This window comes from Tenrec ecaudatus, chromosome 6, assembly GCF_050624435.1.
Source record: "Tenrec ecaudatus isolate mTenEca1 chromosome 6, mTenEca1.hap1, whole genome shotgun sequence".
Lineage (NCBI taxonomy): Eukaryota > Metazoa > Chordata > Mammalia > Afrosoricida > Tenrecidae > Tenrec > Tenrec ecaudatus.
The window spans coordinates 53,903,621-53,975,709 of NC_134535.1; the positions used below are offsets into that span (position 1 = coordinate 53,903,621).

Sequence of the window (72,089 nt, forward strand, 5' to 3'; positions counted from 1 at the left end):
CATGAGGGTGAGCATCAAATAGGGCTATGTCAATAATAAATTGTTCTTATATTGGGGCTAGAATTAAGTGGTAGCCCCAAATCCATTCATATACGTATGGTTTATATATACCTCTGATTTATCAAAGAGATATTGTCATCTTATGTTAGAGAACATTATCAAGCATCTCCTTGGGACATAAGGTAATTCTATTGATAGATTATTAATTTAGTCAGTAGCATAGAATTTAAAGCATTGCTGAGAAAAAGGAAGTTATATGAGTATAGGTAAACCATAAGCTGCAATATGCAAATTGTCAACTTGTACACATTCAGCTTTTAAGTGACCGGATACTATTTATACAAACAATGGGGGTTGGTGATGGGGCAAAACCTTCAATAATATTCATTTACAATGGTGGAACCACACCCACCAGATGAATACATGTTGTAGTAAAGTAAGGAGGTCATTACACTGGTAAGTATATGGTAGTTCTGGGACACCATTCATTCAAGGTCAAGATCCAGCCTCTACCAGTTTTGTGTCCTTGGGCTAGCATCCACCTACTTCTCACCTCAGAAGCCTCATCTTTAAGTTTAGGGCTACAGGGGAGTGTAAGGTAAAGCTCAGTTGACTTAGTGGGGGGTTCCACATCCAGGCATTCTGGTGTGACCTAGGAAGGATGCTGTGCACCTTGGAAGAAGATAACCTAAAGTCCCAGTAGTCTATAACACGTAGCCTGGGCTGGGTAGCATGTAGGACAAAAATGTCCAATTGGGAACATAGTGTCAGGCATATTCTACCTCATTTTTCCTGTTGGGAGGTTCTTGTTTTCCTACAGACAGAAATGTAAATTGCCTTCTTGAAACATACATGCCCCCCCCCCCCGCCCCGTGCCCCAAACCCCCTATTTTGACTTGGATTTCCAGTCAGGTTTCCTATTATTCTGGCAGGAATATGTGCTGGTGTTTGGGGTGACCTTGGCACACACTTCTGTATGGCAGCAACTGAACGGTCTTCTCCCCACATCTTGAGAACTGACTCAGCTAAGGTAAGATCTCCCTATTGAAATGTTTTTTAAGGTATTCATATACAACTTACTGCCATTGAGTTAACACGGACTCATAGTGACCCTATTCGACAGGGTAGAATGGCCTTCGTGAGGTTCTGAAAATTTCACTATTTAAGGAGTAGAAAGCCCTGTCTTTCTCCTGAGGAGCTGCTAGTGGTTTTGAGGTGCTGAGCTTGCCGACGGCAGCAATGCCCGTACGATGTCACTGGGGCTCCCTCTGATGTCCATATAGAAAGAGCGATACATGTTTCATGGACGCCAGACAGACTGTAGCTCGTTGCTGGGGAGACTGGATTAGAAGATTGCGAGTCCTAGAAGCGGGAGCCTGCCTCCGTCTCAGTGTTTAGTAGGTCTAAGTTTTTGAGGAAACACCAGCCTTGTTTCCACAGTGAAGACACCCGTCTGCAGTCCCACCAGCGATGGATGAGGGTTTGAGGTGTCCCACATCCTATTCTCTCTGTGTGAGTGTATGCGCAGTTTACAGCAGGTATCTATCCTACAGCGGTATCTCACTGTGGTTTTGTCTTTCTCTCATCACTAATGAAAGGGGTCCTGGTGGCAGAATGGTTAAGCAGTAGACACCCACTACTTAGTGATCTGCTTCCCTAAGGATTAGAGTTTCTATTCTACTATGAAGCAGCTCTACTTTACAGGCTCACAATGGGTCCCTAAGAGTCAGAGTGAACTTGACAGTATTCAGAAACAGTAGCTAATGATGACGGTCATTGGTTTATGTGCTGCCATTGACCATTGGTATGCCGTCTTTGAATAAGTGCCCTTGCAGACCCACTGTCTATTTTAAAATGGATTTGTTTTCCTCTTTGCTGTTTGGTTGTGGAAGTTAGATATTCTGGATCCTACTTCCTCATCTGGATGTCACACCTTCATATGCTTTCCAAATGTTGTCTTCCATACTCTAGGTTGTCATTTCATTTTCTTGTCAATTGAATACCGGGGTTTTAATTTCTGTGGAGACTTTTGCTCCCTTCCACCATGAATTACAAATGCTGACTGTGGATGTACAAGACTGCTTATCTCCATTTTTCCAATTCCAACTCTGTGCTTCCTGTGTTAGGCTGGGTTTTCTGGAGAAGAAAAACCAGTAACACTTGTATGTGTACATATATAAAAAAGATATTTATATTGAGAAGTGGCTCACACAGTTATAGAAGTTCGCAAGTCCGGTCCAGTTCAAGTCCTTGGGTCAGATGTAAGCTAAAGGCTTCTCCCGACTCCTTAGTTGCAGGGGATGACAAACAGGAAGTGGAGAGACAGTGTGGGAAGACCATCGGCTGATGGAAGCGGAGCTAAATGAATGTGAGGATGGCTGGGTGAATCCAGATTGGCAGTTTGCTGGTGGCTCCTGGGATTGCCAGGTGATATAGCAGGAGGTCAAGCAATCAAATGCAGGATGCAAATCCAGCAGTCGAAGTGGGCTAACCTCCACACACTGTCAATTTGTACTAATAGGGCACATCCTGAATGAAATTGCCCTCAATTTCATCAAGGCTGTGACCAGATTAAGGAAGTCTATTCTCTACAAAACTGCATGGCTGATTTGAAAAACTTCTCATCCTGGAGCTGACCACAGTATGTTAGAGCATATCATGGGAGAATCCTGGACCACCCAAACAGACATAAAATCTAACTATCACAATACCCCAGCAATTACTTGCTATTTGGAATCAATATTCTAAGAGATCAAATATTCTTCCCTGCACGTGTTCCTGTATCTTATAATAAAATGAGCCAAGAGAAGTGGTAATCGGTGATGGGTGCTGAAATCTGGTCACTGATTTACACTGAGCCCTGGTACTTCCTGTTTGAGCCTACAGGGAAAGATAGTAACAAGAGTTCCAGATAAGATTTCTTAATTGTCTCATGTGCCAGAGAAGCATTTTCAAACCATATTATTCATTTCTATTTTAGTTTACTAGTTATAGCATGTTGAAAGAATTACCAATATTTCCCAAAATTTGTAAAACCATGCAACCTCCCTGATTTAGAATAAAATCTATCAACTTTACTTGTCCAAAAAGTAGCTCATAGGCACTATGTATGAGTAAATTGTTAAAAATTCATGGTTTTGATGGTCTGCTGATTGTAATTTTAAAAAAAAATCAAACAACCCCCCCACCCCCGTCATGCACAAACTAGTTTCCCATTTGTACAATATTCTGGTTTAATGAGCACATGCCCTGTGGGAACTTGAGGTTAGCTATAGCCACAGAGTGGAGAAGTTGTGGAATTATAGAAAGTGAGAATTGGAAAGCACAGAGATTTCCCCCCAATTTTTACAGCTGTGAAATGCTTTCTCTAAAGAAAATCAAATGAGGAATTCCAATACATAGAGAGATAAGAATTCGTTGACCTTGGCTGAAGTGCGGCGATAGAATCCCAGCCACCCAGGCATTCTTGACCAATCGCTAGACTAGGATTCAAATAATGTAACAGCTGGCTTGCTGCTCTACTGGCCATTGGAAGTATTTTAAAAAAGGATATACAGACATGTAGTTTATTATTTCATATGCAGCTAGTACGTGATAAAAAGGAACACAAGACTAAATTATGTTACAACACAGAATTTTAAAACATTAACGAAAAGATATTAAAACCTGACACAAAACAATATAGCTTCTATTTAAGATACTTCCATATTGCTTTTTGATTGGCATCCTCATTTGCAATATTCTTTGCTTTTATCCAACCATTATCAGCTGTGGGATGTATCCGTAACCATTTTTTTCCAGTGTGTGAGTAGGATCCCATTCCTTTAGATGTAGGCCAATTAGATAATAGTAATTTTGTTTGATATACTATAAACAGGTGATTTCTCTTCTCTGAAAATACTATGCTCTTCTTTGAAAAACCCCTTTCTGGGGGAACCGATTACAAGGATCTACATATAACCCCCTCCCTGGAGATGGACAACAGAAAAGTGGGTGAAGGGAGATGTCGGACAGGGTAAGACTTGAAAAAATATATATATATAAATTATCAAGAGTTTGTGAGGGAAAGGGCTGGGGAGGGAGCGGAAAAATGAGCTGATACCACATTCTCAAGTAGAAAGCAAATGTTTTGAGAATGATGGTGGCAACAAATGTACAAATGTGCTTGACACAATGGATGTATGTATGGATTGTGATAAGAGTTGTATGAGTTCCCAATAAAATGATTTAACTTTAAAAAAAAAAGAAAAGAAAAGAAAACCCCCTTTCTGCTTTTGCTCAAGCTAACAGCCATTGTCCTGACAGTATTGTCAGTTCTTCAACCTCGTTCAGGAATTGCATCATTCATGCATACTATCTCATGGGCGTTTGGGGCATAACACAACACTGCAGTGACAGTGTGTCACCCTCTGGTTGCTCGGCCCCTTTTCTCTTTAAGTTCTATGTTTACTGAAGTAGCAAACGCAAGGGAATGAAAATGCAATAGTTCATCAAAAATATAATGAGCTCTATGAAATGAATAAATAAATGTTACAAGCATCGTTCCATCTATTTTGTTATACCTATGGACAGAAGGAGCATTGCTATGGGTGCTTAGCATATGCTGTTGTGCAATGCATGTAAAAAGAGTAAGGAATATAAATTTGTGATTCCTACATTGGGTGGCTGCCCAACTGCCCACCTTGGAGAGAAACCTGACTACAAATGCCATTTTAACAACTAGCTCGCTGAATTCACAGTTCTACTGAACTGGTGTGAACCAGCTGAATCCCACCACTGCTCTAAACCCCACCCTAGGAGTACCTTTTGAAAACCACTGATGTCTCATCTCTTCCTTTCATAGGTAAAACATGTAAGCTCTGATAATGCCCAGGCTTCCGCATTTGCTCCTGCTTGTTCATTTTCATCAAACGATGTGAGCGTTTAGCACTCAGAGAGAGCTTTTTGTAGCCCACAATGAACACTGTTTTTACCCGTGTTGAAGTACTCAATAAGGAAGGCAAGCAGGGCTTATTTGTGTGCTTACTTACTAATCTGTAGTGAACATGCTGTGGGGAACAACAAACTTCACTACAAATTAGTCATTGTGTTTTGTTTTTTGCCATTGGCTTGTTGCCGTTGTTGTTTTATTTTGTTGATTAGTTTTGCTCTGTCTTATCTCTGTGCATGTTATTATCTCCCCAAGTCTGTCTAAATAAGATAGGCTGGATGAACAATCAGGAGGAGAAAACAATGGGACCAACAGTTCTGGGGGACATGGGAGAGAGGGAGGTGGGGGGAAAGGTAGTGGTGTTAACAAACCCAGGGACAAGGGAACAACAAGTGATCCAAATCGGTGGTGAGGAGGGTGTGGGAGACCTGGTAGGGTGTGACCAAGGGTAGTGTAACCAAGAGGAATTACTAAAATGTTAATGAAGGCTAAACAAGATAGTGGGATAAGAGGAAAGTAAAAGGAAATAGAAAAAAGTGCTAGGAGGTAAAGGGTACTTAGAGAGGCCTAAATAAAAGCATGTACATATGTAAATATATTTATATATGAAGATGTGGAATTAGATCTATGGCATATATGGATAGATTTAGTATTAAGGTAGCAGATGGACATTGGGCCTCCACTCAAGTACTCCTTCAATGCAAGAATACTTTGTTCTATTAAACTGGCATTCCACGGTGCTCACCTTCCCGACATGATTGCTGAAGACAAAGTGGGTGCATAAGCAAATGTGGTGAAGAAAGCTGATGGTGCCCAGCTATCAAAAGATATAGCATCTGGGGTTTTAAAGGCTTGAAGGTAAACAAGCAGCCATCGATCTCAGAAGCAACAAAGCCCACATGAAAGAAGCACACAAACCTGTGTGATCACGAGGTGTCAAAGGGACGAGGTATCAGACATCATCAGAACAAAAAGTCATATCATTGTTAATGAGGGGGAGTATGGAATGAAAAACCAAAGCCCATGTGTAGGCAACTGGATATTCCCTTAGGAAGGATCGCGTGGAGGAGAGGAAATAGTCAGAGTGCAGTGTAGCAATGATGAAACATACAATTTTCCTTTAGTTCCTAAATGCTGTCTGCCTCTTCTGTCCCCTCTCCTCCCCCCGCCCTTCCCCCGACTCCCGTTATCATGATCCCAATTCGACCTTATGAATCTGGCTAGATCAGAGGATGTACACTGGTACAGATGGAAACTGGAAACACAGGGAATCAGGACAGATGATCCCTTCAGGACCAGTGGTGAGAGTGGTGATACTGGGAGGGTGGAGGGAGAGTGGATGGAAAGGGGGAACCGATGACAAGGATCTACATATAACCTCCTCCCTGGGGGGACAGACAACAGAAAAGTGGGTGAAGGGAGACATTGGACAGGGCAAGATATGACAAAATAATAATTTATAAATTTTCAAGGGTTCATGAGGGAGTGGGGTATGGGGAAGGAGGTGAAAAAATGAGGAGCTGATGCCAGGGGCTTAAGTGTAGAGCAAATGTTTTGTGAATGATGAGGGCAATGAATATACAAATGTGCTTGACACAATGGATGTATGTATGGATTGTGATGAACTGTATGAGCCCCTAAGAAAATAATTTTTAAAAAATTAGTAAGCACAAGTAAGCCGTGCTTGCCTTTCTTATTGGGTAATCCATCTCTGGTTATTACAGTAAAACCTGTGAAAGCCAGACCCTGCATAAAGTGTAAACCTGTCAGAGAAGGAAAACTCTAGTATCTTGCAATAAAATGAGCTGGGGGAAGTGGTAAGGCTGCACCCTGTCAAAGGTGGAAACCTTGAGAGACTGGGAAAACCAACAATCCTGTGCTCTTCCAGCCTCATGCGGCTTCCCAGTGCCCTGTTGGTGTAGTGGTTATGCATCAGGCGGATAACCATATGTAAGGACAGCAAATCCAAACCATGCAGGGTTCTAGAGAGTTCCAGTCTCGGAAACCCCTCTATATCCTGAACTATCGTGTCACTATGAGATGGCCATGAGTTTGTTTCCTTTAGAATTGCCAATCAGAAAACATTGTATAAATATTTTTTGAGGTCATTAAATGAAAAATTTGAACAGAGAGGTTGCGGTTTTGCAGGGGAAGAGAAGAGGCCGCTCAGCCCCTTCTGCAAGGGAGGAGGCGGGTGGTAGGGGGGATAAGATGGGGGGGAGAAGACGGGGGAGGGGAGGAGGCAGGGGGGATAAGATGGGGGGGAGAAGATGGGGGAGGGGAGGAGGCGGGTGGTAGGGGGGAGAAGAAGGGGGGGAAGGGAGGAGGCAGGGGGGGCTTTGGGTGTGATCAGCACCGCCCTCCTGCTCCCGCAGCCCTGCTTTTGTCTTTTCCCTGACTGAGTGTGACCCAGTGTGAAATTGAACGGGAATTTGCCAGAACAAGTTCGTGAGGATTTCCTGCTCAGAAACAGGGCTTATTTGGGGCACAGAGGAAATGGAAAAATAGGAAACAAAGCAACTAAAAAACATCATTGTCACCGTCTCTGAAATGTGAAACTCCAGTCTGTTGATGCATCTCAACAGCTCCCAGAACAGAGAAAATCGTGTGGATTCTGATTTGCACGCAAATCAGTAGTTGTCTGCTTTGACCGAACGATGCACTGGAGAACTGCACTGTAATTATATCCATGGCAGACTCAAGGGCAAATCTCCTGGGCTTTGAGTAAGTGTGAGATGGGAAAAAATTATCAGCCCAGTCCTATAAGACTTAAAAACCCTCAAAAACAACCCCCCCCCCCACAAAATTTAGAAGGCGGCATTAATGACATATTCCTAACAAACAACAATTCATCAACCCTTGTTAAAAGCATTGTGTTTTACAATTTATGGGTCTGGGGGAAACAATGCTGTGAATGAATTTTTTCCACATCTGTGGATTTTTGGTTGTTTGACCTGTTCCAGTTTGGATTGGATTTAAAACTGATTACATTCTAGGTGCTAGATTTTCTTTTCCCAGGTTTTCCCTTCCCTTCTTTTACAGTACCTGAAAGGAGACCAATACCGTCATGCTTCTGAATTTGCAAATCATATTGTTGATCTGAAGTACTGTAATTTCCCAAAGCTATTTCACAGGGAAGTTTTGGACCATCAGTTATAACTCTACCTGGAATGCCTACTATGTGCCAGGTACTGTGGTTGTTTTTCAGAACACAAACATGGGTTCAATATAATCCAGCTTTTGAGAGGCTCATCTTTGTGAACAATGGGAATGATCATGAATCCCTCACTTCTTAGCTCAGATCCTGTTTCTCACACATCAACAGGCAGCTCCTGGAAGTCTGTTGCTGAGAATTTCTTGTTGTTTGTGGTGCTCTCAGCTCCTACCATTGCATATTGCAGGGACGCTTGGAGTTGTTACGGAATGAATTCCAATTCATAGAGGCCCCACGTGCATCAGACTAGAACTATGCTGCATTGTGTGCTCACCTCCCTGATATGATTGCTGAAGACAAAGCGGGTGAATAAGCAAATGTGGCGAAGAAAGCTGATGGTGCCCGGCTATCAAAAGATATAGTGCCTGGGGTCTTAAAGACTTGAAGGTAAACAAGCGGCCATCTAGCTCAGAAGCAACAAAGCCCACATGGAAGAAGCACACCAGCCTGTGTGATCACAAGGTGTCAAAGAGATCAGGTATCAGGCATCATCAGAACAAAAAATCAAATCATTATGAATGAGGGGAGGAGTACAGAGTGGAGACCCAAAGCCCTTTTGTAGGCCACTGGACATCCCTTTACAAAAGGGTTTCGGGGAAGAGATGAGGCAGTCAGAGTGTGATGTAACAACGATGAAACATACAATTTTCCTCTAGTTCCTAAATGCTTCCTCTTCCCCACTATCATGATCCCAGGATATACACTGGTCCAAATAGAAACTGTAAACACAGGGAATCCAGGGTGGATAATCCCTTCAGGACCAGTGATGTGAGTGGCAATACTGGGAACGTAGAGGGAGGATGGGTTGGAAAGGGGGAACCGATTACAAGGATCTGCATGTGACCTCCTCCCTGGGGGATGGACAACAGAAAAGTGGGTGAAGGGAGATGTTGGACAGGGCAAGATATGATAAAATAATAACTTATAAGTTATCAAGGGTTCATAAGGTTTTTAACAGCTGTAATCTTTTGGAATTGGTTTGCCAAGGTTTATCCTAATGTATCTGTGGATGGACTTGAACCTCCGACCTTTCAGTTGGTTGCCAAACACATTAAATGTTTGTATCATCCAGGAACTCTTGGATGCTGAAAGATAGGAAACTTCACCTGTGCCTGTAGGTGGGCCACAGTGCCCAGCAAGGGGCGAGGTGGCTTGTGCTCACATGGATGTGGGGTTCTACAATGAGAGTGCCAAGTACCAGATGGCTTGGCTCCCTGAAATATGCCTGAGGATTTCCTAAGAGGAAACGAGAAAATTGGAAGACTTGATAACTTGCTGAGGAGCTTCCAGTGTGGCAAGAGTCAGCTGGTAGCAGCTGTTGGTTGACGGATGAGGTTCTTTCCATTTTGTTTGACTGTCTTGTTGACTTACAATCCTGTGTGCTTCCTTGGTGGCTATGGGTCAGAGTTGACAGGACGGTGGTCAGTGTGATTTCTGAATACTTTTCAGATTCCCTTCTTTGTAGGCTTGGGATAGGCCCCATTCTAGTCAGTAATTAAATAAATCAAAAATTTCTAGAACCAATCCCCTCTTCGAAGTTTTCTGGGGACACATGTGGCTTTGACTGAGTGCTCATATTTCTGCAGAAAGCACCTGTGGCTCATTCTGGCCAATGGGGAGGAATCACATATTAGCTATCTTCCCACTCATCTTTTTTGTTTTTTGCCCTCGCTCCTCATTTTTGTTTCTTTTTCTTCCCACTCATCTTGACTACAGTTGCTTTTCTATTCCTATGGTCCGAAATATCCATCAGATAAACAAAACAACACAAATCATTCATCTGGCTAGCTGGCTTGGAATTTAAAAGCAGGACACGTTGAACCTTTGCTATGGTAAAACTAGTCGGGAAATCTCTGTATTTTTGGAAAACACTCTGTGCCAAACACTAAAAAAATTAGTGAATATTTGATGTGATGGCGATGGGAAAAAAATCACGAAATTCAAACTCACTGCCATCCAGTAAGTTCCAACTTATAGACACCCTACAGGGCAGGGTCGAATTGCCCCTGGGGGTTTTCTGAGACTGCAACTCTCAAGGAGAGTAGAAAGATGCACCTTGGAGTGACTGGTGGTTTCAAGCTGATCCACAACTTCACCAGAACTCCTCACAGTGATTTAGACAGATGTGTAAGATAAATAAGAAGAATATATGTTAAATTACATTGTATTATTGCTGGTTGGCAATTAGTTGATTTGCATTGATAACAATGCTCCATAGGGTGATTTGAAACCTGGGACCATTCAGAAGCAAATCTCCAGGCCTGTTTTCTGAGGCACCTCTGAGTGGATTCAAACTGTCAACCTTTTGGTTAGCAGTTAAGCACTTAATTGTTTGTGCTACTCGGCCACTTATGTTAAGTGCCTAAGGGGAGTATGTGTTAAGTTAAGGGTGACAGGAGATAAGCAGGAAGGAGGAGAAGAACCTGTCATGAATGGGGAGTTGTAATATTAGATAAAGTTGTCAGGGAAAGTCATATTCAGAAAGTGACATTTGAGCAAGCATCGAAGAAATGCCTTACAGCTATCCAGGGGAAGGGAATGCAGTGAGTAGCCAAAATACAAAGTCCTGAGGAACGAGCAGGTCTGGTGGTGGGAGGAAGGGAGAGAAAGATCATGAAGGTCTTGTAGTCATTGTCTGCATTTGCCTTGACTTGAGAAGCCATAGTGGTGATGTTAGATCATGAAGCACATTCTATGTAACTTGAGACTTTCTTTAGATGCTGAGTGGAGGACAAACCTACGAAGGCAAAGGCAGGAGAAGGCAAACCCACTGAGAGGCTACTCAATGATTCAGATGAAGAATAGCAGACACTAGGACCACAGTGGGCAGGGCATATTGTGGGATGTATTTTTTTATATCATTTTATTGGGGGCTCATACAACTCTTACTACAATCCATATATACATCAATTGTGTAAAGCACATTTGTACATTCATTACCCTCATCATTCTCAAAACATTTGCTCTCTGCTTAAGCCCCTAGCATCAGCTCCTCATTTTCCCTCTCCCTCCCCCCTCCCTCATGAATCCTTGATAATTTATAAATTATTATTTAATCATATTTTACACTGTCCGATATCTCACTTCACCCACTTTTCTGTTGTCTGTCTATTGGGAGGAGCCTATATGTAGATCCTTATAATTGGTTCTTCCTTTCTACCCCACCCTCCCAGTACCGCCACTCTCAGCACTTGTCCTGAGGAGTTCATCTGTCCTGGATTAGCTGTGTTTCCAGTTCCTATCTATACCAATGTACATCCTCTGTCTAGCCGGATTTGTAAGGTAGAATTGTGATCATGATAGTGGGGAGGGAGGAAGCATTCAGGAACTAGAGGAAAGTTGTATGTTTCTTCGTTGCTACACTGCACCCTGACTGGCTTGTCTCCTCCCTGTGACCCTTCCTGTGTTAGTCTGGGTACTTTAGAGAAACAAACCTACAGAAACTCATATGTATAAGAGACTGTGTTGGACAGGGTTCTCTAGAGAGACAAACCAGATTGCTAGTAATTATATATAAATATATTTATAAAGATAGATATATAATACAAGAAATGAACCATTAAATTATATACAGATAGATAATATAAGAAATTAACAGTTAAATTATAAAGCAATGAGACATTAGCAGTCCTTTAAGACTTGAAAGCCGCCAGTTGCCAGTCCCCTTCTGTAGAGAGAGCTGGGCTATATATATCCAGGCAGCAAACAGCAAGGCAGGTCCCCAACTGTCATCAACTGTCGGTCCCCAGCTCCAGAGATGAACATTCCAATCGTGTGGGCTTAAAGGGACCTCAACTTACAGTGACACAGTCCACAGGCTAGGCATCCCACAGGTAGTGTACCCCTTTAAACTGAGGCACAGAACAAGCAAGGTGAGGCTCACTGAGCCATTTATCCCTCTGCCCTTCAGTTAATCCTACTTGTGTTTATCGGCCAGGCTGGCACAATGAACTATTGCAGAGACTTTAAAAAAATCATTTTATTAGGAGCTCATACAACTCATATCACAATCCATACATACATTAATTGTATAAAGCACATCTGTACATTCATTGCCCTCATCATTCTCAAAACATTTTCTCTCCACTTAAACCCCTGGCATCAGGTCCTCATTTTTTACCCTCCCTGCCTGCTCTCCCCTCCCTCATGAACCCTTGGTAATTTATAAATTATTATTTTGTCATATCTTGCCCTGTCTGACATCTCCCTTCACCCACTTTTCTGTTGTCCGTCCCCCAGGGAGGAAGTCACATGTAGATCCTTGTAATTGGTTCCCCCCTTTCCAACCCACCCTCCCTCTGCGTTCCCAGTATCGCCACTCACATCACTGGTTTTGAAGGGATCATCCACCCTGGATTCCCTGTGTTTCTGATTCCTATCTGTACCAGTGTCCATCCTCTTATCTAGCCAGACTTGCAAGGTAGAATTGGGATCATCATAGTGGGGGAAGGGGAGGGAAGCATTTAGGAACTAGAGGAAAGTTGTATGTTTCATCGTTGCTACATCACACCCTGTCTGGCTCATCTCCTCCCCAAGACCCCTCTGCAAGGCGATTTCCAGTGACTTACAAATGGGCTTTGGGTCTCCACTTCGCACTCCCACCCTCATTCACTATGGTAAGATTTTTTTGTTCTGATGATGCCTGATACCTGATGCCTTCAACATCTTGTGATCACACAGGCTGGTGTGCTTCTTCCATGTGGGCTTTGTTGCTTCTGAACTAGATGGCCGATCATTTATCTTCAAGCCTTTAAGACCCCAGACACTATATCTTTTGATAACAAGGCACCATCAGCTTTCTTCTCCACATTTGCTTATGCACCCATTTGTTTTCAGCAATTGTATCATGGAGGTGAACACCCAATGATATGATTTTTTGTTCTTTGTTGCCTGATAACTGATCCCTTTGGCACCTCGTGATCACACAGGCTGGTGTGCTTCTTCCATGTGGACTTTGTTGCTTCTGAGCTAGATGGCCGCTTGTTTACCTTCAAGCCTTTAAGACCCCAGACACGGTATCTTTTGATAGCTGGGCACCATCAGCTTTCTTCACCACATTTGCTTATGCACCCGCTTTATCTTCTGTGGTTGTGTTGAGAAGGTGAGCATCATAGAATGACAATTTAATAGAAGAAAGTATTCTTGCATCGAGGGAGTACTTGATTAGAGGCCAATGTCCTTCTGCTACCTTAATACTAAACCTATAAATATATGCACATAGGTCTATTTCCACATCCTGATATATAAATGTTTACACATGTACATGCTTTTATTTAGACCTCTATAAATGCCCCTTTTCCTCTATTTCCTTTTACTTTCCTCTTATCCCACTATCATGTTCAGCTTTCACTAGGGTTTCAGTAATTCCTCTTGGTTACATTACCCTTGGTCACATCTTACCAGACCTCCTACACCCTCCTCACCACCAATTTGGATCACTTGTTGTTCCCTTGTCCCTGGGTTTGTTAATGCCACTTCTTTACCCCCAACCTCCCCCTATCCCATTTCCCTCTGGAACTGTCCGTCCCATTGTTTTTCCTCCAGATTGTTCATCCAGCCTATCTTATTTAGACAGAACTGTGGAGATAATAACATGCACCAAAACAAGACAGAGCAAAATCAGGCAACAATATACACCAAAACAACAACAACAAACCACTGGGAAAAAAAACCAACAAAAGAAATCACAACAAGAAAGAAAAGCTTGTAGTTAGTTCAAGGATCATTTGTTGGCCTTTAGTAGTGTTTTCCAGTCCAGTCTGTTGGGGCACCACGCCCTGGCCCCAAAGTCCACCTTCAGCATTGCTTGGGGACTTTGCCGCTCCATTCCCTTGCTGTTCTTTTGCACCCCCTTGGTGTTTTGCCTTGGTGAGGCTGCATCAGATTGGGTGCAATTCCCACACTGTGTCTCCGGTGCTGTCCTCTGTGCTTTGTCTTCAGCGATTGTGTCAGGAAGGTGAGCATTATGGAATCCCAGTTTAATAGAACAAAGTATTCTTGCATTGAGGGAGTACTTGTGGACGTCTAATGTCCATCTGCTACCTTAATACTAAGCCTATACATATATGCACATAGACCTATTTCACCATGCTCACATATCAATATATTTACGTATGTACATGCCTTTATTTAGACAGCCATAAAAGCCCATTGCCTCCTAGCTCTTTCCTCTATTTCCTCTTGTCTGCAGGCTGTATTTTGAGAGTAGAGCTGATTGACGGGTTAGTAGATGGAAGGTGCAGTATAAGAAGAATGGAAACTAGCAAGCTGGCAAGGTTTTGATCTAAGTACATAATTACAAGGATGGAGTTGAAAGATGTTTGGGGGAGCACCTGGGGACAGGGGCATATGAGCTGCTGTGTTGGTGGCGATACTAATTTGAAAATATCCTGGGTGGCACAATGGTTAAGTGCTCAGCTGCCAGCCAAACATGGAAGCTTTGAGCTCTCCAGGGACTCCAAAGATACTGGGTCATCTTTTCTTGTGCAGATTACGGCCTAGGACACCCTGCAAGTAAATTCTACTCTGTCATCTCAGGTCGCTATGAGTGAAATTGACTTGATGGCGCATAACACCAACAATAACAACTTTAACTTTGAAATACCTATTAGCCAAAAGGAACTAAAGAAGGCTGTAAACCATAGCTGCTTTAACTAACAGATCACAAGGATCAATCGAGAACCCCCTCCCCAGGGGGATAATGGGAAAATGGGGGAGGGGCGATGTAAGATATGGAAAAAATAGTTATAACTTATCAAGGATGCGTGAGGGAGAGTGGGTAGGGGAGGGAGGGGGAAGAAATGGGGAGCGGATATCAAGGACTCAAGTGGGAAGAGAATGCTTTCAAAATGACGATGGCGGCATATGCTCAAATATGCTTGACACACTGGAGGAATGTATGGATTGTGATAAGAGATTTAAGAGCCCCCAATGAAAGTATTTTTTTTTTTAAAAGGAACAACTTTAAGTAAGCCTTTTCCTATAGAAATGTGCTGTGGAAATTCTAAATAATCATAAAGTGTAACTTTATTCTCATGCAATTAAGGCAAGATATGGGAAGAGAGAGACATCTTTTCAGCATTCAGAAAACTTGAAAGGAGGCCAATGTTAATAACCTTCAATTTAACATTAGATTCCTTTATTATTTATGCAAACTTTATTAATCATCATAAAACCAAATAGTTATTAGAAATCACCTTGGGCTGAGAGCTTGGAGAATCATTTTTTTTACTTCAATAGATTTAAAATAAATATTTAATGTTGAGAATAGAGGCGCAGGGAGGCAGTGGAAAATGTGCATGACTCACAGAGCAGGCATCTGGGACTTTTTAATCAAACAGAAACCTTTTATCATAAAAATTCTTTGAGTTTTCCATGATTTTTTGAAGTCAGAGCATTTCCTAGGAATCATCTGATTAAACTGTAACGAGTCTAGCCAGGACACATAATATTATTTCTAATTTATGAATCTGGGAGCAGAAGAAGAGAGGATTCACAATGGAGTCGCTATGCTCCCAGAGACTCAATGGCTACACAGGGATTAGAAACTGCATTAAAAAAAAAATCAGAAAAGTCATTTTCTAGCTTAACTAAACTGCTTTCTTTCATTTCTCTTCTACAATAAACAAAAACATCCTTTTGCTCCCTCCCTTTAGTGTCTGCTACCATTATGGCACAAAAGAATCACAGGCAAAAGTTTTCCACACTAAGGAAGAGACTTGACCTCAGGCCAAGTATAGCTTAATTGTTAGTCTCTAGGTCTCAAGCTGTTGACAGACTCAGATTCTCCCCTCAAGAGGGGTGTGAAGGATGGGTCTTTCTTTCAGAGTCCCCTGTGGTTAGATTGGGTGGTCTTACAGCAAGGGTGGTAAGAGACGGGGTTTATCCGTGCCAAATTTTCAGTTTACCCTCTGCAGGTGAGGCACACCCACAGCAAAGAGAGCCATCCAACAAAGGTCTCTTGAACATTGGGCAAACATGTAACTAAAATTAGTGAGGCAATGAGTTCGGGTGACGTTAAGTCGGGAGCATAGGTTCCCAAACTGGTTTGGCCTACGGCTGGCTCTTCAGAAAAAAGTGACTCAGCACCTTCTTGGCAATGAGACACTTTGTACCATATAACCCAGGACCCTTGATGAAGTGTAGGGATGTGCTTTTGCAGCCTCTTCAGGTCGTTCCACTTTCTCCCAGGTGGAGACACTGATCTAGAGCGTTAATCATGAATGGAATTGTATTCCACCCAATGTGTATTCACTTGGCTGTGCGGTGATTCTCACTGGCTTCACAGTTATATACTGATGTAAGGTGGCAGTGATGCAATGACATCATCATGCCCCATCGTGTGATCTGATGTGATCGGCCCTGCTCTGATGTAAGGGGATTAGAGTGGGACCACACAGGTCTCAGTGCTGACGCTGATCTGACACAGGGTGATTTCCCTAGGGTGTGGCCCACATCCTTTTTATCTTACACAGGATAAAAGGAGACTTAGGGATTTGCCTAGGGATAAAGCGCCAAAGGCAGGCTGAGACCGGCAGAGGAAGGAATTGAAGTGGCAGACACAGGGGGAAGTGGGATGAGTGTCCTCTGTTCTCACTTTGTGGGGATTGCAATCCACAGCACAAATCAAAATGTCTATGAATTATTGAAAGGAAACCAATTTTCTCTGTAAACTTTCACCTAGATACAAATAAAAGTAAAAGATAGAAATAAAAAGAGAGAGAGGAACAGACAGATCTATGACAATCAAGAAAGCCAAGCCAGGAGGGACTGGAGCCTCGGAATCATGAGACACAGAGAGAAAGCCATCCTCTAAAGCCAGTACACCCTAAACCGTCAGAGAATAAATTCCTGTTTGCGAAAAGCATTCCCTTGTGGGATTTCTGCTAGAGCAGCAATAGTCAACTAAGATCGTGTTCTAAGAATATGTCTGGATGTGTTAGAGCCATGGTCGAAATTTATATGCCAAATTCTCTCCATCCATGATTCTAGCGACAAGGAACCTTACCTGGTAGTGCCAGTTAGAACAGTGCAAGGTACAGACTCTTCATGGTTAACCTTACATCACATGCCACTGTTTGTAACAATCACTGTGTGAGTTTATTGTGCCAACCTGGCTGATAAACACATGTGGGGTTGATTGAAGAGCAGAGGGATAAATGGCTCGGTGAGCCTGGCCTTTCTAGTTCTCGGGTCTCTTGCTTTGTGATGGTCGCACCAGGGAGCAGCTGCCTTAGTCAGTTCCCTGCTTCACCTGGCAAGGCTCACTTCCTGCAAGACATCCCTGAGAAGAAGCCGCATGGAGCTACCCTGATGCAGCCCTGGGTGCTGGAGCACCCATGTGGAGACCCCTGACAGCGCTGAGATGCTTACACATTCACTGATTCGACTTTCCTCCTGCAGTCGGCCTCATCGTGTGTGTTTTGTGAGATGGAGGAGGACTTTGTGGCTTGGTGTTGGACATATGGGTTAATGTTGGACTTGTGGGCTTGGGCAGCACTGGGTTGGGATGTTTTCTTGATGTGCACTTAACCTTTTTATATAAAACTGTCTCTTATATATGAGTTTCTGTAGATTTTTTTCCCTCTAAAGTACCCAGACTAATACACTGTCCATAGGTAGGGCCCTGGGTTACTAGAACTGTGCTTTGTGTCTGGAGGCCATCAAACTGTGACTGGCTGACTCACATAGAATAAGTGGTAAGAAGAGTCATTTTCTAGAAGAAAGGGAAGGGATACTGAGAAGACCATAGTGATACATGTTGGGCAACAAGTGACCAGAGACAGGTTACATAAATGGGCAGTCAGGTGTCAGGGAGGATTTCGTGAAGAAGCTGTTGTCTAGCCTGTGTAGTTTTGATAAATATGAGCGAAGTGTTGATGAATGAGTAGGTATTGACCGGCTGTTGATTTGTGAATTTGTAAACAGTCACAGGAGCATATTAGCATGGTCCAAGCAGAGGAAACAGTGTTTATGACAGTACAAAGGTGTCTGAGAGAGAAAGTGGCTTTTTGAGGGAACAAAAGCTGCTCAATAGGACCCTGGTATTATAGTAGCTACACACTGGGCTGCTATCCACAAGATTAATGGTTCGAAACCACCAGCTCCATGCTGGGAGAAAGATGGGGCTGTCTACTCCAGTTAAGGTCTCAGAAAGTCACTGGGGGAAGTTTTACTTTGCCCTCTAGGGTTGCTATGAGTTGGTGTGGTGATTACATAATTTTGTGTCAACTTGAAGATATAAAAGTGAAGGGTTGGAGTTCAGCCTGTCCATCAGGTGGCAGCTTGATGACCTCATTTGGAGGAGCCACCGAGATAAATGGCTCTCCGGGAGGTGTGTGTGTGGGGGGGGTGTCACTCTCTTTCTGCTGTCATGTTCATGCTGTCGAGCTGCTCCACATTGAGGCCCGAACGAGCCCCGGGGCTGTACCTACCACCACTGGATCTACACGACTTTGCACCCACTGACTGGTGATGTTCCTACATTCTGCATCATGGCATGTAGTTTCATGAGTTTGAAGAGGGTCTTATGGGCTAGTATTGGACTTATGAACTTGAGTTGGACTGGGCTGGGATGTTTTATTGATGCATAATTACTTAATAATATAAAGCTCTCTCTTACACATATAAGAGTGTCTCTGGATTTATTTCTCTAACTGGACCTAACACCATCAAAGAGACCGGTAGGCAAGAAATTAGAGCTCTTTACACCATGATCTGTGCCCCACAAAAATGACATGCTCAAATCCTAACCCCTGTTACTGGTGAATGTGATCTGATATGGAAATAGTCTATGCAGATGTAATTATTTACATGAACACGAGATCATACTAGAGTAGTCTGGGTCCTGATCTACTCTGACTGATGCCCTTATCCCAAGAGGAGAAGAATCACAGACATACCCAGAGGAAAGACAGCCACATGAAGACAGAGGTGGAGATTGGAGTTGTGCGGAGGGTGGGGTGGAAAGGGGGAACCGATTACAAGAATCTCTATATAATCCCCTCTCTGGGAGATGGACAATAGAAAAGTGGGTGAAAAAAGACATTGGACAGTGTAAGACATGACAAAATAATAATCATTTATAGATTATCAAGGGGGAGGGAGGGGGAAAACGAGGAATTGGTACCAAGGGCTCAAGTAGAAAGCAAATGTTTTGAGAATGATGATGGCAACAAATGAACTCATGTGCTTGACACAATGGATGGATGGATGGATTGTGATAACAGTTGTACGAGATCCAATAAAATGATTTTAAAAATAAATAAATAATGGGGGGCCAATTAGACAATCATCAGTGTGTCCGAAATATGAGGAATAGTTAGATGACTTCTCGGGACATATTCTGCTCATCTTTGAAAAATCCCTTTCCACTTCCATTGAACTTCCAGCAATTTTTCTGACTATATTCTAGCCCTTCACACATATTCAGGAATTGTGTAATTCGTTCATATTATCTGTGGGAATCTGGGGAATAACATAAAGCTGAAGCAGATGACAGCATGCCACTCTCTGGTTGTTGACTCCCTTTCTCCTTATGCTATTTGCTTATTGACTGAAGTAACAAACACCAGAGGATGAAAATGTAGCATCCTTCTGGGGCTACCAAAGGCTGTCACCCTGAATTAGACTTCCAGGCTCCAGAAGGGTGCGACTATAAATTTGTTGCTGTAAGCATCAAGTTTGTTGGGCTTTGTTATAGTCGTTTTAGGAAACCAAGATACATTAAGTGGGATGCTACCTGCTGAATTTACATGAGCTAACCTGTCATATTTATTGAACACTTTTTAAATGTCAGTCCTGGAGCTGGCACCAAGGGCGCAAATAGAAAGTAAATGTTTAGAACATAATGATGGCAACATATCTACAAATATGCTTGATACAGTTGATGTATGGATTGTTATAAGATGAGAGCTCCCAATAAAATGATCTTTCAAAAAAAGTCATCTTCTGCATTTCACATGTATTAGCTCATTTAATTCTCACATCATCTCTATGAAGTAAACACAGCGACATAAATTTATTTAACTATTGATATAATGTGTTTTTTTATTGGTGACCACCCAGTCAGAATATATTACTGAACACTAACCACTGTATGTATCAACAGCTATCAGTTCAGTGAGCATTCTTATTCCCTTGTTTTATTAAATGAGTGAGTTGAGGCATAGGCTCATTACGTTAGCCAAAACCATTAAGTAGATAGGAGAGGAAACGGGTTTCCAACCAAAGGGGTCCTGCTCCAGGCTCACGTGTGTTTAAGGAAGGGATATGAAGTGAATTCTTTAGAAACAGAGCAGGAGAGAGTGTAAGCGTCAAAGACAAGGCCTGGCTCTGTCTGTGTTCCTCATTGTACGCTCAGTGTTAGTCTAGGCATTGTGTGAGTTCTCAAATATGCTAACTGAATCAATGGCCAAAAAAATCATTGGAAATTTGAGCAGAGTAAACATTAAGGCTGAGGCAGTAATCAGGATGAGACAACAAAGGCTTGAACTCAGACACCTGCAGAGATTTGCAAAGTGGGCACCAATTGGAATATTAAAAATACTTGATAGATTTTTAGGGACTCTTTGAATGTGAGTAGTGAGTGCCAGGTTTCTCATTTGACTGATGAGCAGGGGTGTATGTTGGCATTTACTGTGATTGGAAATACAAGGAAAAGAGTGGATGGTTATTGATTGTGAAGTAAGAACTCAATTTTACACATGTGGACTAGCTGCCTAGGAGATAATTCAATAAATGGATTTGAAACCTGAGAAAGACCAGCTCTGTGAATAATCAGGTTTTAAACCAAACTCACTGCCATCACGTCAGTTCGGATTCTCAATGACTGGAAGGACAGAGAAGGACGCTTCCTGTGGGTTTCTGTAAATCTTTACAGGAGGCGAAAGCCTCGTTTACTCCTGCAGCACAATCGCATAACCCACTGTGTGCCAGCAGGGCTTCATGCAGGCAGGGGCTCCAGCAAGCAGAGGCGGGAGCAGTGGTGGGATTCAGCCGGTTCAGCAGAACCGATATCTAATTTCTTGTTGAGTTTGGCGAACTCGTTAAAATGGCACTTGTGCTCTTTGACCTCTGAACTCTCCGGCGCCTTCTTCCTCTTCCGGAGACGCTGTGTGGAGGCATTCAAAATGGTTCAGCGTCTGACCTACCGGCGTAGGCTATCCTACAATACAGCCTCTAACAAAACTAGGCTGTCCCGTACCCCTGGTAGCAGAATGGTTTACCTGTATACAAAGAAGGTTGGGAAGCGCCGAAATCTGCATGTGGCGTGTGCCGAGGCCGATTTCGAGGGGTCCGTGCTGTGAGACCCAAAGTTCTCATGAGGTTGTCCAAAACCAAAAAACACGTCAGCAGGGCTTATGGTGGGTCCATGTGCGCTAGATGTGTCTGAGACAGGATGGAGCGTGCTTTCCTTATCGAGGAGCAGAACATCACTGTGAAAGTGTTGAAGGCACAAGCACAGAGTCAGAAAGCTAAATAAATACAAACGAGGCTTGTTTGAATAATAATAAAAACAAAGGGCACTTGTAATCAAGGTTCTCTCTAAGATAGGTGACTGGGCAGTCACCTAATTTGGAAACCACAATTTACATTCCTTACACTTTTTTTTTTTAACCTTCAACTGTCATCAGCATACCCTAAGTACCCATAGTAATGTTCATTCCACCCACAGGTACTAAAACATTAAATGGATCTACGCTTGTAACATTCAGTCATTGCATAAAACTCGTTACACTTTTGATGAGATGCCACATTTTCATCCTCTGGTGTTTTTTACTTCAGTCAATAAGCATATAGCATAAGGAGAAAAGAGGTCAACAACCAGAGAGTGGCATGCTGTCATCTGCTTCAGCTTTATGTTATTCCCCAGATTCCCACAGATAATATGAATGAATTACGCAATTCCTGAATATGTGTGAAGGGCTAGAATATAGTCAGAACAATTGCCGGAAGTTCAATGGAAGTGGAAAGGGATTTTTCAAAGATGAGCAGAATATGTCCCGAGAAGTCCTCTAACTGTTCCTCATATTTCAGACACACTGATGATTGTCTAATTGGCCCCCCTTTATTTATTTATTTTTTAAAAATAATTTTTTTGGGTCTCGTACAACTCTTATCACAATCCATCCATCCATCCATCCATCCATCCATCCATCCATCCATTCATCAATTGTGTCAAGCACATGAGTTCAATTGTTGCCATCATCATTCTCAAAACATTTGCTTTCTACTTGAGCCCTTGGTACCAGCTCATTTTCCCCCTCCCTCCACCTGCCCTTGATAATTTATAAATTATTATTATTGTCATGTGTTCCACTGTCCAATGTCCAATTGGACCCACTTTTCTGTTGTTCATCTCTCAGGGAAGGGGCTATATGGAGATCCTTGTAATTGGTTCCCCCTTTCTGCCCCATCTTCCCTCCACCCTTCGGATATCACCACTCTTAGCATTGGTCCTGAAGGAATCATCTGCCCTGGATTCCCTGTGTTTCCATTTCCTATCTGTACCAGTGTACATCCTCTGGCCTAGCCAGACTCGTAAGGTAGAATTGGGATCATGATAGTGGGGAGAGGAAGCATTAAAGAACTAGAGGAAAGTTGTATGTTTTATCATTGCTACACTGCATTCTGACTGGCTCTTCTCCTCCCTGCGATCCTTCTGTAAGGGGATGCCCAGTTGCCTATAAACGGGCTTTGGGTCCCCACTCCGCACTCTCCCTCCTTCACAATGATATGTTATTTTTTTCTTTGGTGCCTGATACCTGAGCCTTTCAACAACTCATGATCACACAGGCTGGTGTGTTTCTTCCATGTGGGCTGTGTTACTTCTGAGTTAGATTGCCGCTTGCTTATCTTCAAGCCTTTAAGACCCCAGATGCTATATCTTTTGTTAGCTGGGCTCCATCAGCTTTCTTCACCACATTTGCTCATGCACTGGCTTTGGGAAGGTGAACATCATGGAATGCCAGTTGAATAGAACAAAGCGTTCTTGCATTGAGGGAGTGCTTGAGTGGAGCTGACCTAAAGCAATGGGCTCTTACTCCTACAGTGAAAAGCTGGTTATGGAAAAATCACACAGCTGAGGATGGTAGGATAAAAGCAAAGAATATTGTTAGTGATGACTCCAATCAAGAAGCAATATGGAAATATCTTAAATAAAAGCTTTATTATTCTTTGTATAATGTTAATTTTTTCACTAATATTATAAAACTCTATTTTTAAAAACATAACATAATCTAGTTTTGTGTACTCTTTAATCATTCTTATTTAAGTATTAACTATATGAAATGATAAGCTACCTTACAGTATATCACTTTTTATAATACTTGCAAAGGTCATTAGGTCAGTGAACTGGTTGTTAAAATATTTGAATCCCAGCCTGGGCTGGAGGAGGATTCCTGGGAGAGAGGGGAGGAGTCCCAGAGGAGAAGGGGAACCAGTGGCCAGCGGTGGCTAAATGAGACTGTTGTCAGTAGAGCCTGAGTTTGTAGGCAGACCAGTATGTGTGGTTTTCAGATTTTCTCCAGCAGCACTGAACAACCTGGAGCTATGTGTGGACAATGTTGGGTTGGGATTGATTAGGGTTTTGCTGGGTAGGAGTGGAAGCCTGTAGTCTAGGGAATCAGGACAGTTACAGGAATTGCTATGTGATGGACCCAAGGTACTGGCAGATAGGGTGGGGTGTGGGTAAAGGGGGGACTTGATCAGGTCCTGGATGTGAGGTGTCAAGGATGTAAAGAAGCGTGTGGTGACCATGGAGGATTCAGGGGGCTGTATAGAGCATAGTAAACAGAACGGAGTGTTGATTTCAGATCCAGGAGGTGACAACATCTGAACGCCTAGGAATAGGTCATAAACATGAATTTAGTACCAAAGGGAACAGGCTTTGGAGCTTGCCAAGGTGGGAGGGTCAGCAGTGACAATGGCAATGAGCAGCTGGGAGGGAGAAGGGACAGGTGAGCTAGTTGATGAGTTGCTAACTTGAGTGAAATGGAAGATACTAATTCACGAGAGTGTAGTGGGGGAAGGGCAAACTATTGGGTGGGGTTAATGCATAGTTTAAAATGTTGAATACAAAGTTGATGATCTGAAATGTAAACACCACCTAATTTAACCTTAAAATTTGTTATTAAACAACAACAAAAAAGAAAGTGACTCTTTTACTAAAGATCTGCACTTTACTGGTCTTCCTGATCTGGACCTCCTGGAGTTCCCACTTCAATGCCAGCCTTCCATCATAAACCACAGCAGCCAAATCTGTCCATTGGGACTGTGCTGGCCAGTTTCTATAGAGACTGAAGTTTGGAGTGAGTTGTGAGCAGTTATGCAAAGAATGCTTGCTGGCAGGAGCCTGCTGTTATAGGAGACATCTATCTGTGTCTAGTACACAATTCCCTTCGGGAAAGTCAAGGCTAAACTGGTTCTTCAGAGCATTTGGTGAACCAAAGAAAAGAGTGTAGGCATATTATTTGGTGCCACTCCTTAAGTCAGTTGGATGGACAGATAACAGATTCTGGCTGTGTCCAGATGCAAACTGTGTGGCCTTCACAGGTTGGAACACAGGTTCACCTATTCAGGTCTGCCCAGAGAACAAACTATAATTATGACTCTTGTTTCCGACAGGGCTTCTGAGCAGAGGAATATGATGGGAAATAATGCAGATTCGAAGTGGGGGGCTTCTGTGTAGTATGGATCATGAGGATTAAACTTTACTTCTTCTGGTTATTCATGTTACTCCAAAATCTGAAACAACTGTAACAAGTCTATCCTGAACATTTCTCACTGCCATTACAACCTGCTAACTTCCTTAGACCCTTTCATTGTGAATTTTGTTTGGGAGTTCTCTGTCACCATTGTGATGGCTTAGACTCTAGAGGTCAAGTAGAACCTACTAAGACGGCACATAGGCCTTGGGAGAGATAGCTGTTATCCTTTGGACGCCATTTTCTTCATTTTGTTTAAGCTTGCTTGCATTCTCATCCATACGCACTGTCGGATAGAACTCCCCCCTGTTTGAACTGTACAGAACCCAAAGTCCTACTTATACAGCAGACAGTCTCGATTGAAAAAGAAAGAAAAAGCAAACCCTGAAATCCCAATCCCCGGATGCAGTGCCCTTGAGGTCATGTTGCTTGGGGGCAATCCCAGGTGCTGCAGAGTGTCCCTGCACTCCAGAGGGTTGTCAAAGCTGAGCTCTTTCAGAAACAGCACTAGCCTCTCGTCCCAGGTGCCTCTGGCTAGGTTTGAACTGCTAATGTTTCAGTTCATAGTCAGTACCATTTGGACCATTCAAGGAACTGACTTAACTTGAACCAGCAAGCACTCACTTAATTTCCCCTGTTTCTCTACTTAGCTGTTAAGTGATTGCTTGGCTTTTTACTTTTTCATTTGTCTGGTGTTGAATCTTGCTTCCATCTTTCACACATAATATATGGCCTTGGGAAAATATAGAGCTTTTATGGATGTCAATTTCCTTCATGTTAAAGCATTGATAATAATAGGATCTAACTTTCGAGTAATTTTGGAGATTCAATGAGGTATCCTATGCAAACTATTTAGTACAATGCCTAGCAACCAGCAAGAATTCAATAGATGTCTCTAATTTTTATTTTGTTATTTTCTACCTGAATTTTTTCACATTGTCTTTATAGGCAGATATCTGATTTATGTTTATTAGCCCACTAGGAACAGAGTGTTTACCTAATTATGAATCATGCTGTTTCCTATAGGTGGTTATTTTACATGTGTACGTAGAAACAGGAAAATCTTGCTTAGTGTGTCTGAGTAACCTGGCTTCACTTGATGCGTACATTTAAGGGTGGGGGAAGGGATGGTTGGGTTATGAACCTGAACTTCCATTGCTCAGCTGCATCTGCGCAGGAAGTCATTGACTACATCTCAGACGCTGGTGACCTTTTGTTTCTGACGCATCTCAGCACATGCCATCATGAAACTATAACATTGGCAAATGGACATAGAATTCATTTCCCAGATTTAACAGTGTATGAGTTTGAATTCTTTGAGCACTAATCTCTCCAAGTAGGACAAGTCCTGATTGCAAATTATTTAGTCTACTAACAATTTAGGAAGTGGGAATGTTTAGCTACTCAGGTGTTTGGGAAACCCGACCATGCACATGTTCACAGAATCTCAGCTGGGTTCCTCTGGTTTAGTTGAGGTTATAGGCAAACTTACAAGATGTGTGGTTGTCATTCATCAACAAGAGGCTCCAACGAACAGACGCTTTGCAGACAACAGAATAAAATATTCCTCAGCCCTGCACCATCCTCCTCATCAGGGAAACGCTTGCTTGGGTCCATGGTTGGGAGTGTTGTGCCAATTCATTTCACGGAGGGTTGCTTTTCTCTTCACGGACCTTGCTTTCCAAACATATGAGGGAGCTTCACAGCGTTCATGGAACAGTAGACGTAAAAGACAATAGAATGTTTCCATAAACATTTGGAAGCCACCTCATATGCCCTGTACTAGTGATTGCCCAAAGTGTGCGAGTCAAACTCTTATCATGCGTGTTCTACAGAGGGTCCTAGGTGTAGGTAGCTAAGGTGGGTTTGCTTGTTGTTCCGGTAGTCTATGATATATTCAATATTCCTTGTCAATATAACAATTCAAACGCAAACTAACTTTTAGAAAGCACTAATGACAAAGCAGGAAGCCGCACAGCTTGGTCTGCTGTCTGAGGTCATCACGCCATTCATCAACATACGCTGGTCACCTACTGTGTGCTGCCTACTGTGTGCTAACCACTGGGACCAGGACAGAGGACACACAGATGGATGTGATACTATCGGTGTCCGTATGCTGGTCTAGGAGCAGGTAATTCCTATGTAGGGTGAAGATTTATGGTGAGAACAGAACGTATGACTTATTCATTCATCCACCAACCTATGCTTTGATTTAACTAATATTTATAGAACATATGATCATATATGAATCAGACAATAAGCCAGGTCACTTCACAATGGAAAATGCACACATTTTCTGCCTTCCTAAAATTTGTTACAACCGTAGTAGAGATCAATAATTAAACAAATTTATAGTACTTTTTGGTGAATGCAAGGAAGGGAACCCATTTATAGTAAGCACACTAAGGTATGTACAGTAGTACAATATGAGGAAAGGGGCTAGATTAATGAAAGTTAGATGCTTAGTCAGAATTTATTTTTTTGCCTAAGACTGCAAAGGTCTGAAGTCCCAAGTAAAAGAGCTCCATTCAGATGGACGGCAGAGAAGAGGGGGAAGGGAGACTCCGGATAGGGCAAGATACGACAAAATAACAATCTGTGGATTATCAAGGGCTCATGAGGGAGGGGGGAGCGGGGAGGGAGGGGGAAAAAAAGAGGACCTGATGCAGAGGGCTTAAGTGGAGAGCAAATGCTTTGAGAGTGATTAGGGCAAAGAATGTACAGATGCGCTTTATACAATTGATGTATGTATATGTGTGGATTGTGATAAGAGTTGTATGAACCCCTAAAAAAAATGTAAAAAAAGAAAAGAAAAAAAAGAGCTCCATTCAAAAGGACTCATTATGTGGACTGCACTTTTTGACACTTCTGTTGTTAAATGGATCTGTCCCTAAGCAATTAGGAACACAAATAAAAGCACAAGCAGCAATAGAAATATAGTTGATGACAAGTGGAAGAAAACGTAAGTATTAGGCTTCGGACTTTGAGTAACTGCAGATACAAATATCTGAGATTTTTTTTAAAAGATCGTTTTATTGGGGGGTCTCTTACAGCTCTTATACAAATCCAAACATCAATTGTATCAAGCACATTTGTATATATATTGCCATCATTATTTTCTAAACGTGTACTTTCTATTTGAGCCCTCCCTCCCCCTCCCCCTTGTGACTCCTTGATAAATTATTATTTTCATATCTTTCGTGTGTGTTTAAATTCTTTTTTATTTCTTATCACAATCATTCATCCATTGTGTCAAGCACATTTGTACACATTTTGCCATCATCATTTGCAAAGCATTTTCTTTCTACTTGAGCCCTTAATATCAGCTCCTCGTTTTTTCCTTCTCCCTCCCCTGCCCTTCCTCCCACATGAACCCTTGATAAGTTATAGATTATTATTTTCATATCTTACACCAATCACTGTCTCCCTTCACCCTTGGTTTCTTACACGTCTACCCCCACCTTTCTCCTACTCACCTGGTATCATTACTCCAATTTCTGTTCCTGGGGGGTTTATCTGACTTGGTTTCCATGTGCCCTGAGCTCTTATCTGTACCTGTGTGTGTACATGCTCTGGCCTAGCCTGCAGTGAAAGAAAGGATTAGGGTCATGATAATGTGGGCTGAGGAAGACTCAAGGAACCAGAGGAAAATTGTGTGTTTCAGATGCTATACTTCACCCTGGTTGACTCATCCCTTCCTTGTGACCCTTCTGGGAGGGGCTGTCCCAATGTCTACAGATGGGATTTGGGTCTCTGCTCTGACTCCCTCATTCTCAACAGTACATTTGTTTGTTTGGGGTCTTCTGGTGCCTGTTACCTGATCCCATTGACACCACTTGATCGCACAGGCTGGTGTGCTTCTTACGTGTGGGCGTGTTACTTCTCTGCTAGATGGCCGCTTGTTTAACCCCAAGCCTTTAAGACCCCAAGCCTTTAAGACCCTATCTTTTGATAGCTGGACACCATAAGCTTTCTTCACCACATTTGCTTTTGCATCCAATTTGTCTTTAGTGATCATGCTGGGAGGGTGAGCATCACAGAATGCCAAGTTGTTAGAACAAAGTGTTCTTGCCTTGAGCAGAGGCCCAGAGTCCATCCACTTCCTCAATGTATTGCCATGTAAATATATGTACCTATGCCAATGCCTCTATTTGTATGAATAAATATATTTACATAAGTGCACACTTATGTAAAACCCGAGACTTTAAAAAATCATTTTATTGGGGGCTCATATAGCTCTTATCACAATCCATCTATCCATCCATCCATTGTTTCAAGCACGTTTGTACATATGTTGCCATCATCATTTTCAAAACATCTTTCTACTTGAGCCCTTGGTATCAGCTCATTTCCTCCATCCCTACTTTTCCTCTCTCATGAACCCTTGATAATTTATAATTGTCTTTTTCATGTCCTACACTGACTGCTGTCTCCCTTCACTCACTTTTCTGTTGTCTGTTCCCCTGGGAGGGGGTTATATATTGATTATTGTGATAAGTTTCCCCTTTCTCCCCCCACCTTCACCTTCCCCTCCTGGTATTGTTACTCTCATTATTGGTCCTGAGTGGTTTAGCTGTCCTAGATTCTCCATGTACGTGCTTTGGTCTAGCTGGATTTGTAAGATTGAATTGAAGTCATGATATTGGGAGGAAAGAATCATTAAAGAATAAGAGGAAAGTTGTATGTTTTGTTGGTGCTATACTTTACCCTGACTGGCTTGTCTCTTCCTTGTGACCCTTCTGTAATGGGATGTCCAATTGTATACAGATGGGCTTTGGGTCTCCACTCTGCATTCCCCCTCATTCACATTGATATGATTTATTGTTCTGGGTCTTTGATGCTTGATACCTGGATTCCATTGACACCTCGTGATCACACAAGCTAGTGTGCTTCTTCCATATGGACTTTGTTGTTTCTCAACTAGATGACTGTTTGTTTATATGTAAGCCTTTAAGACCCCAGATGCTATGTCTTTTGCTAGCTGGGCTCCATCAGCTTTCATCATCACATTTGCCTATGTACCCATTTTGTCTTCAGTGATTGTATAGGGAAGGTGAGTATCATAGAATGCTGGGTTAATAGAAAAAAGTGTTCTTGCATTGAGGGAGTACTTGAGTAGAGGCCCAGTGTCCCTCTGCTGCCTTAATACTTAACATATAATATATGTACATAGATCTATTTCCCTATCCTTATACATAAATATATTTACATATGTACGTGCCTGTGTTTAGACCTATAAATGTCATTTGCCTCCTAGTTCTTTCTTCTATTTCATTTTACTTTCCTCTTGTCCCACTATCATGCTCAGCCTTCTTTTGGGTTTCAGTAATTCCTCTTGGCTACATTGCCCTTGATCAAGACTCACCTGGCATCCTACGACGTCCTCGTCATGAATTTGAGATTACTTGTTGTTCCCTTTTCCCTGGGTTTGTTAACACCCCCCTCCCATTCCTTTCTCCTACCTCCTCCTCTCCCTTGTCCCCCTGAAACTGTTGGTCCCAGTTGTTTTCTCCTCCAGATTGTCTATCCCACCTGTCTTATCTAGCTAGACCTGCAGAGATAAGAATATGCACCAAAGGAAGACGGAGCAAAATAAAACAACAAAATAAAAGAAAAAAAGCAAAACCACCACCACCACCAACAACAAACGTCAACAGCAAACAGAAAAGCTTATAAATAGTTTGTTAGACTTTGGGAGTGTTTTCCGGTTGAGTCTGATAGGGTCCCACAACCTGGCCCCAAAGTCTATTTTTGGAGTATCCGGACACTTCATTGCTTTTGCTCCCCTTGCTGCCCTGTTGTACACCCTTAGTGTTTCGCCCCAGTGTGGTGGAGTCAGATTAGGCACAATTCCTGCACTGTGCTTCCAGTGTTGTAGCCCATAGCGCTATGGGTCAGTGAGGGACATTGTGCCTTGTGGTGGGACCAGCCCTATGCTCCTCTCTGTGCCTTGGCAGCTCTGAGCAGGAATATTGTCCTTGAGGCTTGGTGGGCCAGGATGTGCTCCACTCTCCTTCCCTAGTCATTAGCTCCTGTGTGCTCTCATCAGACATTCCCTTCTCCCTGAGCTGTAGCTTCAGTGCTGTCCTCTGAAATTTGTTCTTAGGCTGGTGGAGGTGGGTGGAGGGGAGAGGGTGTCCATGTAGTTGGGATTGGGGCTGGCAGAGAATTCTTTACAATGTGCAGGTTATCACTAAAAATAGGAAATAGCATTAATGACAGGAAACAACCCTCAGAAAAGTTATTTGGATATAGACAACATGATGGCAGAAGGTGCAAATCTGGACTAGAATTTGGACAGAGCTTCTTTTTGCAAGGTTCTGGTTAATGGCCCAACATCTTAGAGTGGACAGAATGCATATCTATACTTATTTATAGCTTATTGCACATTTCTGCTTAACCTTATTACACACACACACACACACACACACATATTACTGTATGGGGTTGTTTGCCCTCAAATCTTGTCTTATTTTAAAAATCAAGTTTAAACCCCACCCTCCCGCCCCCCACTTAAAAATTTTTTTCAGGTGCTTCTTATATACCTAATCTTCCAGAGACTGATGTTTCAGAACCTCTGTACTGGGTTAATTGTATGCTTTCTCATTTATCTCCACCTCTAGGTGTCCCACTCATGTCAAAATTTAAAAATCAGCATGCACTAATATTGATTCAAGTTTCTTATTTTCTTCCCTTGTCACATCCTTTTTTCTTTCATCTCTTCCATAATTTTTCAAAGAATCTTAAATTTCTCTGACATGGATACATTGTGATCAAGTTGTCCAAACCCTGCTGTGAGATAACAGAGAATAAAAAAACTAAATAATTCAGAGAAATCACTTAGCTCATTAGCTCAAGAACTTTCCCTGGAAGTTTTGGTGTCAGGTCCCAATTCACGACCCCTCCCTCCCCCGCCCCCTATGTGCATTCTGCCCTCCATTCATACCCACATACCTTTTAGCTCTGTGACCGCCATGTTGGTTCCTGTACCAGGAGGCAACTCAAAAGCCACATGCCCCACATGGATTAGGCCTTGAACTTGGCATGTGGTAGATCACCTATGTGGTACAAGCTGTATAACCTTCTGTGTGGTCTTGAATGGATTTGTGAGTTTGAGGCAGGAATAAGGGGGATGACACAGACACACTCTTTGGCTCTTCCTGAAGACTATGACTACATCAGTAATGTCTGACATTTTGACTCAACTTTTCAGATTGAGCAGTACTTGAGTATTTAGCTATGCACCCCAAGTAGCACAGAACGTTGAGTACTTGAGTACTAACCATAGGTGGCAAATAAAAATCATCCCAAAGGTGTCTCAGGAGACAGGCTTGGCAATCTGCTTCCGAAAGTGTCTGTCTTGAAAGCCCTATGGCAACCGTTTGAGCTAGTCACACACACACGCACACGAACGCACACGCACACACACACTTAAAAAAGTTGGCGATGTTACATTTCAGAAAGTATAAACTTGCTCATGTTCCTGTAGACAGCAAGCAATACTAGAATTTGAATCCTTTTAGTTGAGCATCTCTTGGTTCCTACCAGGACCTGGCACGCCTCTTCTATAAAGAGTTGTTCAGAAAATGTTGCTATTTGTACATTATAAGTAAAGGGACCAGTCCTGCGGTTTTTGGATTTTTTTAAATAAAAATTTTAAATAATATCATAAAACATGTTATTTAAAATAATTATTGTGGGAAAGTTGAGAATATGAAATGGATAAGTACAAAGTTGGTTGCAACAGGGGAAAGGTGCCTATACTGATCTCTATTACTTCCCTGCCTCCCACTCTCTGGTCCCCGGAATGCTATTGACAACACTGGATTAGTGTTCTTTGCCATAGGCGTCCACTTGATCCACAACACACATGAAAGGCCGATCTAGAGAGAGTGCCATTCTTCCCCCGTGAACCAAACCCGAGTTCTTCTCCCAGCAAACAACGGGACCACCTTATATGTTCACCTTCTAGTTCTTTCTTATGGGATATAAGCAAATGTGTATCTATCTTTTTTCTTCTTTATGTTGAACAAATGGATATAATTTATATTGGTGAATTTAGTCAGTTTCTCCAACCTTCCTTTGGAGTCCCAGAGATGAGAAGCAACATCTTTGTTAAGGACTTTCAAAAACAGTAACTCTGGAGCGGTGTCAAACCAGCCCAGTTTGCTGACATCACGGGGTTTTCTGGTGCATGGAACTTGTAATGCTAACTCTGACAGTTCAGGCAAACTGGAGTGATTGCCACTGAAGCTACTGGGTCACGAGAATGGACCCCTGGGGATTGCTAGCCAGGTGGGTTAGGCAGGGTTCTCCAGAGAAACAAAACCAGGACACTGATAATTTTATATGTATTTATATAGATAGATAACATCAGAAATAATCAGTTAATCTATAAAATAGTGCAAATGGCTCAGTGCAATTCACTTCAGGGAGACAGCTAATACACTGGCGGTCCTTGCAGTCTTGAGGGCTGCCGCGTAGTCCTCTGTAGAGCGATTCAGGCTATCCCGGCATGGGCAGCAAACAGCAAGGCAGGTCACCAACAGTCAGCCAGATGACAGGGTCCGACAGTCCCCAGCTCAAGAGATGTACATTCCAGTAGTGTGGCGAAGCAGGTCTTGAAGGATCCTTAAATTACAGTGACACAGTCCATGGTTAGGTGTCCCACAGGTAGTGTAGCTTACAAATGGAGGCACAGAACAAGCTAAGGCAGCCGCTCATTGGTCTGATCACCAAAGAGCAAGAGAGAGAGAGAGAGAGAGAGAGAGAGGCAAGGCTTGCCAAACCATTTCTCTCTCTGCCCTTCAACTAATCTCATGGGTGTTCATTGTCCACGTTGGCACAACACACCTACCTATCACAAAGTCACTATGTGACTTCTAGCCCTGTGGTGAGGTGGATTGCAGCTAGTTGAAGGAGTCTAGTTAAAACTGCTTTTTCATTTGTGATCTTGAATTTTACCTGAAACTCAAGGCCGGAGGTAGCCACATTAGAGAGGTTGGGAAGCATTCTCTTTTTAAAGTGTAGTTGAGGAAATGGGTGCTATCGGTCTCTTTTCTTCTAGTTTTAAAGCTGTCTTTAAGGTTATCTAACAGATAAGCCTGTCCGTTCTGCTGAAGACAATCTTAAAAACGAATGCAGCAGCACACTGACATGAAGCCATTGGGAATTAAAGTCAGATTCAAGAGAGGATGTGGACTGAGGCTGCTATTACTGATGTTCGATGGATCTTGGCTGTAAGCAGAGAATACCAGAAAGATGTTTACTTGTGTTTCATTGACTCTGCAAACGCATTTGACAGTGTGGGTTATACAATCTATGGATAACATTGTGAAGAATGGGAATTCCTTTGAATGGAACAAAGGGGATACTGTGTGGTCTGAAATAGGAGGGCCTGGGGGAGCCATTGCCATTAAATGGTTTCTGACTTACACTGACCCTCTATAGGCTGCATCACAGTTGTATACTTTCACAGTGCTAATTCAATGTGTATGCTGAATAAATAATCTGAGAAGCTGGACTACATGAAGTAGAACTTGGCATCAGGATTGCAGGCCTGTTTAACAACCTGTGACCTGCAGATGATACACCTTGCTGAAAGGTCACGAGGACTCGAAGCACTTACTGATGAAGATCCATAGCCTTCAACTTGGACTAGAACTCAGTGTAAAGAAAGCCGAGCTCTTCAGAACTGGTCTGATAGACAACATCATGATAAATGGAGAAAAGATCGACGTTAATAAGGATTTCATTTTACACGTAATCCACAATCTATGTTCATGGAAGCAGCAGTCTAAATATCAAGCAATGTATTTCATTGGGCAAACCTGTTGCACAGTATCTACATTTTAAAGTGTAAACAAGCAAAGCTGTCACTTTAAGGACTAAGACAAGCCATGGTATTTCAATCACTTCATATACGTGGGTAAAGCTAGCCAATAAGCGTTGGACTGCTAACTGAAAGGGCAGTGTTTCCAACCCATCAGCCACTCTGAAGGAGAGAGAAGAGGCTATGGGTCTCAGATTTACAGCCTTGGAACTATCGGCAGGGTCAGTATAAGTCAGAATCCATTTACTGGCAGTGGCTTTTTTGTTGTTGCTCTCACTCTCCTTGCTGGACAAGGAATAAGGAAGATTTATGTATTTGAAGTAGGATGTTGACAAAGAATATTGAAAGTACCGGGGACTGCTAGAAAAACAAACAACTCTGTCTTGGAAGAAGTAGAGCAAGAATGCTCCTTAGAAGCGAGGATGGCGAGACTCCTCTCGTATACTTTGGACATATTATGGGGAGCGAACAAACTCAAAAACCAAACTCACCGCCATTAAGTCAATTCTGACTCACAGCCACCTCATAGGACAGAAGAGAATAGAACTGCTACTGTGGGCTTCTAACACTGCCAGTCTTTATAGGAGGAGACAGCCTCATCTTTCTCCTCCTGAGCAGCTGGTCGTTTCCAACTGCTGACCTTGCAGAAAAGGAAATCATACTAGGCCAGGTAGATGATCAGCAATCCCTCCATCAAAGAAGAGCCTTGATGAGATGGATTACCCAGTGGCCATGATGGGCTCCAACATAGCCACAACTGTGAGCCTGCTGCAGACCACGGAGTGCAGACCTTCCACTGCATGTGGGCTGCTATGAGCCAGGATGGACCCCGTATGGCCCCGAACAACAAGAATGATAGATAGATAAGTGGTCCTTGTTTTTATTTTTTAAAATACAAATTTAAAAATTAAATTAAAAAGTTTAAACAAACTTTATGGATTTAATTTAGCCTCTTTTTTTACACTCCTTTATTGGCCATAAGTACAGAGGATTGGAAGAAATAAGAAAACAGATCCTCTCCTTAGTTGCAAAGGTAAATAAGCTGTGTTATCAAAGTATGTGATTAATTGGAAAAGAAAAAATCTCTTGGAGTTTCTTAGAAATTGTAAGACTTTGGAAATCAGTTGCTGTTGTGTCAATTCTGTATCTAACAGAACTATGCTCCGTAGAGCATTCAATGACTGATGTATCAGAAGTAGGTCACCTCTGGGAGGAATTGAAATGCTCACCATTTTGTTAACAGCCAAGTGCATTAGCTCTCTGCACCAACCAGGGGTGCCAAGGCCTTGGAACGTTTTCTTAAACTCTCAGAGACTAAGCTGTTTCATTGGCTCAAAGGAAATAGTCACCTAAAAGGATTGGCTTGATAACGTCAAAGTATTTGGCAAGTTGCATTTGCTGGATAGCTATTACATTTCACTTTCTCCTTGGCATGGCAACGCTCCCTGCTGTGGAGGCAGTGCCCACTCCTAGCCACCCTGTGGGTTGCTGAGACGGGTTGCTGCTCACCGGAAGAGAGTGCAGCCTTTCTCCTTCGGACCTGCCCACGGATGATCGTGGCCAAAGGCGTAGCACTCCGCCACCAGGCCTCCTTGGCAGGTAAGGGTGTGCTGAAACAAATACTTTAACTACTAAAAGTTATTACACCAAGAATAAAGCATATTTATAATTCAAAATGTACCCCTTAGGTATGGGGAAATTTTCTGGGTGGTGGTAACATGGAGGCTTATGAATATAAACATTTATCAAATGATACTTCAAAGATTGATCCATTTTACTGAATGCAAAGTATTCTTCAATTTAAAAGTTACTTTTATTGATTTGTATGATTATTTTCAGACTGGAGAACAGTCAAATCATGGAAATTACCCTTAAAATTTTTCAATTTATATTTTTTGATAAAAGTATACACAAGAAAACAGGCTTCTGTTGCAGAATTTCGGAACACAGCGTTGAGTGATATGGGTTGCACTTTTCCCCGTGTCAACATTCTCGTCATCTTGACTCTAGTGGCTCCAACCCATTAACTTAGTCTCATTGTCCTCCTGCCGTATCATTCATTCATGCTTTAGAGGGACAATTGTCCATTTGTTTTTGTTTTTCACCCAAGCCATTTTATTGGGAGCTAGTACAGATATCCTATCATTTTGTAGTTCCATCACCTCAAGCACTACTGCACAATTGCAACCATAATCAGTTTCAAAATTTTTTCTTCATCAATCCTGGGTTTCATATACTGAGAAACAGAAAAAAACATGTAACAAATTCAAGAGGGTTACTCCGAATGACAAACCCCAATATGAAGAAATAAAACACCCCCAAAACCCCAAACCAGAAAATACAGAAGATGTTGAAAACCAGATCAGGCCTAATGTGCACGAGAGGGGTTTCAACGGACAGGGCTTTAACTGTTCCAGACAGGTTACCAACGGGTCTACAGTGCCTTCTCCAACGCACCGTGTGGTAACCGGTGTCTTCCCATCCTTCTATCAGAGATAGAGGGAAATCACCGGAGACTTGTTTCCTATGTAGATCTTACAATGTGTCCGTTTGATCTCATGTAGACAACTTTTTTAAAAAGAGTGTAGTACTCAAGTATTCCATACTTTACTTTTGTGCTGACTTTTTGTTTGTTAAAAGGTGATGATGACAGGAGATGGTTGGGATCAAGGTTTAAAGTGTATTTTGTAGAATAACTCAGGTCAATAGTCTTGGGATTCCTCCAGTCTTACTGGATCCACTAAATCTGAATGCTTTGAGAATTTGAGATTCTATTACTGGGGCCAAGGTGAAGTACTTGATGTGGTTCTTTCGTAAATAAGTGCATGGGACTTTTACATGGGATTAGTCCATTTTGCCTTTCTGCTGGGTATTAAGTCATTTCAGCAGGACTGGGCTCTCCTGATCATCTAGAAAGAACAGTCAGGAATGAAGTGTCTTCTGGATCCCAAGATCCTCATATGGAAAAGTTGCAGCTGCACTGAGAACCTCGACAGAGTAGCAGGCTTCCCAGCCTGCCGAGTGAATCAGCTGAGTGGCTTTGGGCAGCTCTCAAGGAGCTCTGCAAGGGGCTGGGTGACTGGCAGGTGGAGGTCCAGAGAGAGGGGTGTCTGCAGGTATAGCTGAGAGGAGGTTGAAGACGAAAGAACTATATCCTGAACACTTCTGGTCCTGAATTGTAATATGTTAGCTTCCCTATAAAACCTCATGCTCATGCGTATTGTCTGAGTTCTGTGTGGTCACCAGAGAAGTCAGGGTGCCAGAGGAAGGTGGAAAGGTTGCATGTTCGAGGGTGGGAGCATGCCTGACCTCTGCCTCATAGGAATCATCTTTGGGCAGATGTGGAATTGGCTTCTTTTCCTTTCCAGAGATCAGACCCCACTTCCTCACCCTTTCTGCATTTTCACATGCTTCTCCTTTTCTATTAGGACCTACCTACTGTAACTTTGAGCAGAATGAATGTCATCACCGGTAGCTAAACACCACCTAGCTCTTCTGATTTCAGGATCGAGGCGGCTGTGGTTTTTAGTGACAGTTTGTTCCTGCATGTGTTTTTGTTTTTTCCCTTCCCTGATGCTTGGTTCTGCTACTTTTCTCGGATACCCCTGGCTACTTTATGATTAGGCATGATTCTGACTCCTGGGGACCATTTGTGTTAGCATAGAACTGTTCTCCGTAAAGTTTTCAATGGCTGAATTTTTTTTCTAGAAGTAGATCATTAGTCTTTTCTTCTAAGGTTCCTCTGGGGCGGGGGGACCTCAAATTTCTGTTAGTAACTAATCAGGTTAAACCTGATTGTATCAAGGAGGGCAGAACTACCATTTATCACAATGTTTTGATAAGCAAAGTACTGACTTAATCTGGTATTATTATCTGTACTATGTGATGGCTCCATCCATCTACCTACCATCTTTGTTTATCTGTCGGGCGAAGGACCTGCTGTGCTATGTGTGCAGTGGGGAGAAGTGACACTCCCTCCAGGACTGAAGGCGGCACTTGTGTCGGTGGCATGTGTAGGGGCTGTTCTTGCTTTTCTCGCTTGCCTTCCCAGCAACCCGTGACTCATGGAGATTTAGTTACAAGACAGTGCTTGAATTGGATGAAGAGAGCCAAAGTCTGCACTCCAAAGATCTATGACGCATTGAGTGGCTTTGGATAATGGTTTTGGAAAAAACCCTTTAAATATTGGGCCTATAAAGACCTCCCTCACAGACCCCGGGTGACATAATTTAGCACAAAAGAAGTGGCTTAAAAAAAGAAAGAAATGAGCATTTTGCAGCTAGCTTTTACATTGCATCACTTATTATAACATCTCGCTGGCATTCTGTATTAAAGGAAATAATGTTATCACCTATCTCCAGGAATGATTTGGATAACTTCTTGGAAACCCTTCCTACGTATTTGAAGTTTGGTATCACTCCATTATTTCCCACTCAAGCAGGCTGATCACAGGGATACTAGGAATCCCTGAAGCTCTGGAAGGTACCAGCCTTCTACTTGCACAAGCCTGAGCACACATGGGATCATCTAGAAAGAGCAGGGCAAAACCAAGATAGCTAGATGCACTGGGGGTGGGGGGAGGGGAACATAACCATCACCAACACCACTACCATCACAATCCATGGCAGCGACTCTTCAGTAGTGGAGAGAGTCAGGGCACTCCTCGGGAAGGCTTTATGAGATGCAGTGGCCAGTTGCCTTGCTCATATAGGTGACTTTCATAGGGTAGTTGGGCTGTACTCCTAGAGAGACACCCATTTCAGATCAAAACAGGGGAACAGAAGCTCTGGGGAGGAAGTAGCATGAAACATCAACACAGGGAGAGGGGATGATTTCCATGGGCAGTGTATTAGTCTGGGTAGACTAGAGAAACAAATCCATGGACACACATACATAAAAGAAAGAGATTTATGTACAAGAGCAATTGAACATTGAGAGAACATCCCAGCCCAGTCCACATCAAGTCCATAAGTAGGATATTAGCCCATATGTCCAATACCAGTCTATAAAGTCCTCTTCAGACTCATGAAACATGTGCAATGACGCCAAATGTAGAAGATCACAGGCCAGTGGGTAGAAAGTCTTTGGATCCAGAGGCACTGGAAACATCTCAGTGCTGGCAGGGGTCTCTTCGTGGCTTCTTCGGCTTCAGACGTCTGGTTGCATCAGGGTAGTCCATATGGCTTGTGAGCTGCAAAGTCTCCCAGGACGTGGCAGAGAGAGAAGTGTCTCCCGCCTCGAAGGAGGAAGTACCAGATTTCCCAGAATTCTCAGGAGAAGGCCATGCCCACACAGAGGCCTCATTGGCTATGATCTGATTGACAAGCTAGACTCCACTCTTACACTCTTAATCCTCTAATTGACAAGGATTATATATCTACAACAGACCACCCCTTGTCAATTTGACATTTTCACATAACTCTGTAACCATAGATAGTTTTCAAACAAAAAATAATGAAATCATATCTGTACCTAACAGGATAAAACTAAAATGCATACAATTCAATATGGGACACCCTTTTAAACATAACATTTTATAAATGAACAAAACAAAACTATCCTATGTCTAACAATTGCAGTTAAGTAACACCTATACCTTAATCCTATGCGCCTATGAATATGTTCCCCCTTTTATGAAAGTTTGAAAGCCAACCACTTCATGCCTTTATCCCCCAATTTTGTGTATCCAATTTCTATATTGTCCACTCACATCAACTCAGTGCTCTGAGGAGACAATCATAATTTTCGATGTGAAGAATCTTCTTTCCAGTTGGAACCTTGTGAAATTCGCATCCATAAGTAAAGTCAGATCAGGAAAGGCCATCCATAAAGTCAATAGCAATATGCACCTGTTCACAGGCTCAAAAATCTCTTCATCTGGTTGGGTTCTAGTCAACTCAATGTGAGCTACCTCTCTTAGCCTCACCAGTGTGTGCATTGGTCACCTTGTCTTCGACCATGGCCCCATTTAGCTTCAGACCAGTCAACCCACTCCCGTCTTCTCCTCTAGTTCCTGTAAACCAGGTCTACAGGTGTCAGTGGCCAGACTCAACCCATCTCTCTATTGCTGCTTTTCTTCCACTTCTACTCAACAAGTGGATCCAGGTGGTCACCTAGTGACCATTTCAGCCTGCCCACAGGCGCCCTTTAACATTCAGTCCTAGAGAGGAGTTTTCTTCCTGGTTCCAGATTTTCGACAAAATCCACTAGAGTTCAAACTTCAAATCCAAAGAGGTCCTTTTGTCCTTTAATCTGTAAATCTTGCCCTTAGGCAGATCTCTTGGAATGCAAATATCCTGAGTACTTCAAAGCACTGGGTGGGGCTTACCTTTTCAGTGCCTTCTTTGTGTGCTAAACACATCTAAAGATCAAATTAATGAACTCAGGCAAGTGAGTTTACAAACTTTCTATTTTCATACTTCCCAATAAACATTTCTATCAATTATTATATCAATAATAATAAACAGGAAATCAGTAAAAACAAAGTAGAATCAGATACGAAGCTCAATTCTTAAAATAGTCAAGTTCAATCCCGATTTAACTCATCTAAATCCTTATCTAAACTATTCTATTTATACAAAAATATGGGATTAGGCCTTTTGAGAGTATCAAGTCAGAGTCAGGCTTTCTGCCAACCATTTTGACCTTCTGTCAACCGTTTTCTCTAACCAGCATGGTCTCTGAGAAATTCAAATGGTGATTTCTACCCATGAGCTCAAAATATACATTAATTACATTTATTCTCACCATTTCAAACAGGAATAACCAAACACTACAACCAAACAATAATAAAAAGGTTAACTTCCCATATTCTTTCCAGAAAACAACTCAGTAAACTATAAGGATATATCTGACTTCTGGCTAGCCAAAGAAGGAACACTACCATGAGGGGGAGGTGAGACAAACATTTATTCTCTATCTTTATCATTTGTTTCTCTAGTACCCCACTCCCAAGGTTCCACAGTGCTAGTCTCCATTGACTAGAGAAACAAATCCATGGACACACATATGTGTGTAAGAAAGAGATTTATATACAAGAGCAATTGAACATTGAGAGAACATCCCAGCCCAATCCATATCAAGTCCATAAGTCTGATATTACCCCATAGGTCCAGTACCAGACTATAAAGTCCTCTTCAGACTCATGAAACACGTGCAATGATGACAAATGTAGAAGATCACAGGCCAGTGGGTAGAAAGTCTTTGGATCCAGAGGCACTGGAAACATCTCAGTGCTGGCAGGGGTCTCTTCGTGGCTTCTTCAGCTTCAGACGTCTGGTTGCATCAGGGTAGTCCATATGGCTTGTGAGCTGCAAAGTCTCCCAGGAAGTGGCAGAGAGAGAAGTGTCTCCCGCCTCGAAGGAGGAAGTACCAGATTTCCCAGAATTCTCAGGAGAAGGCCATGCCCAGACAGAGGCCTCATTGGCTGATTGATAAGCTAGACTCCACCCCTACACTCTTAATCCTCAAATTGACAAGCGGTTATATATCTACCACAGGCAGAGAGTGTACGATGAATTTCGTTAGGTGCTATTGTTAATTCAATCTCATAGCAACCCTATGTACATCAGAATAAAACACCTCCCAGGCCTCAGCCATTCTCACACTGTAGCATGTCTGAATAAAACACCTCCCAGGCCTCAGCCATTCTCACACTGTGCGCATGTCTGAGACCATTGTTGCAGTCAATGCGCCTTGCTGAGGGCCTTTCTCGTTTTCACTGCCCCTCCACTTAACCAAAGTGAAGGTCCTTTTCCAGGGACTGGTCTTTCTTGACAATATTTCTAAAGTCTGTAAGACAAAAGCTCGCCATCCTTGCCTCTGAGGAGCACTCTAGCCGTACTTCTTCCAAGAACGGTTTGTCCTTTTAGCAGCCCGTGGCTTGGACTCAAATGCATCGAATCTTCTGCAGTTTTCCTTATTCCATGTCCAACTTTCACAGGCGTATGAGGTCACTGAAAACACCATGGCTTGGATCAGGTGCACCTTCGACCTCAAAGTACCATCCTTGCTTTTCAATACTCGGAAGAGGTCCTTATGCAGCAATCTTACTTAAGGCAACACATCTTATAAGCTCTTCTATGAGCATTGCTTGTGGAGCCAAGCAAGAAAAATCCTTGACAACTCCAACCCTTTCTTTCTTGATCATGATGTTACCTATTGCCCAGTGTGAGGATTTTGGCTTTCTTTTTGTCATAATCCACAGTGAAGGCTGCAATCTTTGATCGTCATCAGCAAGGGCTTCAAGTCAGGATGGTGCAGGACAGGGGTCAGTATGGGTGAGAATCAATGAGATGGCACCACCACCACCACCACCACCACCAGCCAGGGATTATTAAATAGCCTGCACAGGAAAAAGAAGAATACTTTTTTAAAAGTTTCCAAGGTGAGAGATATAGGTAAAAGAAACAAAACCATTTAATGTTGCTTTGAATGAATATTACCACTTCCATCAAGTCCATTCTGACTCATAATGACCCTAGAGCTTTGGGTGATGTATTGGAATTCTAACTGAAGTTAGGATGGTTCGAACTGACCATCGTTACTCCTGAAAAGATAACACAGACTTGGGAACTTGACGAAGAAGTTCTCCTCTGACCGCTACAGTTTCTCTGATGTACACAAGCATTAGATAATAATAATCATTATTGTAATGCTGAATAATACTTTAACACAAAGAATTCTATTAGGTGAATAATACTTTAACACAAAGAATTCACAAAGATTGGGTAAGGAAGCTTCATTTGTGTGCATATGTGTGTGTTTGTGTTTATGTGTTAGATGGTATGAAAATGATTCCTTCATCTTTAGCAAGATGGAGTAAGTAGTATCTAAATGGAAATATCAGGAACTAGCAATGTAAGCATACTTTTGAGAAATGTAGAAGTAAGAGCCATAGGAATGAAAGGTAATTGCCTTTAGGAACTAGAAATAAGAATGAAATTTTGATAGTTGAAGTTAAGTTAAAAATTAACCCAAACTTCTCTTTGTCATCTCATCTAATTCAGTGGTTAAAATGCAAGCCTTTCATGGAGAAATTAAATTAAGCTGAAAAATAGTCTGACAGTAAGACTTCTTAGAGGGTGGTAAACAGAGCTCATGGTTCCTGTACTGTTAATTAACGTTGTAAGTGCACAATCATCTCAAGAATGGATTTACTGAGTCAAATGGTCTGGGAAGCGACTTTTTAACATGTTATGGATCTCCTGGAGGCTATTTATAAAAAGTAAAAAAAAAATGCAGAAAAACCTCAATCGCTTGAGAATACAGTCAGGGTACAAAAGAGTGGGCAAAACAACATTCCTCCTCCCACCCTGTGGCTTTGAGCCCATCAGCTGCTTCCAGGGAACTGTAACTGCTCTGTCCCCTCCCCACCCTACTCCACTGCAGGGGGCTCTGCAGTGGATTAGATCCACTCCTACAGCTTCCTGAATTCCAGAATGTTGTCGTTTACCATCCCTGGCTATGTCAGCCAGCCTTTGGACAATGCAGGATCACTCTTGCTCCCTCTTCTGATCTCTTCCATCAAAGGCCTCGAAGCTTGGGAAACACATTTCCCGACTCCCAATAAGGTCCCATCTATGAGGCACTGGTGGGAAATCCGGAGGCAAAGGGAGAGGCTGAATTGATACATATTTTTAAAAATTCATAAATGGGGGATTAGATGTACAACCATATCCTGTTTTCTTGTACTCCACTTTATTGTATTTCAAAGGTAGATTTTTATTTTTAATATTGATGGTTTATGACAACCCTGCATTGAGGAAATATAGTAGAGTCATTTTACAACAGCATATGATCATTTCATGTTTCTGCATCACATTTTGGTAATTCTTACCGTCTTTGCAACTTCCCAACTTAATAGATTACCCCAAACCCAACCCACTGCCTTGTAGTTGATTCTGACTCCTGACCATACCAGATAGGGTTTTTCCAAGACTGTAAATATTTATGGAAGCATACAGCCTTCTATTTCTCCTGCCAAGCAGCTGGTGGATTTGAACCACCAACCTTGTGATTAATAGTCCAACACCCAGCCCACAGCACCGCTAAACAAAATCCTCTACCATCGAGTAGATTCCAACTCATAATGAGTCTATAATAATCTATATAGGATTTCTGAGGCTTTCTTTATGGGCCTCATTTTTCTCCCAAGAAATGACTGATAGGTTTGAATCACTGATTTATGGTGAACCTCCCAGTGCTTACCCTGCAGGGTCACCAGAGCTCTGTGTCAACACCAGGACGTCTTTAAAAGACGACAGTATTGTTGTTAGGTGCCAGCTAGTTGGTTCCAATGCAGAGTGGCAACAGAGCGAGTGAAAGCCCTCATGGTCCTGCGCCTTCCTCACCGATGTTTCCGCCCTTGTAGCAGCCACTCTGCTGGTTCATCTCATCAAGGCCTTCCTCTGTTGGCTGTCCTTCTGCTTTACCAAGCGTGATGCCTTCCAGGGACCAATCTTTCTGCAAACATGTGCAAAGATGCCCCCTGGCTTGTAGTCCATCTCCAGACTGTACTGGGAGAGAATACATTTCTGTTGTTTTAAGCACTTGGATTTTAATTCTCCAGGGCAGCTGTCTTCAGCGCCTGTGCTACTGTAACAGAAATTCCAGAGCGGGTTGCTTTAAAAGACAGGAATCTGTTTTCTCATAGTCCTATAGGTTAAAAGTCTGAATCAGGGTCATGGCAATGTTGATTTCTTCTTTGTTTCTAGCTTCAAGGGCTTTCTTGGTTCTTGATGATCCTCACAGCACGCTTCCTTCCCCAGCATGGACTTGCACATGGCTGTCTATGGTGCTTTGTGAGTATAACTCATTAAGCTGTACAATAAGTGGATTATATGTCAATAACACAGTGTTGCTTCTAAGGGACATTCTGACTGTTCTTCCAAGACAGATTTGTTTGTTCTTTTAGTACTCCATGGTACTTTCCGTGTTCTTAACCTGCAGGCTTCCTTTTCCCATGTCCAACTTTCACATACATATGAGTCCATTGAAAATCCCAGCTCTTAAATAATTACATCTGAAAAGACTGTATTTCTAAATAAAGCCAGAGAGGAAATTAGGGTGGGACCTAAGGCCATTAACTGGTATCTTTGTAGGAAATAGGACAAACCCCAGAGAAATCCATGTAAACAAGAATGATTAATATCTACTCTGTACCGGTACGACTTCAATGGATTGGTTACATTTTGTGAGGTTGTATTATGGAAGGTGTCTGCGTTGTGCTGAATTCGATTTTTTGCGCAGGCATATGATTCAAGTGCATATTTTGAGAGGACACGATTCAATCTGTAATAACAGCCCTCGCATATTAATAGACAGAAGTGTCTCCATTTGCAGCCAGGCTTCTTCATCTATAAAACCTGCATTTTCTTTTTTCCCCTGGCTCAGAGCATAAGCCTGAGTCCACCACACACCCAGACCTGTCTAGATGTAGATCACAAGGAATGATTAAATCTGCTCTGGCTTTGGCACGTGCATATGCGCGCACGTGTGTGTGTGTGTTTCTTAGATTGTTTCTGTTTCTGTGACCCAGGGAGTGTCATAGGCTCCCAACCTTTTGTTCATTCAGTGAGCGGACTTTTGATTCACATGCTGGCCCTGCTTCTTTTGACCAATCACTCCCTTCAGTACCCAGCTTTCTTGTAGTCTCCATGATCAAGAGGTTGATTTGTGGGACTTTCACAACAAACCTCACTGCAAGGCAAAGCTGTCGGATTCCTGGTGGCAGCATCTCACCCCTACCCTTTCTCTGCGAAGCACCAGATGTTCCATCTGATGAGCCCTAGAAGTGAGTTTCTCTACCACCCCCTGCCCATTGATTTAAAAAATTGTATCCTTTTACTATGTGGCACATGATCAAGCACTTTGAAATATAGCATTAATTAAAGTGTTTACGTCAACTGACAGGCAGGCAAAATAAATGCAAATGAAGTCAGAAACCTATAGCATTAGTGTGGGAGCAGCCATCTTCGCCTGTGCTGACTTATAGATCCTCTGAAACCCAAGAAATGCAGGCCTGTGGATCAAGGAAGCAGCCAATTTAGAGATGAAGGTTCTCCACCCTCAATACGTAGTCTTTCCTTCTCTCATGCGTGACCAGAGGATTTGCAGCAGAAGTTTCGGGCCTGTTTTCAAGAAAGATGGGAGAGGAGGAAGGAAGGAAAGAATGCAAGTCGATTTATAGGATTAGAAGTTGTCGGAGCACTGCTGCATCTCATCTCTCGGTCTGCCGTTCTAGTTCCTCCTCTCTGTCTTTGGCATTTCCAAAAGATTCACATGGAACAGGACCTGTGCGGAGGCAGAGTTCTGTGGGAAGAAAAGAATAGAACCCAGATCTTTAAAATTAGGATGAGAACATATAATGCCATCATAAGCAGGGCCTGTTACCTAGAATGAGAAACAAAACACCGTCAGTTAGGATTTTTTCCCCACCTCTTGGATTAGAAATATAAAATATGCCTTACTCTAAATTTGGGTATAAAACTTGTTATATATTAAATTGTGTCCCCTTAAAATATATGGTACCTTCCTGGTACTTGGGAAGGTGACTTTGTCGGTGTTATAGTTAACATGAGGCCCTACTAAAGTAGGATGGGTCCTTATTTAATCCGAGTGATGTCTTTATAACTGAAGAAAATCGACAAAGAGAGACTGACCGAGGGAAGATGGTCATGCGAAGACAAAGTTATGCTGCAGCTACAAGCCAAGAAATGCGTGGAGCTACTAGAAGTCAGGAGAGACAAGAAAGAACTCTGCAGGAACTCTTAGAGAGAGCTTGGCCCTTCCTGTAGTTTAAATTTTGGTTTGTAACAACCAGAACTGAGAGAGAAAACATGTCTGCTCTTTTAAGCCACCACATTTGTTATACTTTGTGAGCTTAAATTAAAATAAAAAAACATCAATCTAGTTAGTCCTTTTCCATTATTTTGATGAGAGTCATGGAAGCAAAAAAAGAGTTACACAGGGTTTCATAGTCAACAGTCACTGTGTTGGTCAATGTAGTCTGCTAGGATAAGTCTCTTTAGCGGTTCATTTTGGGTGCAGTTATCGGTTCTACAATAATTAGTCACTGCTCCTATATCTGTGACTTCTCAAGCCTCCGATGATCCTGGGCTCTGGCATCAGTGTGACAGTGTAAGATAGGGGAGATATCAGTTTTTGTTGAGGTCCCAAATGCCATCTAACCACTGCCATCAAGTTAATTCCATCCCACAGTGACCCTGCATAGCATTTCTTAGGCCTTAAGTCAAGGGGGGCAGATAACCTCGTTTTTCTTTCTCAAAGCAGCTGGTGGTTTTGAGTAACCAGCTTTGTGATTAGAAGCCCAGCAATTACCTGACAGCACCATATATGTTGTCTCTGGCTGCTTACATGCAACAAGGGCAGTGCTGAGTAGTTGGGACAGAGAACAGAGTAACAAAGCCAACACATTTACTATTTTGCCCTGTACAGGAAAAGCTCCAATATCCGGTCTGGGATGAGGGAAGTGCTTTTGTTGTAAATAGAATCATATTACTTGGTGGGTGACTATGGCAGACTGGGTAAAACTAAACCAAGAGTGAAATTTTACCCTTGAAATGTTTTACAACATTATAAAATAACTAAACACTACAGATATCTTGAGAACTGTCACATTGTTGCCTGCATCTAGTTAAACGAATTTAGTCATTGAATCATTCCTGATGGCTTAGACCCCCAGCATGCGGCTCAATGCAGAGCAAGCTCCCATGTTTATTGAAGGGAAGGACTGTCTATGTTGTCTTTAAGTGCTTCATAGCACCTAAATGCTTAACAAAACTGAACTTCCTTTTTCTTCCAGGAAGAAATGGAAATAGTTAGGAATACCTGGTGGATAAAGCACTTTTGTAACTTGTAAGGAAGATGGATACTAGGATATAAGATTACTGATTTTATCATTATCTAAATTTATATTATAAAGAATATAATTTTTTAAACATTTTATTAGGGACTCATATAACTCTTATCACAATCCATACATATACATACATCAATTGTATAAAGCACATCTGTATATTCTTTGCCCTAATCATTTTCAAAGCATTTGCTCTCCACTTAAGCCCTTTGCATCAAGTCCTCTTTTTTCCCTTCCCTCCCCACTCCCTCCTCCCTCATGAGCCCTTGATAATTTATAAATTATCATTTTGTCATATCTTGCCCTATCCGGTGTCTCCCTTCACCCCCTTTTTTGTTGTCCGTCCCCCAGGGAGGAGGTCACATGTAGATCCTTGTAATCGGTTCCCTCTTTCCAACCCACTCACCCTCTACCCTCCTAGTATCGCCCCTCACACCCCTGGTCCTGAAGGTATTATCCACCCTGGATTCCCTGAGAATATAATTTTTAAAAGCATCTGTATGCCCATTGTGTTAGTCAGGTTTGACTAGAGAAATGAATGCAGGGAGACACTCATATGTGTGTAAGAGATAACTTTATATCAAAGAGCAATTGTACATTACGAAATCATCCCTGCTCAGTCCAGCTCAAGTCCATACGTCTGATATTACCCCATATGTCAAAATTAGTCCATAAATTCCTCTTTAGACTCATGCAGCTGTGCAATGATGCGGAATGCAGGAAGATCACAGGCTAGTGGATGGAAAGTCTTGTGGATCCAGTGGTGGTGGAAACAGCTCAGTACTGGTGTGAGTCTCCACGTGGCTCCTCCAGCTCAAGTGCTCTGCTCTATTAGTGTAGCTCCATGTGGCTTGTCAACAGGAATGTCTCACAGGGAGAGTGTGTCCTACCTCCAGTGAGCTAGTTATCTCTTTAGCACTTGCAAATAAGGTCATCAAGCTGTGGCCTGATTGACAGACTACACTCCACTCCTTCACAAATTGACACCAGATTATGTAACTACCACACCCATATATTTATAGACTGTTGTCATTGAATTGATTCTGATTCAAAATAATCCTTTAGGACAACGAAGAAACCCTCACAGTGTTTTCAGTATTGTAAATCTTTATGGAAGCTGACTGTCACATCTTTTATCTCATGAGTGGCTGATGGGTTTGAACTGCTGACTTTTTCATTAGCATCCAAGATCTTAATCACTGTACAACCAGCACTCCTTTTCTTGTCCAAGGGCCAACTTTAGTGCATAGTGGTTAAGATAAGTAAAAAGTATGGCATAGGAAAGACCTGGGCTTCAATTTTGTCTCAACCATTACTAGCTGTGTGACCTTAGCTAATTTACTTAACCTTTCTATGCTTTAGTTTCTTTACTTTTATAATGGAGTTGATGATATATGCTTCATTTTCTTCTTTAAATCAAAATCTTTGTTAACTTTGACAATCTAAAATGAAGCAAACATTAAAGATACATGGATAATAATTGGAATGCAAAAGCTGGAAACGAAGAAGAGAGATCAGTGTTTATGAAATATGGACTTGTGATAGAAATGGCACCAGAGGACAAATGAAAATTTCTGCAAGGTCCATGATTTATTCATTGGAAATACCTCTTTTCAACAACATATATGGAGACCACATGGACTAGAATACACAGGAATCAATTACGTCTGCGAAAGGAACGAAGGAGAAGCTCAAAAATAATGGTCCGACAGAGCTCCAGGCAGACTATTAAACAGACACATCAATTGCACATATACAAGTTCAAGCTGAAGCTGAAGAAAACTAAATCAAGTCCATGAGAGCCAAAGTCCATGAGAGCCATATGACCTTGAGTACACTGCACTGGGATTTAGAGATCACCTCAGTGGACTTGACGTATTGAATACTAATGTCTGAGGACTAGATGAGTTGCAGAATGTCATCAAGGAAATCATATACAAAGAAAACAAAACGTCATAAAAATAACAAGAAAGAGAGCAAAGGCTAAAATGTTAAAAGAGCCACTGAAACTTAATGTGAAAGGAAGGAATGACGTGAAAGAGTTGAGCAGATTTCAAAGGGCAGCTTGACTAGACAAAGTAAAGTCCTACAATAAAATGTGCAAACATCGGGAGTTAGAAAGGCAAAAGGAAGAACACATTAGGCATTTCCCAAATGAAAAGAACTGAAGAAAAAATTCAAGTATTGAGATGCAATCTTGAAAAAAATCTAGGAACAAAATATTGAAAAAGCAGGAAGCATCAAAAAGAAGATGGGAGGAGTAACATCACTGAACCAAAAAGAAGTGGCTGATATTCAATCATTCAGGACATGATCAAGAACTGATGATATTGAAAAAAGTCCAAGTTACCCTTAAAGCATTGGAAAAAATCAGGCTATAGAATGAATGGAATAACAATTGAGATGCTTCGAGCAAATCGATCCAATGGTGGAAGTACTCAGTCCTCTATGCCATGAAATTTGGAAGATGGCCACCTGGCTAACTAACTTGAAGAGTTAGTTATATGTGCCCTTCCAGAGAGTACTGATACAATGGCATGCAGAAAGCATGTTTAAAAATATTCTGAAATAGACTGTGGTGATGTGTGCACAATTCTTCTTAATATGATTGAACTATTGAATTGTATGATATGTGGATTATGTACTAATAAAACTATTAAAATAAAAAGTCATTAACATCATATGCAAGTAAAATTCTGAAGGTAATTAGGAAACAGATGCAGCAGTACACTGACAAGAACTGCTGGAAATTTACACCAGAATAACAAGAAGATGTGGAATGAAGGATATCATTGGTAATACCATATAGATCTTGATTAAATATGGAGACTACCAGAAAAATGTTTAGCTGTGTTTTACTGAATATGGAAAAGCATTTGATTATATATATCATAACAAACTATTGATAACATTGCAAATCATGGGAATTCCATAGCACTTACTTATGCTGTTGCTAACGACCCCTCACTGACACACAGTGTTACAGGGGGCAGCACTGGAGACACAGAGTGGGAATTGTGCCCTGACTGACACCCCCCCACACACACTGGAGCAAAACACAAAGGGATCACAGCAGTACAGCAAGGGGAGCAACACAATGAAGTACCTGAGGAATCCTGAAACTGGACCTCGGAATGAGTGGGCAGTGTGTGGCACTTCACCAGATCAGATTGGAAAACCTTCAGAAGGGTCAGCAGACAGACCTGGAACTACTTATAGGTTTGTTTGTCCCGTTCCCCCCCCCCTCGCCCCACTCTATCTGTTACTTTTTCTCATGCCTATCCATATAGGATAAACTCATGGGCAAGGGAATAATAAGAACTCCAAAATCTATGGCAAGGGGGGAGTAGAATGCCTGATGGAGTTTGATCAAGTGTAATGTAGCCAACAGAAAGTACCGAGAGTCGAATAAAAGTCACACATGATAGTGGGACAGGAAGAGAGTAAAAAGAAATAGAAGAAAGAACTAGGAGGCAAAAGACAGTGATAGAGATATAAATATAGACATGCACACATGTAAATATATTAATATATAAGGATAGGGTTATAGGTCTATGTACATATATTTCCATGTTAAGTATTAAGGTAGTAGAAAGGCACAGAGTCTGTACTCAAGTACTCACTCAATGCAACAACTCTGTTTGATAACCTGGCATTCTGTGATGATGCTCACCTTCCTGACATGTTCGCTGAAGACAAAGCGGGTGCATAAGCAAATGTGGTGAAGAAAGCTGATGGTGTCCGGTTATCAAAAGATATAGCATTTGCGGTCTTAAAGGCTTGAAGGTAAACAAGCGGCCATCTAGCTCAGAAGCAACAAAGCCCACATGGAAGAAGCACACCAGCCTGTGTGATCATGAGGTGTCAAAGGGATCAGGTATCAGGCATCAAAGAACAAAAAATCAAATCATTGTGAATGAGGGGGAATGCAGATTGGGGACCCAAGACCCATCTGTAGGCAAGTGGACATCCCCTTACTGAAGGGTCATGGGGAGGAGACAAGCCAGTCAGGGTGCACTGTAGCAACGATGAAACATACAACTTTCCTCTAGTTTCTGAATGCTTCCTCCCTCCCCACCCACCTCCACTATCATGATCCCAATTTTACCGTCCAAATCTGGCTAGACCAGAGGATGTACACTGGAACAGATAAGCACTGGAAACACATGGAATCCAGGACAGATGATCTCCTCAGGACCAATACTAAGAGTAGCGATACCAGGAGGGTAAGGGTAAGGGTAAGGGTAAGGAGAGTGAGAAAAGGGGAACCAATCACAATGATCTACATATAACCCCCTCCAAGGTGGACAGACAACAGAAAAGTGGGTGAAGGGAGACATTGGTCAGTATAAAACATGACAAAATAATAATAATTTATGAATTATCAAGGGTTCGTGAGGGAGGGAGAATAGGGGAGGAAGGGGGAACATGAGCTGATACCTAGGGCTCAAGTAGAAAGAAAATGTTTTGAGAATGATGATGGCAACAAATGTATAAGTGTGTTTGACAAAATGGATGTATGTATGGTTTGTGATAAGAGTTGTATGAGCCCCCAATAAAATTCTTAAGAACAAAAACAAAACACACACAACATCCCTCTAGTTCAGTAGTTCAACCTTCCGAATGCTGCGACCCTTAATACAGTTCCTCATATTGTGGTGACCCCCAACCATAACATTATTTTTGTTGCTATTTCATACCTGTAGTTTTGCTACTGTTACACATCATAATGTAAATATCTGATATGCAGGATGTATTTTCATTGTTGCAAATTGAACATAACCAAAGCGTAGTGATTAATCACAAAACAATATGTAATTATATATTGTGAAATATTTATTTGCAATTGCAAATAAATGAAATTTTGTCTTGAAGCATGGTGTAGCATGGCTAACAGTCTTCACATGGGGTACTAGTATGCTCGCATATCTCTATGTGGGCGGACCCACCTGGGACGTATAGAGGAGCGGTGTCTTGGTTCCTAAGACTATCAGAAATATGTGTTTTCTGATGGTCTTAGGCAACCCCTGTGAAAGGGTTGTTTGACCTCCAAAGGGGTTAAGATCCACAGGTGGAGAACCGCTGCTGTAGGTCTTTAATGCTTCATCCCTCCTTCTATCATGACCCCAGTTCAACCTTACAAATCTGGCTAGGCTGGTGCATGTACTCTGGTATAGATACGAGCTCTTGACACATGGAACCCAGGACACATAAACCCCTCAGGAATAGTAATGGGGGTAGTAATGCTTTTGGGGGTGGGTGAAGGTGCGGGGAGAAACGGGAAACTGACTACAATGATCAACATATAACTCTCCCCTACCTCCCTGGAGGCATAAACAACAGTAATGTTGGCAAAGGGAGACAGTGAACAGTGTAAGATATGGAAATAATAATAATTTATAATTTATTAGGGGTCAATGAGAGTGGGGAGGCAAAAAAGAGGAGCTGATACCAAGGGCTTAAACAGAAAGAAAATGTGAAAACAATGATGGCAACATATGTGACACAATTGATGTATGAATTGTTATAAAGAGATGTAAGAGACACCAATAAAATGATTAAAACAATAAATATCCAAGGGAATAAAAAGCATTCATCTGAAAAATGAAAAAAATTATGCTGTTGCAGAAACATACATCATTTGAACAGAACCAAGGGCTACTATAATTTAAATCAGAAAAATGCGTGTGTAGGGATTGTTTGTATACTGAGAACATAATCGAGAAGTTGGACTATATGAAGAAAAATGTGAAGTCAGGATCGGAGGAAGCATCATTAATAATCTGTGGTAGACCAAGACATCACAGCCTTGCTTCCTCAAATCAAAGAAGACTCAAACGATTTACTGATGAAGATATCAAAGCATTTAATACGCCTCAACAGAAACAAAAATATTCACAACTAGACCAATCAACATCATGGTAAACAAAGAAAAGATAGATGTTTCCAAGGCTTTCCTTTCACTGGGATCCTGTACAAGGTGATGGTGATGCTCAGAATTATGTTTGTTAGGGGTTAATAGGTTACAAACCAGGTGAGAAACGCTCAGGATACAATGATCCAGTCAGGGAAAGTTTTCCTGCCACACTCTCAGGCAGCCCTCAGCTTCATGGTCAACTCCCTGCCTTGCTTGGCCAATGTTAAAAAGCTCTTTCGGGGGGGGGAGGTTCCAATAAATACCTAAAGGGCATGCTACTCTGTTGTAAGCCTTAACCAGAGGCACAAAGCTCCAACTCCCTGGGTCTGCAAACCCAACTTCCCTAATTAAATGCTCAAAGGCACCCCGCTTCCTAAACCAGCCTTCTGCCCCAAAGCGCTCATTTTCACTTGCTCTGTGGACTGGGTAGTCCAGAACTCTTGTCTCAGGCTCTGGCCCCTGATTCTGTTGTTTCTACCCCTTTGTCACTTCTCTGTTGTCAAAGTTGTCTTCTTGAGAAAGAAGGCTCAATGTATAGGGAACTCAGGGTCCAAAAGACAGGTTCCACTCCTGAATTCTCTGTCTTACTGGTAGTGAAATCCTCTCTCCTGCTTCTGAGATGGTTCATTTTATACCCACTAGTAAGGTGCCCACAATTAATTTTATTAAGAATCACTCACAGCTGCCTCATATAATCCAATCTTCTTATCAAGACACCTAAGGGAAAACCAACTGGTGGGAGTAACGAAGGTTATGGTTAAAAAGGACATATTATAAATTTACTGCATTGCAGATCCATAATCAATGCCCAATGGAAGCAGCAGTCAAGATACCAAATGCCTTATCGCAGCAGGCAAATCTGCTGCAAAATATTTGTTTAACCTGTACCTGCCTGGAGCTACTAAGGCACAGAGAGGACTGTAGGGCTGACAGCAGCTCAAAACATAATGTCCCCAAGGAGCATACCTTGACAGAGGACAATACTGAGGACACACGGTGGGAAGTGAGTCTGACCACCCCAACAGTGGGACGAACCAAGAAGGGAACATAACAGATCAGCAATGGAAACAAAACAAAGCCACAAAACCCCTGAGGAGCCCCTAAAATAGGCTTCAGGCCAGGAGGGGCAGTTCCTGGAACCCCCAGGACTAGTTGGAAGATAGTCATAAGGGTCAGTGGACAGACGTGGAATTATGTATGCTTTTTTTACTAGACACCAACCCCCCATTTTTCTCTCTTTATTCAATCTTTTGTTTTGTCTCTGTTAATGTTGCTTTGCCTACCGCATGGGAAGCAAGCCCGAGGGGAAAGCAACAGGACTGAATGTTCAGAGGGACCTGGCGGGAAGAGGTGGTGGAGGAAAGGAACAGTGAACAAACAAGGCAACAACTAGGGAATTAAAAGCAGTAATGAGGATGAAGAGACCCCAGTGCTATTGCAGAACAGCAATCAAGCTGAGAGGAATTACTAAGATGCGGAAGAAAGGCGAGCATGATGGTGGGGCAGGAGGGAGTTAAAGGAAACAGAGGAAAGATCTAGTAAACAAAGTTATGGATAGAGGTATAGACATAGGTGTACACTTATATAAATATGTTAATTCATAAAAATAGAGGTATGGGCCTATGTGCATATATTTCATGGCAATACATTGAGGAAGTGGGTGGACTTTGGGCCTCTGCTCAAGTCTCCTCTCAGTGCAAGAATACTTTGCTCTAACAACCTGGCATTCTGCAGTGCTCACCCTCCCAACATGATTGCTGAAGACAAAATGGGTGCGCAAGCAAATATGGTGAAGAAAGTGGATGGTGCCCGGCTATCAAAAGACTGGGATCTTAAAAATTTGCCGTTAAACAAGTGGCCATCTAGCAGAGAAGCAACAAGTTCACATGGAAGAAACACACTAGCCTGTGTGATCACGAGGTTTCGATGGAATCAGGTAACAGGTACCAGAAAACCCAAAACAAATAAACAGAAAACATATTGCTGAGAATTGGCAGTGGGGGCAGCGAGGTCAGAGCAGAGAGCAAATCCCCTCTGTAGACAACAGGACATGCTATCACAGAAGGGTCACAAGTGAGGGATGAGTCGCCCAGGAAGCAGCATAATACTGATGAAACACATAATATTCCTCTGGTTCTTTGAGACTTCCTCACCCCTCCACGAGCTTGACCCCAGTCCTGCCAGGCAGTTTTGGTAGACTGGAGCATGTACAGCGCTCCAACACCTGGAATCCAGGTCAGATAAACCTCTCAGGAACAGAAATGGGAGTAGCAATACCAGGAGAGTAGGGGGAGAGTGGGGGTATGAGGGGAGGAAAGGGGAACGGATTGCAATGATTGACCCATAATCCCCCCACTCCAGGGGGAGGAACAATAGAAACATGGGTGAAGGGAAATAGCAGTTGGTACAAGATATGAAAACAAAAATAATTTATAATTTATCAAGGGGTCATGAGGTTGGGGGGTGGTGGGAGCGGTAGGGAGGGAAAAAAGAGGAGTGGATACCAAGGGTTCATGTAGAAAATAAATGTTTAGAAAATGATAATGACAACATATGTACAAATGTGTTTGGTACAATTGATGTATGGATTGTTTTAAGAGCTGTAAGAGCCCCCAATAAAATGATTTATTTATAATTACCAAAAAGAATATTAGGCACAATTTAGTCTTCAAAGTGACATGTTTACTTATTCATTTACTTATTTGTACCCTCCCCCCACAGTCTTCTTTTGTCTACTTTTCAGTTGTTTGCCCTCTGGGGGTGGGAGGGTGGGGGGTGGGTGGGTTATCCATCTATCATTATAGTGAGTTACCCATTTCTCCCCCTTCTCCCCCTACCTTCCCTCTACCCTTCTGGTATTGTTACTCCCATTACCTCCTGAGGGGTTTATCTCTCCTGGATTCCAAGTGTCGAGAACTCATATCTGTACATGTTTTGGCCTAGCTGGATTTATCAGGTAAAACTGAGGTCATGTTAGTGTGGGGTGGTGTGGGGGTGGGAAGCATTAAAGAACTGGAGGAATATTGTGTGTTCCATCGGTGTTATGCTGCACCCTGACTGTCTCTTGCTTTCTTTTTAACCCATCTGTGAGGGAATGTCCAATTATCTAAAGATGGGCTTTGGGTCTCCACTCTGACACCCATCATTTACATCAGTATATTTGTTTGTTTGGGGTCTTCTGATGCCTTATATCTGATCCCATTGACACCTCATGATCACACAGACTGGTGTGTTTCTTCCATCTGGGCTTGTTGCTTCCCTGCTAGATGGTTTCGTATTTAACTTCAAGCCTTTAAGACCCACAGGATATAGCTTTTAATAGCCAGGCACCATCAGCTTTCTTCACCACATTTGCTTATGCATCCATTTTGACTTCAGCAGTCCTGTCGAGAAGGTGAGCATCCCAAAATGCTAGGTTATTAGAACAAAGAATTATTGCATGAGGGAGTACTTGAGTAGAGACACAATGCCCTTCTGCTCCCTTAATCCTTAACATTTAAATATATGTACATATACCTATATCTCGATTGTTATATATTAATATATTTACGTATGTGCATGCCTATATTTATACCTCTATAAATGTCTTTTGTCTCCTATTTCTTTGCTCTATTTCTTTTTGCTTTCCTCCTGGCCGACTATCATGTCCTACCTTCATTTCACTCTCAATGCTTTCTCTTGGCTACACTGGACTGAATCAAACCCTCTCAGGAGTGCCTGATTTTTAATTGCCTCATATGCATGCAAAAACTGGGCAACGAATAAGGAAGAAACCCCATAAAAAAGAGATGCATTTAAATTTTGGTGCTGTGTAGAATATTGACTAGACACGAATTGTTAGAAGAATGATCCCTGGTGGTATAGTGGGTTATATGTTGAGTTGTTAACTGCAAGGTCAGCAATTCAAATCCACCAGTCACTTCATGGGAGACAGATGGGCACTCTGCTCCTGTAAAGATCTGTAGCCTGGGAATGCCCCTCAAAGGGCAGTTCTGTTTGCCCCACAGGGTCACTATGAGTGGGAATTGACTCGGGAGCAGTAGTGCTTGGGCCAGAGGAATGCCCATCTCTCTCTTGGAAGAAGTATAGGCAGAGCACTCCACAGAAGGGACACTCTCATGTACTTTGGACCTATTCTCAGGAGAGACCCATCCATGGAGAAGAACATTTTGTTCGGTATAAAGTAGAGGGTAAGCAAACAGCAAGGACACCCTCCGTGAGAAGGATGGGCGCTAGCTGCTACGTAGCACTAACTGTAGGGAGGGTGCTGAACTGGGCAGCCTTTTGTTCGGTCATATTTAAGGTCACTGTGAGTTGAAACCAACTTGTCATCCAACAAAGCAGCCTCGGAGGGTTATTGTGAGAGTTCATTGAGATGAGAGACAAGTAAAGTCAGAACTGTGATGGTGGCTTGTTAGCTATTTTATATTTCGGTCTCAGAAAAGCCAACCAGCTTTATCAGGGGCTTACTTCTCAACATCTTCCATGTATTTGCCTAAGATGTCAAAGACATGGAGCTGTTTGGCTGGCTCGTAGGCAAACCCTCACCTGATTCGGGAGAGAGCTGTTCTCTGCGAAGTGGGAACCCAGGTGGCAGAGGCCACCCTGCAACTACTTGAGCTAGCTGCTCTTCACCTGGCAGCACAGCCTTTAAGGAAGAGAGTCATGCGAGTCACACAGGGACTGGGCTCATACCACTGTGCTACTGAACTGTGACCGAAGGCATGCCCCAAATAAGAATGGTCTGTGCCTTCAGTCAACGCGAGTTTATCCCTGTTTTATTGTTCTTCTGAAGATGGGCCCACCTTTAGTCCTTCATCTTGAAAACACCCTGACAAGGAAACTTACTAAGCTGTTCCCTTATTGGAACAAGGTTAATTCCTTCTGACTTGGCCTATTTTACTGTAATTGTTTAAATATGAGGCAATGTCCATTGGTATTTTTGCATCCGTGCTTCATTCATTTTCAGGTCTTCCTTTGACCATTCACCATGACCTCCTTTTATTAAAATAACAGATGTTAGAATTTGAAAGCGCTCAGCCAGGTGTAATAGAATTGGAATCATTGCTTTTGAAGGGAAGGCTCTCCTATCAGGCTTGTGGTTGAGAAAACATTTACCACCTGGTCTTCCTCCCATCTTTCCAACTTCCGTGGTATTGAGAAAGCACGTTCAATCTGACTTTGGGTTTTAGGACTTCCCTGTTTGCTCTTCGTGCGTGCTCTTTAAAACTTCTTGTTCTTCTGTGTCAACCGGGACTAGTAAATACGCCTTGAGTGGTCACCTGCCTCTATGAACGCATTTCTTGCTGCCCTCCCCTGGCCCCTCTGACACATTTTCGTTCCCATAACACATGCACATTTGGAAAAAGGACAGTACGTTGTAGTCATATGATTATTGCAGGTCGCTGTGGAATTTATATCAGATGGCCTATGTGAAAACACTCACTCCCGTGCCAGGCATAACAAAGGTGTTTCTGGATCTCTGTGGCTGAATTCCAAAGCCTGCTCAGGGTCCCAAACACCGAATTGTACTTTAGAAGTTTTGACCCGGCATCGCAGCCCTGTCACTTCGTAGCTGTGACACTGCATATATCGCTCACCTCCAAAAGCCTCAGTTTTTCATCCATAGTGTGAAGAGATTTCCCCTGGTTGGTTCAAAACCAGTTGCCCTTGCGTGGATTCCAACCCATGGTGATTCCATGTGCTTTGGAGTAAAACATCACCTCGTAGCCTGTTTGGAGCCTGATTTATCAGACGTGGATTACTAGAGTTTTCTTCCCAGCACCTCTGGGGTGGATTCAAGCCTCAAACTTTTCAGTTAGCAGCTGAGCTCTGAACCCTTTGCACCTTTACCCAGGTAAAGATCAAATAAAAATGTCGGCAAAATGCCTTCTAATCGTAAAGGCGCTGACAAAGGCATTTGGAAGTGAGACTGAAAAACTCAGCTTAATAATATGTCTTAGCTTTAATTTAGCTTTGCTCAGGGCTTCACTGCATACATTTAAATATTAATAAAGCAAGAGGACTCTTGAACTTGCTTTACAAATAATGTAAATCCTTCCAAAACCGAAACTCTACCATTTTTGAGTTGATTCTGATTTATATTCACAAGTGGACCAATGAGCCATGAGGGCAGAATAACCCTACAGGGCAGAGTAGAACTTCCTTTTTGGGTTTCCAAAATTTAAAATCTGTTTTGGAGCAGCGAGCATCGTCTTTCCTCATGACTCGTGGGTTTCTGCTGCCGACCCCGTGGTTCACAGTTCCATGGGCAACCCCTACGTCACCGGGGCTCCGTAAGCGGGAGGAGGGGTGGCAATATCCACAGCAGGAGAACGAGTGTATCTCCTGTGCTAGTGACTGGGGCTAGTGTGGACAGGAGGAAGACAAGAGGTAGTCAAAGGACACCATCAGTTTTGTTCTGAGCGACGAGGCTGGTTCACGCAGACTCTGATGCCACGCTGTGAATTAGGAGTCCTGGGGTGATACAAAAAGTTAAGTGTTTGATTACTTGCCAGAAGGGTGGTGGTTCCAACCCACTCAGAGGCATCTCAGAAGACAGGCCTGGAGCTGCACTTCCTACTAATCAGACTGGAAAGGTATGGAACAGTTCCCCTCTGCACACAGAGGGATACCAAGTGTCAGAATTGACCAATGGCAACTAATGACAATGCGACAAGTCATGCAGATGTTTGCCTGGAGTCTTTGATTTAATTTGCAGTGGTGCTGCTGGTGGAGGTGCCCCCTGCTGCTCCATCTCTTCCTTTTTCTTCTCAAAGCCAGGGAAATTGGAGAGAGAGAGTAGAAGTCACCATGAGTCATTTGTAGGCGACATTTGTTTTCCTGTGGAGAAAGAAAAGCCTCTCATGTCACAAACACTGATGGGAATAAAGGGATTATCATAATGGCCCTGGCATTCCACTCACTTGGTCTCAATTTCTAGCCTGTGGTTTGGAGGCTTGGGCCAGGGAAGGATTCAGAGAGAGGAGAGAGAAGAAGGGGGAGAGAGGAGAGTGCTAGAAGGAGAGAAAGGAGAAGAAAGAAGGAGAGAAAGAAGAGACAAAGGAGAGGAGAGAGGACAGAGGAGGAGGAGAAAGAAAAAAGAGAAGGAGGAGGAAGAGGAAGGAAAACAACAGCAAAAACCTCCACAATGCCCTTTTTAACACATGGTGTTGGACAACTCGGATATCTACTTGCAGAAAAATGAAGCCAGACCCTTACCTAACTCCATACAAGAGAACAAATTTAACGTTGATCATAGACCTCGAGATAAAACCCCAGACTATCAAGATCATCAATGGTAGAATTGGGACAAAGCAAAGAACCTTAGTGCAGGGAGCATGGGCCAGCAGAAGTATAGGGAAGGGTAGACACTCAAAGGGAGTTAAAGTAGACGAGTGGGACATAATAAAGATAAAATGCTTGTGTACATCAAAAGACTATCAAGAGAGTAATAAGAGACTGGGAAAAGATATTTAGCAATGGTGTATTAAACAAAAGGCTTATTACTAAAGTCTACAATACCCTGCAAGCTTACAATAAGAAAAAAACAAATTGCCCACTGAGTAAGTGGGCAAAAGACTTGAACAGAAGATGTAAAAGGGAAAATATTCCCGGTCATTAGCCATCCAGGAAACGCAAATTAAAACAACTGTGAGATACCATCCAACATTTTCAAAGATAGCCCAGTTCAAAAAATCAGAAAGCAACAAAAGTTGGAGGGGGCATGGTGAGAAAGGAACTCTCATTCCCTGCTGGTGGTCTTGTAGATACACACAGCCATGGTGAAAAGCGATTTGGCGATACCTAAAACAGATGGAAACCGAGTTATCTTATGACCCAACCGTGCCCCTAGTGGGCACAGATCCAGAAGAAATAGGAAACAGACATCAACCAGACATCTGCACTCCAATATTCATCGCTGGCCAGTCCATAATCGCAAAGAACTGGAAACAACCTAAATTTCCATCCATAGACGAATGAACGAAAAAACTGGTATATACACATAACGGAGTACTATGCATCCCCAAATAATAGTGATGAAAAAATGAAGCACCTCATCTCGTGAAAGGAGTTGGAAGCTATTATGCTGTGTGAAGTTAGCCAAGCACAAAAGGACAAGTACAGCATGAGTCCACTGAGGTAAATTCAAACAGCAGAACATGCACAGGGAAAATGCACATGTTGCAGAGACACTTGGGCATGAGCCAGACCACACCCAATAAGGCATTTGCTATCATGACATAAATAAATGAATAAATAATATATCTATCTATCTATCTATCTATCTATCTATCTATCTATCTATCTAATAAAAGGGATTCAGATAGCACCTGTGCTGAAAGACATCTCCCCCCCACCCCCTTATATGCCTTTAAGGCCCACAGAGAGGTGGGGAAAGAAGAAAGTTGGCAATGGGGAAACTAATCCATCCAAGGTGTGCATATTGTTTATGCCTCCACAGAGAGAGTAGACCTCATCATGGTACGCCAATATTTGAGGGCAACGTTCTTGTTCTGAGCAGCTTGTTCACAGAGAGGATTACAGGGCCAGGCTCAGCTCAAGACATGACACACCCTCCCTAGAGAACAGCAGTACAGAGGACGGCACTGAAGCTAGTTTGGGGAGAGCGGCTGGCCTGATTCACCCACAGGGGGGCAAACCAAGAGGGGAGTGCAACAGACCAGCAATGGCAGCAAACCCACAAAGTCCCTGAGAAATCCCGATCGTAGACTCTTGACTCTGGGGGCACTTGGCACCTCATCTGAACTGGCTGGGGGTTGCTCGCAAGGGGTCTACACTGAAAGTCTAAAGGTGTGATGGAGGGGGTTGAGGGGAGGCGCTGAACTGCTTCTCCCGGACTGCAGAAAAAACAATGGGGACTTGTCGGTGACACACCTTTCAGTCATGAATGCCGAGGACCAAGAGGGCATGTGCTGTAGGGTAAGTGGGTCCTGGATAGGGAACCCTGAGAGAAATGGGGACAGGTCCAGTGATTTATAACGTGTCCTCTCTACTTAACAGAGAGAGAAGCGTCTATTCCGTGTCAAGGGACAGGTTAGATTAGGAACTATTTGTATGGTCCTATTTTCTTTTTTCTACTTTCCCCTTTCTCCTCTTTTCTTTCTTCTATCTCTCTCTCTCTTTAAAATTTTTGATATCTATATATTTAAAGTAGGCAGGATAAGCAAGCCCAAGGAGACAACCAAGGGGGCATGAGAGGGAAGCAGGCTGCGGGGTGGGGGAGCAGTGAGCCAATAATGACAGGGACAGGGGAATAGCAAGCATTCTAAAATTGATGGTGAGGAGGGTGTAGCTTTCCTAGTCACGTTGGATCAATTGAAATGTATCCGAGAGGAATTACTACTGAGAAATAAAAGATGGGTAAACATGATGGTGGAGCAGCAAGAAAGAAAAAAAGGAAAGAAGAACAAAGTAAAAGTTACATATAAATATGGATATGTTATACATAAATATATAAAGATATGTGTACTTGTCTATATATATGTAAGCATAACAAGAAAACAGATGGACCTTGGGCCTCAACTTAAATCTCACCTCAGTAGAAGAAGAGCTTGTTCTAATGACATGGCACTGTATGAGACTTACCTTCCTGACAGGATCACTGAAAACAAAAGGGTGCATAAGCAAATGTGGTGAAGAAAGCTGATGGTGCTCAGCTATTGAAAGATATAGTATCTGGGGTCTGAAAGGTTTGAAATTAAACAAGCGGCCATCTAGCAGGGAAGCAACAAAACCTACATGGAAGAAGCACACCAGCCTGTGTGATCATGAGGTATTGATGGGAATAGGTATCAGCAATTCAAAAACAAGAAATCAAATTGATGCGAAGGAGTGTGGATGAAGTGTAGACCCCAAACCAATAATAATTAATAATAATAATAATTGGACAATCATTCACAGAAAGGCCACACAGAAGGGATGATATTTCTAGGGGGTGGTAGAGCACTGCTGAAGTATATAACTATCCTCTAGATCTGTAATATTTCCTCCCCCGTACCATTATGGACTTTGTTTTACCTCATTATTCTTGTCAGACCTGCATAGGTCCATATATATAATTAAGATCATTTCATGGAGGAGAGCTAAGATAGATAACCCTTCAGAAACAGTAATGGGAGCAATGATTCCCTGAGGGTACGGGAAGGGAGGGGATGGGGGAAGGGGGAAAGGAGAAACTGATAGCAGTGAAGATCGTATAACCCCATACAAGGGGAACGAACAACACAAGTGCAGGTGAAAGGATACATTGGAGGATGTGAGATATGGCTAAATAAATAGTTAAACAAATAAATAAATAACAACAATAATATCTAATATTATAATTTGGGTTTCTGGGGACCAGGGCGGGGGCGGAAGGGAATAAAGAGAAACTGATATCAAGGAGTTCAAGAAGAAAGAAAATGTTATGAAACTGATAGTGGCAGCAATTGTGTTTGATCTAATTGAAGTTTGAATTGTTACAATATTTGTAAGAGTGCCCAATAAAATGATTTAAAAAACCCAAAACTCCACATAGCATGTGATTGGCTAAGATGCACCTATGTCCAGCCAGTGGTTTTGTCAAGGCTAAGTCTGGTGTGGAGCCAGGCAAAATATTGGGTATTATGGATTGATACAAGAAATATGAGGGGAAACGTTGCTCTAGAATTAGTTTCAAAGAAGTAAACAGGGAAAAACCATATACTCTATTTTAGTCGCTATGCTGAGTATATTATGAACATGATTATACTAAATCCCCATATCAATCTTATGAGGAAAATTGCAGATGAATAAACATAGTCTCAGAGAAAATTCATTAGCTTAAATGGAAGAGTTTGTTTTGATTTTAAAGTTTATGTTCTTTTCTTAGTTTCGTGCATGGAAAATCAATCTAAACTCTACTAGTCTCTTTAATATCACAGGACTTCTGAAAGACTACTGATGGAGCTGTGAGAACTGAAAGAAAGAATTGAGTTTTGCTATTTTCACTGAAACGCTAAGACGCTTCTCACGGACACTCTTGTTCTCCTCCTGCCGGGTGGGTTTTCATTGCCCACCTCTTGATGTGATCCTTGGTGTGTGATGTATTTTGATCACTTCTGCGTAGCAAGCAGACTGTTGTTGTTCACTAGCCATAACAACTGGCAACCCTTGCGCTGGCAAAGCCTGCGGGTCTTGCAAGAAGACAGGGGAGAACCCCAGTTCATTTCGTGTAAGAAACAGAAATTTGATTGTTAATAGTCCCTGAGGCTTTGGGCATCTTTGGAGCCGCAGCGTAACCCAGCCTGCTCTAATAGATCCCAGCAGAAAACGATGACTTCCTGGTCAGTCATGCTTCCGAAGGTGTAGCCATCCATTAGAAAAGAAAGAATGAAGAATCAGGCTGATTGGATTAAAAAGAAAAGTGCGAACTCTGTAAGTCATCTACTTATTTTGAAACCAGTGAACAATGCTTAAGTTTAAAGCTGAATTCTGAACTGTGTACGTACTTTGGGTGGTGGATGGATTCAGAGGAGAGGGAGACCAATGACTATAAAATACAAACAAAAACAAACTCATGGTCATTGCGTCATTTGCACTCATGGTAGCCCCAGAGAGCAGGGTAGAACGGTCCCTGCAGGCTTCCCAGACTGTAACTCGCAGGTTGTAGAAAGTCTCATCTTTCTGCCTCGGAGTGGGTGCTGATTTGAGACTGCTGAGCTCCCAGCTGGCAGGGCTCCTTCGCCCATAAACACTACCTCCTAAAGAGTTGCAGTCTCAGGAACCACAGAGGATGTTCTACCCGGTCGTATGGGGCCACTATGAGTTGGAATCAAGTCTAGGGCAGTGATTTCCCCCCTTTTTAATTAGGTTTCTTTTTTATAGCTCACAGGCGGAAGCTGTGGCTCTCTACTCCTATTCCGAGTTACAGTCTTGGACACTCATGGGGGCAGTTCTACTTTGTCCTGGAGGGTCTCTAGGAGTTCTCATCGACTTGATGGCAGTGAGGTTTCTAAAAAAAATTTCTCTAGCTACCTAATAAAAACAAAACAAAATTAAAATGTTAGGTACTATTCTATAATTACCTAAATAAAGCAAGCAAGCAATAAAGGGTTTCTTGGTGGCATCGTGGTTACACATTGGGCTGAGATCCACATGGGGTTACTAAGAGTCAGCATTTGCTTGATGGCAGCGAGTTTGTTTTTTTGGTATAATCTATAGTTAACAAAATAAAAGGAAACAAAACTCCAACCTCACCGCCATAAATCGGTTCCACAGCGACCCTGTCGGACCGAGTAGGGCTACCCTGTGGGCTTCTGAGACTGCAACGTTACAGGAGGCGAAAGCCTCATTTTCCTTCCCTCCGAGAGGCTGCTGGTTTCCAACCGCTGACCTTGCCGTTAGCAGACCCACCCACAGCCCACTGCACCGTTGGTAATCGATCGTATGAGGGGGCTTTACAGACATCGTGAACAATGGAAGGAAGAGATCGTGGGATTTTCCCATGAGCCTTTGAAGCTCCCTCGTTCGCGTAAGGAGCCACAGCAGTGCCAGGGTTAAGCACTTGGCGGCCAAACGAAAGGTCCGCGGTTTGGATCTACAAACTGCTCTGTGGGCGAACAGAATGGTTTCTGTCATCTATTCCTGGATAGATTATAATCTAAGAAAACGCGATGGGGAAATTTTTACTCTGTCCTAGTCAGGACTTAGAATAGACTCAGTGGCACACATCGATGCAGACTGAAACAGGATTTATTTAGAAAGGTCGTTGCTTCTGGCTAGGACATTTCTTATTTCTCTGCTCTGACAGACATGAACTCAAGGTTCTGGACAGATGGCCCAAACAGACCCTGCCACAGGGCAAGGGCAGTGTGTCAGCCTTCACGGAACGTTGGAATGAATCTGAAAGTCAAAGCCATCTGAAAGATCCTGTGACTGTGAAGAGAGTGCGCCTCATAGCAACGCCTCACACCGTGGTGCTCTGTGACCGACAGAGGGCTCGTGCGTTATTCAGGCTCTCCAGTGAGACAGAATCAATACAACTTTATGCATATAGCTCTCTCCATTGATCTGTCTGTCACACATGGGTGCGTGCGTGTGCGTGTGTGTGCATGTGTGTACACAGGAGCTAGTTCACAGGACAGTGGGCAGTGTTAGCAGTCTTACCTTGCGAGGTCAGATAATAGACTGGAGACTTCTGCTTTGCTCTCAAGGCCTTCGCCCAAAGGCACGGGAGCCACCCACGTTGTGGAGGCATACCGGCTTTACACAAGGCCATGGAAGTGTTAAATGTGTGCAAACACTTCATAGCAATATCTAGACTAGTACTTAATCAAAGAACTGGGCACAATGGCTTAGTCAAGAGGACACATAAAACAAGCCACCACAGCTTACAACATCCTTTTACGAAGCTCCCAGCAACCGTGAGAGGGAAGGCCTGGCCCCATTTTAACAGAAGAGGAAACTGGAGCTTAGAGATCTCAAGTGACAATCCGAGGCCACACAGCTGAGGCATGTCCAAAAAGTGTTATTCTCTGGTATTCTGAACCGCGGAGTCTTGCTGGTGTGGTGGTTACATGTTGGGCTGCTAACTGCCACGTCAGTAGTTTGATACCAGCAGTCACTCCATGGGAGAAAGATGGGCTTTCTGTGCCTGTAGACAGTTACGGACTGGGACATTCACAGGGGCATCTCTACCCGGTCCGACAGGATTGATACGGGTCAGCATCGACGGTGGTGAGGTTGGCTTCGCTTTCATCTTTTGGAATCATCTTTTCATTGGCTCAGAGGGAATATAGTTTATAGGCTTTGGATGGATGATTGCGTATTCGTTTAGAGAAGCTTGCAGAACGGGATGAGGCAAAGAAGTAGGTCATTCCAGTTGAGTGGGTCAGCACGCTGAGCAAAAGGAGAATCAGGAATAGAAAGGAAAGGGGCCTCTTTATTTTTAGCTACTGCCCTGTCCTCAAGAAGCCCTGGTGATGCAGTGCTTAAGCACTTGGCTGCGCTGAGAGGTCAGTGGCCACACCGGCCATGTGAGCGAGAAGGATTTGGCGATGGACTTCCAGGAAGATTAGCCCTCGGCAGGTGCTGAGAGTCAGGAGCTGGCTATCGGCAGAGGATTGGTGTGGGGGTTTTGACTTCTTTCTCTTTTTCTTCATGGCGTGTCCACGCTGAGGCTCGGTTGGTCGCAGCAGCTCTCTAGGGCATACAGGAAATAATGAGGCATCTCAGATGTGTTATGTATTTATTTACTGGCCCATTATATTTGCAAAATGGCTTGTCATTATTTCAATTTGATTTCTCTATAGCAAACTAGCTGAGGGTGGTCAAAGCAAGTTGCCCCACTCACGAAGGAAACATTTAAAGATGTGAAGACCGTCAACAAATCAGCCTAATCGGTGGCGAGCAGGAGCTGGGATTAGGAGGTGGAAACTTCAGAGACCGCCTCTGATTTGCCTCTGGGGCTGGTTTTCTCCACCAAGAGGCTTCTGGGAAACAGGGCGATGAGATTCCATGAAGAGCACAGCACTCTGTCTAATCGTTTACTGGAAACGCAAGCCATCCGGTTAGTAGGAAGAAGGCCGACAAGGGAAGCGGGGAGGCCACCCTGTGGGCCAGGGTGTCCGAGCAAGGGTCCTGCGGGGTTCTGTGTGACACACTTGTATTGACAACCGTGAAAGGCTTCAGCGTCCTGAATGAGACAGCTGCTTGCACAGAGGCAGTGTTTTAGGAGCTGACAACTTAGCCAGGAACAAAGCATGTTTGTAGGAAGTGAATCGTTGCCAGTTTTCATCTGAGCCTTTCATTCAGCTGGAGCCGGAGACAATTGAGTTTTTAATGTTCTGCCTCAAGTTCCGCGTTTTGGGTTTTGGGCAGAATGAGGCTTGGGATTTGGTTTGGCTTAGGTGCTCTGTTTTCAAAATGTCACTGAAATCAAGAACAACAAAAGTAACGCTGGTTGTTTTCATTTCTTGCCGATGGTCACTTTTCCAGGGGTCAGGCAGGGTCTGGAGAAACAGACCTGCCTGGAAGAAGAATGCTTCTGTTTCAAGCCCCAAGACTGAGGGTAGATAAACAACTGACATGTTGTGATGTGAAAATGATGAAGGTGTACGATTGCTGTCTGTGATGAGAATTAAACCCATGTCCTGACAGGGCAACAGTGAGGTCCCAAGGAGTTAGAAATACCTGAGTGACGCTGATGGGGATAAAGAATCTGGGAAATGATGCTTCTCCTAAGGAAAAACTTCCAGATAACTGGAGAGAAGTGGTTTTTTTTTATAACTTTAGAATAAAGCTATGTAGATTACATTTAAATTCACTTATACATTTTCCTGCCTTATCAACAGGAGCATTGAGAAGATGAGCAGTCTTATGCTGTGTAAAATGGTATAGCCACTTTAAAGGCAGTCTGAGTGTTTCGAACAAAGCTAATACAGGTTTACCAGGGGATCCAGCAATTACGCTCCTAGGCATGTTCACAAATGAGACGTGGTTTGATGTGTACATCAAAACCTGAACACAAATGTTTGTAGCAATTTTACTCATAACTGCCCCAAATTGGAAGCATCCAAGATGCCCTTCAGTAGGTTGAATGGGATAAATGAAGCGTGGTACATACATACAGTAGAATATTACTAAGTAATAAGAATAAGTGCACTATCAGGCTGTGAAGCACACATGGAAGAGCCTTTAATGAAAATTGCTAAGTGAAATCCTGATAAAGCCCCTACTCTGTGAGTCCGACTGTATGAACACCCTTGCGTGCAGCGTTTGTCAGCGGGGCGGGAAGGAAGGACTAGGTGGGGCCCGTGGAGATCAATGGACTATTCTGCATGCGACTGTGATGGTGGTCACAGGGCCTCTGCATCCATCAGAACCACTGGAACTGGCACTGCTTCTGAGAGGGCTCAATCTTGGGTCTTCATGCATAAACAACTGGAGGAAACCAGCCCAAACCCTTTGGCATCCAGTAGATTCTGCCTCACAGGGACTTTCTTAGAAACTAGTAACAATAACTTACACAATACACTTAAGTTAATGATACTATATCAATAAACTCACGACCATTGATTGATGTCGACTCATAGTGATCCTATGGGACCAGGTAGAACTGCCCCTGTGGGTTTCTGAGACTGGTCTTTCTCCTGGGGATCTGCTAGTAGTTTCAAACTGCTAACTTTGTGAATCATAGCCCAACGGGTAACCATTATGACACCAGGGATCCAATGTTTCAATATGGACTGATCAATTGAAACACATGCAGTAAAGGGAAATGAAAAAGCAAACCTATTGTTATTATGCCATTTCCAACACACAGTGACTCTATGTGGGGGTTTCAAGATTGAACATCTTTACAGGAACGGAAAGCCTCATGTTTCTCTTGTAAAGCAGGAGTTTAAACCTGCAAACTTGTGTTTAGCAGCCTAACACACGAGCCACTATGCCATCGGAAACTAAGTTTAAATAAATTAGGGAGATTTTGTGCATGGGGGAGTAATGTACAGCAGAACACTGTGTTTTTCTTCAAAGGCACACATTTATTTATGTGTCTTTAAAACAAGGTGTATTGAGACATAATTCATGTATCATACAGTGCGGTAGTTTGATCATATCAAGAAGAGTTGCACAATAATGACCACAGTCAATTTCGGAACATTTTGTTCTTCCTTATGCGCATTGTTATTAGCTCCGCATTTAGAACACCGTACTTTTGGAACAACTTTACTGTAGACGTAAAACTGCTCTGTACAATAAAGTCTATTAAAGTAAAATGGATCAGAGACCACAATATGCCGTCTTCTCGGTGCTTTAGGGCACCACTGTTCTGATGGGGAGGCCCGTGGGGTCCTGAGAGGATTCTCATCTCAGTCTAAACCAATTTGCTGCTGGGACCCTTAGTGCAGCTAGATAGTACTCAAGTCTGGACAGTTGAACTTTCATTCCAGACCAGAAATGATTTCTTCCACTCAGCGTTTACTGTCTCTTAGTCTCATTTCATAGCAGAAGTACTACTGTTTGCTTAAAGTCCAGTTACTATAATACGACTCAAACTGTGGAAACTAGAGCTTTGCTGCTCTTTAGACGACCCTCACAGAATGGTTGTCCCTTTGAAGATTGCACCCACACCTTATGCAGTCTTCTGGAGGATTCCACTTTCTGAAAGATTCCCCTCTTGCCTTCTTGGGGTTTCCACCTGATTTTCTGGACACATGGCGTTGGCTCCACAGAACAGTCTGCTTGGAATACAACTGGCTTTAATTGTCTTACCACATTCATAAAGCGGTTTTCTTCAGCCTGAAGTTTTATCAGGGGAAATACTAGTTTCGTGTCTAAATTCCATTAGGAAGATTCCCTTCCTTAAGGTAGCCTGAGCTCATGGCCTTTCCAGGTATCACATATTAAATAACAATAATAATTATTATTTATTTTCTTGCTGTTGACAATAAACCTAAGCATACACCAGGTCAACTATTTTCACTTAAACAATTCACTGACAATGATTACATTCTTCCAGTTATGTAACCATTAACACTCTCCCATTCTGATTTGTCCCTCCTCTATTGATATAAATTTGCTCCTAAAGGTTCTGATCTAATCTTTCGAGTTGTTGTTTCACTTTGAT

General features: G+C 42.6%; 1 pseudogene; it reads left to right on the forward strand.

Moving 5' to 3' along the window:
* The first annotated feature begins 21,221 nt into the window (after positions 1-21,221).
* LOC142450813 (large ribosomal subunit protein eL34-like) lies at positions 21,222-21,627 on the forward strand (annotated as a pseudogene).
* The last annotated feature ends 50,462 nt before the right edge of the window (positions 21,628-72,089 follow it).